At 37.9% G+C, this 72,089-nt stretch overlaps 1 protein-coding gene across 1 annotated transcript; it reads right to left on the bottom strand.

Annotated features, from left to right (window-relative positions):
- Positions 1-30,219: 30,219 nt before the first annotated feature.
- On the bottom strand, positions 30,220-70,327 carry EDNRB (endothelin receptor type B). Its single transcript, XM_063425823.1, has 8 exons — positions 70,154-70,327; positions 68,528-69,001; positions 45,828-45,940; positions 43,255-43,459; positions 39,916-40,065; positions 33,286-33,419; positions 32,067-32,175; positions 30,220-30,834 (listed from the first exon to the last, which is right to left on the bottom strand). The coding sequence occupies exons 2-8, from the start codon at positions 68,978-68,980 to the stop codon at positions 30,712-30,714; spliced, it is 1,287 nt and encodes a 428-aa protein (XP_063281893.1). The 5' UTR covers positions 68,981-69,001; positions 70,154-70,327; the 3' UTR covers positions 30,220-30,711.
- Between the last annotated feature and the right edge of the window lie 1,762 nt (positions 70,328-72,089).

The raw sequence follows: 72,089 nt of genomic DNA, 5'->3' as shown, positions 1-72,089 counted from the left end.
CATGCCCCTTTAACAATGGGAATAATTTGATAAGTGTTTCTAAGAATTTATTTTAGTATTTGTGGTACTTAAATTGGTACATCATGGATCTTGAAGCTAATGTTATATTCTGAAATTGGGTTAATAAATAAATAAATAAATAAACCATGAATAATATATCATTTAGAGAATAGCAGTTATAGAAACAAACTATTTTGGGGGATGGGTAAAATATTTATTGGTCATTATTCACGTTTGAGTTCATCAAATGTCATTTACTATTATAGCATACTGAGAGCACTCAGTGTTTAGTGATAGATAGGGGAACATTGAATCATTGTTATTGTGCAATGATTCAAACAGATGGATGGACTAAACTATTAGGATAATAAAATCCCTCTGATGCAGCATTACTCAGCATTGGTTTTAAAAGTAAATTTTAATTAATCCAGTGTGTATGCTTTTGAGGAAAAAAAATCCTTCAATCTTAGTGACTACTTTACCATAATCAAACTTTATATTGGAGTTTTCATCAGAGATTCTAACATGGCAAGTGGGCTTCAAATATGTGTGCATTCACCCCCTTCATAATTTTACTTTTTACTATATTTTGTTGTCACATTGTAATTCTTTGTTTTGGTTTAATTTGCTCTCCAAGCCCATTTTATAGAGTTATGTTCTATGCAATACATTTCCCTTTTTGTGACTGATAACGAACATACCAACACAAAATTATGTTCACTTAAATATGAACTGGTACACTGTAGGTACCATAACTGTTTCATTCACATAAGTAGTAAAGGTGTCTGGAGTCTCCTGGCACTGTCCTTCCATTCACCATAAAATAGTTTTTAATGCTAAGCAAGAGCTCCTAGCATCTCATCCTCTCTGTGCGGCTTGGACTAATGAGGAAGCATTAGTCTGAGTGGGCAGCTGTGATCAGCTGACCTCATTTATCCTATCACAGTGTCATTGGAGTTATGAATTGTTATTGATGCAAGGAAGTGTGTAATTTCTATCTTAGCCACACTTCCATTCAGGGTGGGGCAGTGGGAAGCCAGGGACCCTTATACAGTGGTAAACTGCTCAAATGGGTTAACACTGAATGGAGAGACGTTGCCTGGGGACTCCAATCGCTATAACAAATTCAATAAGATGAAATGGTTATAGTGCCTACAGCAAGCATGTCAAACTCGTGGCCCACAATGAATATCTTTGCGGCCCAGCGAGCTGCGAGTTTGACATGCTTACTGTTAAGGCAGAGTAGGCACCTGCTCTCCCCACATTACAGGTGCCTATTCTGCTAATAATTACCAGGCCAGGTGGAGAGGAAGCAGGTCGCAGCGAGGGAGCTCAGTCTGTTCTTCCTGCCCCTCACTGCTCGCTCGAGCCCTCTGTGATGATTCTAGGTGCCGGAATATGACGTAATTTCGGTCCAGCATCATTTAAATTGCTCGCGTGAGGGAGCAGTAAGGAAGAGTAAGGGAGACCTCCAGATAGAAGATCGCCACTGGACCCCAGGGGAGGCCCCACACCAGCTCCCAAACAATAAACAAAATGATGAGAGTGTGTGCCAGAATATGTAAATGTGTGTGTGTCTGTCAGTGAGTGTGTGTGTCTGTCAATGTGTGTGTCTGTCAGTGAGTGTGTGTGTATCTGTCAGTGAGTGTGTGTGTGTGGCTTTCAGTGAGTGTGTTTCAGTCAGTGTTGCAATGGCCATAGCTGGACAGAGGAGGACCTGCAGGTGCACGGAGGCACCCAATGCTATGTCACATTCCGACAAGACGTCGACTTGCTCCACCTTGACAGGGTTTCAAGGAGTAGCAGGAGGATCCGCTTTGGCACAGGGTGCGGAGGGCGCCATTGGCGGTATACCAGAGGCCGGACTCCGGAGTTGCATACTGGCAGCTGCAATGTGAGTGAAATCTGCTTGTTGGCTAATATTGTTTTTTTTTTTTTTTTTTTAACAGGGGCAGGGGTTTAGCAGAGGGGGGAGGCCTGGGATTTAGTATGGGGAAGACGACTGGGATTTAGTAGATGGGGGCTGTAATTTAATAGAGGGGAGGCTGGGATTTAGTAGAGGGTGCTGGGATTTAGTAGAGGGGGACTGGGGTTTAGTAGAGGGGGGACTGGGGTTTAGTAGAGCGGGGCTGGGATTTAGTAGAGGGGGGGGATTGGGGTTTAGTAAATGAGGGTGCTGAGGTTTAGTAGAGGGGGGTGCTGATTTTTTTATTTTTATTTTACATTTCAAAATAAACCTATGTTTTTGCGGGCCACATAAACCTAAACCTTGTTTATTTGGCCCGTGCTAGGCTTTGAATTTCACATGCTTGGCCTACAGTGTCTCTTTGAAATGTGAACAGATAATCATCAACTACATTATTCCCTAATTGTTCTCTGAGTAGTCATTATTTTTCAGCCATTATTTTTTTTACAATGGTAATATTATACTGGAATGTGTTTATAATATTTAATTAAATTGTCATAAAATACAGTCTTGAATTAAAAACAAACAAACATAGCTTTGTTTTATTGCTTGCAAATTTAGTTAAAATTATAACTTATTCTAGACATAAGAGAATGCAGTAAATCAGAAATAGCATGTATTTTGCTGGGTTTTGCAATGAAAGTCCAAATCTTAACCTCCACTCACAGGTCACTCGGTTATATAGCTTTATAAAAGTTTGCTGTAAAGCACATAATCCACTTAAAGATTGAACATTCATAGAGTTCTCACTTGATTTGGTGTCTTCCTCAATAGAGGTTAATCCTAGAGCATATAAGCAATAAATGCAAGCTGGAGTGTCCACCTTTATGACATCCAAACTTTTATTTACCCCATAGGGCTTTAGAAATAACAAGGATCATAAAAATATAGCAAAAGAAATGTCTGTGGGTATTGTTGCGCTAATTTTGTCAAGATACTGCGTTGGTTAGTGATATTTGTAGTGACTGCAAAGATTTGCAAGCCAAGTGCAATGGGGGAATGCTGAGCTTCCATTTTTTTTGGAGAAAGGAAGGAAAATGTAGTTGAATGGTTGAAAGCAGAGAATTATTAAGATCTCACAGCAATCTAGGTAGGTCATCCCTTCATACTTCACATAGGGATGGTGAGTAGACGATGAAAGCAAATTAATGGTTTCCTGGGCTCCTGTGTAACCCCTGGGCACTATGTGGCTGCTAGTTCTGCTCTGTTTGAAAGAGTAGAAAAGTAGCATCTGCAGTTAGAGGAAGCCTGCTGAAATGCATAGAGTGTGTCCACTGGCATACCCACCACTGTCACAGGGGTCGCAGCTGCAACCGGGCCTCTCACTCCAGGGGGCCCGGTCGCAGCCGTGACCCCTGGGACTGTGGGCTGCCTGGATACCTAATGGGCTGGTGCACAGCTGCACCGGCCTGGGTGTTCCTGGAGGTCTGTCAGGAAGGGAGAGCTGCACTGTGCTGCTCCCCTCCTGCCTATGAACATGGCCGAGCAGTCTGAGAGGAAATGCTCACTGTTAGAGCACTTCCTATCAGACTGGGAACCATGGCCAGTAAGGGGAGAGAGAGAGAGGGTATGGGATACAGGGAGGGGAGGGGGGAGAGATAGGGTATGGGATGAGGGGAGGGGAGAGCGGGGAGGGGGAGAGAGATTCATTATCTTGCACTTATCCACATTAAATGTCAGTTACCACAACTCTGACCATTTTTCTAGTTTACCTTAATCATTTGCCATTTGGCTTATCCATCCTGGAACATCAACCCTGTTACATATCTTAGTATCATCAGCAAAAAGACATACCTTACCATCAAGACCTTCTGCAATATCACTAATACAAATATTAAAGTGAATGGGTACAAGTACAAATCCTGGGGGTACCCCACTGGTGACAAGCCCATGCTTCGAATATACTCCACTGACTACAACCCTCTGTTGCCTGTCACTCAGCCACTGCCTTACCCATTCAACATTATCGGAATCCAAACTTAAAGATTGCAGTTTATTGATAAGTCGTTTATGTGCAACAGTGTCAAAAGCCTTACTTTAATCTACGTAAGCAATGTCTACTGCACCACCATGATCTATTATTTTAGATATCCAATCAAAAAAATCAGTAAGATTAGTTTGGCATGATCTCCCTGAAGTAAACCCATGTTGTCTCTGATCTTAAAATCAATGTGATTTTAGATGTTTAACAATCCTATCCTTTAACATGGTTTCCATTACTTTCCCCACTACTGAAGTAAGGCTTACTGGCCTATAGTTGCCCGACTCCTCCCTATTACCTTTCTTGTGAATGGGCACAACATTCGCTAACTTCCAATCTTCTGGGACTACTCCTGTTAACAATAATTAGTTAAATAAATCTGTTAAAGATTTTGCTAGTACACCACTAAGCTCTTTTAATAACTTTGGGTGTATTCCACCAGATCCCATTGACTAATTTGTCTTTACTTTTGACAGCTGAAATAGACCATCTTCCTCTGTAAACTCACATGTAACAAATGACTAATTTGTCCTTTTTCCTAACTGAGGCCCCTTTCCTTAATTTTCATCTTTAAATACTGAACAAATATATTCATTGAGGCAGTCAGCTAGACCTTTATCCTCTTCTACATACCTTCTTTCTTTTGTTTTTAATCTTACTAATCCTTGTTTTACTTTCCTTTTCTCACTTATGTATCTAAAATGTTGTCCCCTTTTTTTACTGACTGTGCTATTTTCTCTTCTGTGTGTGATTTGGAAGCTCTTATAACTTGCTTAGCCTCTTTCTGCCTAATCTTATCGATCATTCTGTCTTCCTCACTCTAGATACAATCCTGGATTCCTAAAGCTTTTAGTGTCCTGTCCCTCTCTAAAATAGACCCCCCCTCCCAATTTGTGATATAAATATAGAAATTTCAAAAATAAAAGATTAACTCACTCTTTTCCAGCGCCTGGAGCCTGCTGACCTCTGCGACTGCTTGCAATGTCACAGAAGAGGCATGGCCTCCTTCACGATTGTCCAATCCAATCAGCTCACATCCAAGCTTCCCCATAGAAAAGCACTGAATCAATGCTTTCTCATGGGAGCTTCCTTGCCATTTTACTTATTTAGTGCCGCTGAAGTTCCTCTAGTGGCTGTCAATATGTCAGGCAGTAGAGGTGGACTTAACACTGCAGAGTAAACATTTCAGTTTCTAAAAACTTGCAATGCTTTACATTGTTGGGTTAAAACTAAATGACCACTGAACCCATTCCACTGCATTGAGATGGTAATACGTTTGTATAAGTAAACATATATTAATTATTAATATATTGTAATGCCTCTTAATAATAGGTTTTCTTGAATTGGCTGTGCATGAATTTTCTGATAGAACCCAGTGAAGATATATATCACTTAATACGGCACTGTCATGCCGAACTTACCTTTCCCTAATCGCGTCCTCTTCTCTCCCTCAGGATCTGTTCTTCATTTCTTGCTATCTAATCTAATTTTCTTTAAAACATAAGACAAAGTAGGCATTGTGGAAATGTTACCGTGTATTTTTACCATATTAAAGATTATTTGGAAACTTTCTATTCAGTGCCATTTATCTTTTTTACACTGTATATTATTTTGTTACCTGGCATTTTTAATATCCTGGACTCCAAGCAATCGAGGATAATACCACCAGCACTAATTTCAAGGAGCAGTCGGTCTGCTCCTCTCTTGTGAGTACCATTTTATACGTTTTTTATATTTATTATTTTATCCAGTGAGCACTATTGGTTGTCTCTTTTATCTTTGAGCGTGGAACACACCACTGACGGAGGAATTTTCCCTATATCCCATAAGCGGGGATTATACCGCTGCACGCCTTCTACACTAGAGCGAGTTATAGCTCTTATAAAGGTGAGTTTTATACCTACTTTTAACTTCTTATCCATTTTTACTACCAGACGTATTGCACTATCCTGTTTTGTATTTGTTTTATCTTTCACGTACGAGTGAATTCCCAAGAAGGAGAACAGCGAGGACCTTTCCTTCGACCAATACATCAACAGATCTCCCATTTTCCATAGGAGCATCTTCAAGATAAGACTTTCTTTTTATTTTGGACTATTTGCTATCCAATATTGTTATTTATATTTTGATTTTTTCTTTGGCGCAGCCTTTTTCTGTTAATTTTTTTATGTTTGTTTTACTACTTTGTCTTATGTATATTTCCTACGCTTGACCAGCTCAAGTGGGTCAGAGAAATTTTCCCCACAATACTCACCCTTTACTTTTAGCGTCAGGATTTTTTATTTTTAGACGGGTAGATTATTTGTCCTTTTTGGGGGCTAAAAAAGGAAGGTTTAGAAAAAAGAAGACATCAAATGGTAAGTGTAACGGAGCTCCCTGTAACCCTGGCTGGGTACCTCCGCCAAGGACCGCTTCCTAGCTTGAACAGGGGACAAATCACAGCACTTCTGCCCACATTCGCCGTGACTTGACTGGGACCCTGGAACCGCTCCTTCCTGGAGCCGAATGGGGAATTAGCTTTAGTCCTTACAAGGGCTTTCCCCGTTGAATCCCCTGCAAGCTGGAACAGCAGACACAGGAGTAAATCTTCTTTCCCTCCAATTACAGGACGACACACAGTTTTGGAGTGTAAGCTGGAATAGGATTTTAATGGAGGCACACTGGCCTTTTCTGCAAGTTTCCTCTCTGCTTGACACGCCGCTCGCATCCTCCTCCTCTCCTCCCAGCGGCAGCATGTATAACGCTGCACGCTGGGAGCCAGCACATTTATCTGAACGCCGGGGTCACTCACGTGACCCGGCGTTAAAGCAACAGCACAATAATCACATTGGGAGGTGTAAATACCTCCCACGTGTGATTGTTAATTCTGATTGGAAATTGTCCAATCAGAATTAAGCACAAGAGTTATATACTCACCTTTCCTGTCTCTCAGTGCCCTGTTGTGGTCTTGTGTTACCTGTATTGCTGTTTGCTCGTATTTCTCTCTGGTTACCGATTCTTTGTCTTGTTATTCCGATTTTCCTGTTTTCTCCATTCCTTTGACCTCGGCTTGTTTATCGTTCTCCTGTTTTCTGGCTCCCTTTACTTGGCTTGTCTCCTGACTATTCTTAGTGTGCTTAACCCGGCCACTCTAAGGACTGGTATTGCACCCTTTCCTTCTGTGACCTGTTAGCGTGTTTGGTTCCTGAATCGTGACAGGTGGATCTTGTTGGGTACAGGGACACAAAGTGAATAAACCAATAAAAACAGAGTCATACAGTAAGACACACCCATACACAAACAATAGAATCCGTCCTCTGTGCTTGGGAGATAATTGAATCAGGAACTGTACTAATTTAACCCAATTATCTCCAAACACAGAAAAACATACAATTTTATGAAACCCCAAAATGTACCTTAAAAAAATCATAAAACCCCACCCGATCTGGGTGAACAACATATCCAAAAATCACCCAGATTGGTTCAGAAATTTCCTGGAAGTCATAGTTTTGACCGTCCGTGCACATGGTCCTATGCCCAAAACAGTTCCAGTCAAATCAGTGATAACAGTCGGTCAAGTTTGGTAGTCTTTTACAGGTTTCCCTGCAGGGCCCATAGTCTGTGGGCAGGAGGCTGGCAAACAGGCTCCTTCAAGAACTCGTGGCAAACTCACTTGAAAAAAGGAGTTTGTCACAGTAAGTATTTTTTAAATTTATTTACAGGTATTTCGTGTTATTGTCTCATCCTTCACAATTTTTAGGGTGAGGTGGGTAGGTAGGGCTTTATTTAATTTTGTTTTTGGGTGGGGGGTGACAAGGGATGACTTTGGCCCCCACCAGTCACCCATGGGTGGGGGCAGGGGGGACGACAATAGGTCCCCCATTGTCATTAGTGCCCCCGCCCATCGCCAATGGGTGGGGGCCCGGGGGAGGACAATAGGTCCCCCCATTGTCATTTAGGACCCCCCACCCGCTGCTTATGGGTGGAGGCTGGGGGGGGCAATAGGTCTCTCCCCATTTTCATTTAGGGACCCCACCCGCTGCTCATTGATGGGGGCCCGGGGGCAGACAATAGATTCTCCCCCATTGTCTTTTAGGGCCCCCACCCACCGCTCATGCATGGGGGCCAAGGAGGACCCTATGTCCCCCGTTTAGTTGCATAGACCCCCACTATTTAGTAGACATGCCCCTACATAGCGAGTAGGGGCATTCGGGAGATTTCAATCTCCCTTATGAGAATATGGGGATCATATTGACCCCCATAGAGTGAGGGAGGACATGGGGGGCTTAGGAAGTGGCAAGGAGCACAGCTCCTTGTCGCTTCTATTTTTACATATTACAAGGAGGGAGCTGCGCGCCATTAGCTCCCTCCTTGTAATAAACTAAACGAATGAACACCGATATTCGTCTTTCTGATGAATGGACGAAATTCCCTTCCGAATTTCAGAAAAAAGTGAATGCCCAAGTGCTTAACTGGGCATGCACGGAAATTTCACAGCACTATCTAGTGTGGGCAGATGAAGTGTCCCATAGGGACTTCATTTGCCCACATAAAGATGGCAGCGCCCAGGACCTAGGCCAGGCACTAGGGACATTTGGGTTGACTAGGGGGACAATTAGAGTTAGTGGAGTCGGGAAGGGGGGTTAAAAAAAAAAAACCTGTATTCGGGCCATGACAGGCCGGCTTTAACCTTAAACAAAAAGTAAAAACCAAAGAAAAAAGTTACCTGCGCTCTTTCCCAAATCCCTATGTATATGTTAACAAATTAAGGCTTTTTAGTTACCTCCAGTGGCCATGAGAGGGGTGAAGCAAGGTGAATGGTTAGAGTTAGGACACACCTAAGAGGTCTGCCTTGACGTGGCAGGTGGGCATACCCTCTCATGGCCATTGGAGATAACTAGAAACCTCCATTTGTTTAAATATACATAGGGATTTGGAAAAGAGCGCAGATAACTTTTTTACTGTATGTATTTTGGCTGCTGTGTACTATGGTCGTTGCTGCCGCCAAGGAGTAATGGGAGTTTGAGCGCAGGACTTGTTTTGTACTTAATCAAAAAGTAACTGGAACATATAGAAATAATAATAAAAAAAAAAAGTACAGAAATATCAGTCATATCTAGTACTCAAAGCTGGTGTGAATAAATTATTTAAAAAAAATCGGTGACGTTGAACTTCCTATATTTTGAGAATTACGATGCTGTTAGAACATTCCCCTGTAGAAAATTAGGTATATACATGGGAGCAAGGTAGAATGACATCTGCAAACTGATATATGGATTTTTCCTATTTATTTAGACAGGTCAGAGTGTTCTCTGTGGGTCAGAAGCTATATTTTTCATATAGAAATGATCTTGGAAATTAAAGTCTCACAGTGCCTTTTTGCCAGTATATTATATGTATAAATTAGATTAACAAGTGGTCGTAAAGTAACTAATTAGAAACATATTAGCTATAAAATATACAAGTAGCAGAAGCTGTGGGGTCATAAACTGAGCATTAAAGCAAGTCAGTTAAATTATAGGCAGGTGACACTTGTGGGTTTGGAAATATAGTTTAGTATTTTAAAGGCATGTGAACATAACCCACAATTCCATCCTGGCAACAAAAAAAAGAAAGGTTTCTTTAACAAACTCTGAAATGTGGTGAACGGAAAAAGAGTCTCAAGCTAGACAGCAAATTACACCCTCATTTTTAATAAACAATATGTAAAGATAATGCATAAACATATGCAACAAAAAACAACCTGATAAAAAGAAAACCGATAATATAAAACAAACATACCTTTAAAGAGACGTTCTGAGTACCAGTACAATTTGTTCCCCCAGCCTTATGTATCTCTTTTTATCTCCCCCAGTGTGTGTTTATTTTTATCCCCCCCAGCGTGTGTCTCTTTGTTCTCTATAGAACACTGTATCTCTTTGTACCCCCCAGCCTTCTGTGTGTCTCTATGTCCCCTAACCCATCTGTGTGTCTCTATGTACCTTTATTTAGTGTGGCGTAGTGGACTGCAGGTGGAGGATCTTGTGCTCAAGTGCTCAAGGAGCACTTCCATACAGATTGGGTAGAGGATACAGAAGATCATCTACCTGCGGTCCACTCACCCATGCTTCATACAGTGACAGGCAGAAGGGAAGTGCACCGTTTGGCACTCCCTGCACACCGTACATCATATGAAAGCATTTAGTGATGCACATTGTATAACAACTCATGAATCTAAGCTATCAATCACAGGTGGGTGACTAGACCACAGAAAACATAGGAGGGTAAATACTTTGCAAATGATCCCTCAAACTCCACATGCTCTAAACATCCATTTTCTCTAACCATAACTTTAATCCATCCCAAAATCTAAATAAACCATGTCATTTGTCCCAAACTTAAAGCAGATCTTTCACTTTTCAATATTTTATAAACATATATTCTTTATGAAATACTGATTAAGACTGCATTGAAATTTCATTGAAATTCTAAAGCAACTCAAAAGTACCATAAGACAAAGTATGGACTACTGAGGCCAGAGGCTGACAACAGTTGTAAAAAGGTAACGTTCTGCTGTAAACTGTGTCCAGTCCCAGTGGGATACAGGTTTTGTCTATGGAGGATACTACTATCTTCCACAGACCTAAGTATTGTACTCAATAGCACTGACGTGACTTCTGGCAACTTATGGCCAAGAGCTGAACAGGACAGCGTGACAACGATGACAGTAGCTGCAAAGGACAGCCTGAAGTAAGTAAAATATATATATTCTCTGCACTTCACCAGACCCACAAAGATCTGTTAGTTTTGGGGGTCTTTGCTAAATATGCATAGACTCCTGAAACTGATAGATCGACTTTAAAGCCTAAATCTGAAAAAAAACAAATCTTTGCTCTAATCCTAGCTTTAACTCCTCTAAAAATAAACACCCAATGTACCCACATTATAAATGTAATCCCACTTAACCCTAAACCCAATAATTCTAACCCCCCCCTATACCACACCTATAACCCATCTCAAGCCTTTAATCCGCTTAACACTAAAACCCCCATATAAGCTAAGTCTGATGTTAAATAAATTGATTTGCATGCCAATGAGTGAAATAAGTATTTCACCCCTTCGGCAATCACAGAGGTCAGACGGGAGTCCTTGTAGTTGGCCACCAGGTTTGCACACACCTCAGAAGAGATTTTGTCCCACTCCTCTTTGCAGATCCTCTCCAAGTCATTAAGGTTTTGAGGCTCATGCTTGGCAACTCGAACCTTCAGCTCCCGCCACAGATTTTCTATATGGTTAAGGTCTGGAGACTGGCACTCTTTTGTTGCCTTGGCTGTGTGTTTTGGGTCATTGTCATGCTGGGATACTCATCCATGACCTATTTTCAATGCCCTGGCTGAGAGAAGGAGGTTCTCACCCAAGATTTGACAGGACATGGTCCTGTCCATCGTCCCTGCAGTTGTCATGTCCCCTTAGCAGAAAAACACCCCCAAAGCAAAGAATGTTTCCACCTCCATGTTTGGATGGTGGGGATGTTGTTCTTGGGGTCATGGGCAGCATTCCTCCTCCTAAATCTGCTTAGAATGTAAACGTGCACATGCTTATATTGCTGGCATTAGAGCAAGCTTATGCTATACAAGCAGGGTATTGCAAACTGGAATTGGGCCTTTATGGTTAAATTTTCAAACAATGTTAACTTGCTTTACAAGTGTTTATCTCCTGCTCTGTAAATTAAACTTTTTATAACTTTTTTGACATGCATTTTTCTGAAGTTTTTTTTTGCTATTCTGTCTCTCACTGTTAAAATACTTTTACCATTAAAATTATAGACTGCTCATTTCTTTGTCAGTGGGCAAACGTTCAAAATCAGCAGGGGATTAAATACTTTTTTTCCCTCACTCCCTGTTTATTTGGTGCGTGTATATATATATATATATACTTTTGATTTAAGTAAACTCTTTGTTGATCTTTTTTTTATTGTTTATTAGAAATGTATTTTAGAATATTAAGATATATTCCTGGTAAGTTTCAATAAACAATTAAACAATCGGTGGGGGCTTGGGGGTTGCTCATTAATCAATAGTAGCCTGTGTGTCCAGTGGGCAGAGACAGACTGATGAGTTTAAACCCACATTAATAACCGAGGAACACAGAGCACTAACAGTCTTTTGTTAGGCATATTCTGTTCCAACATCAACTGGATCCAACACTCAGTAAAAGCAGCTTTTTAGAAGACATTTAGTAATTGAAATGATTACAATATACCGTGTGTTGTGTTTTAATGACAGTATAAAAGAAAAAGCTACAATGTTGTACAATTTCAGTAATATTGCTGTTTTCTTACCCAATGACAGGTCTCACTCTTGACAATGCTCAGCATGTTCTCGCTCCTGTCGTTGACATATTCCCTGTGTTTTACAAATATTGAGCTGGACCCAAATTCCTGTAATTTAAAAGGCAACCACAATGATTTTATTAGCAATTTGAATGTATTAGATACATAATGTATTCACAAAATATGAATCAGAGTAAATGAATTGCTTGGAAATATAATTAATATAGAGATACGTACCCGTGAATTACCATGTTTTTAAAAAAAAATTCCAGGGATATGCAGATATGCACTGCTGCCTGGTATTTTGACGTCACTTTCTTCCTGTACGTTTGTCTAGCTTGTCTCTCTCTTCCTGTTGAAAATAAATTAAAAAGTGTTTAAATATATGGTGTAAATAATATATTTTGCTGTATTGCTACAAATCATGATTCTGTTATCATAAAGAAAAGAAAAACTTTGTTTGCATAACGCTCTATTTGACGCACAAATACTTATTTGGGAAAAATGCTTTCTGTAATATGTTATCTTTTTATGATAAAAAATTATAAACATACAAAATCTTATCTATGGTATTTTATCTGTAAACTGTTTGTACAGAACAGTTCATTTTTTTTCCACGCATGGAAAAAAAACATTCCAATTTTTATTTTATTTTAAAAAACCCAAGCAGATATAATTAACAAAAAAAGATTGCCAGTGTAATTAGAAACATTTTAAATAACAAAGTCTGATAGGCGGTGATCTTGGTATTATTGTGATAAAGACAAGTATTGGTAAAAAAAAAGTGATCATTTGGCTCTAGGATGCAGTATTTTCCTAGTTTGGGAAGTTCACTTATAGACTGTTTACTAAATTGCAACAGTTGGATTAATAAAACAATTCTATTTTTTACTTACTGTAAACAATCCAGATTCATATGTGACTTTTGTCTGTAAATATGAATTTTGGTGAAAGTTTGGTGAAAAAAAATACAGACACTTTTTTATGAGAATTATAGATATTTGGCTATTTACCAAAAGCATTTTTTCTACCTAACCTATCTGTATTTTTTTAACGGCATATTTAACGCGTATTCAAGGATTTGGCACAAGGATTTACATACAAACAAATAAATACGTAATAATGAACTGGAACTGGCACTTTCACTTTCTAAAATACCAATAAAACATGATATCAGTAAAGAAAAAGTGTGGGCAACGAGAACCTCATAATAACCAAAAGAGAACTGGCCTTTCCTCCCTTATACCACAAGCAGGAGAAAAGCAATGAGTGAAAAAAAATGGAAGCCAGAGGGGACATTCAATCCCATGCACACACCCAAAGTGGGTTGTGTGGGACAGGTATGCTTTTGCTTTCCTGAATTTTTCATGGTTTTACATACTTCAGGGGAAAATGTCTTCATAAATTCTCAAGCGATGCCAACTCAACTATAGCCCAATATTGGGAGGTATGGATGGTGGGCCTTCAAAAGGAAGTCAAGTATGCCCATAATAATTGTGGGAAGAGGACATGCCTGCTCACTGAAGGGGAGTGCCAACCTAATGCCAAGCAAGCCAAGTTTACAGACAGCCTCCCGTTTGCTCCCAGGCCGTAGGAACATGCATGCCAAAGGACAGTTGGGATCTTTACTAATTTCTATACAAACAGATAATCCCTGCATTCTAAACAAAAACATATTGCTTTTTTAAATATTTCTTTGTGGGTGGTTGCTTCATATATATTGGATAATTAGTTTCCTGTATTTATGTTTAGTTAACATACAAAATGTACATGCCTATTTCACACACTTCCCACATATCAATTTTTATTTGCAAAATATTTTTTCATAAAAATATGTTTATAAAAAGGTTAGTTTTTGACAAAGATTGTCTTAAACTGTAATTCAATTGCAATTAACTTTTTTGTTAGAGAATAAGGAACACATTTAAAAACAAAAGGGTATAATGATGGTGTTTGTTTATCCTCGTTTCAACAGCATAATCCGTCAATGGATGAATGATACCACCCAAATGCTATCCAGATCAAGCTGAACAGGAAGCTGGATCAGGATGTCACTCTGAGACAATAACCTTTATATACATATATTTTTATACTTATGTTGAGCTTATCTGCAGAATAAGGAACCAGCATTTACACATCAGTAAATAAACATTCCCTACCAAAAAAAAAGTGGAATATGGAAGAGTGGGAAGGAAAAAGTAATTACTCAAAAAGCTTTATCTAAAACATGAATGGAATTTGTAAAAACCATGTCAACATATTTATCCAATTTTTGAGAAATATCTTGTTATACGAGGCAGTAACTTATCAATTTCACATCTGTTGCAAAGCCAAAATGTGTATTTTCTAGTCCCTACACTTTTATTATATTTGTGACAGAGATAATTTATTTTGTTAGAATGTGCATACTCAATCAGCAATATAAACGAGAGAAATCTCAATGTATCCATCCTGGTAAAATATATTTTATTTAAAAAACATACTTCAAAGTAGCCATTCCCAAAGAAACAAAGAAATACTTTTTTTATCATATGATATAAATGTTGGAGCAGTTGCTTGGGACATATATGGATGGAATTTCACACATGTGTTATGTGATAACAACTAGGCCAGACTTCAGACCCCCTTCAAACGAGGCCAATAGAAGCCCTCACCAGCACTGGATGATCCAATACTTCCTGGCCATATTATTATTATCATCATCATTTATATAGCACCAACATATGCCATAACTCTATATAGAAAGTAGTTATTTTTAGGATAAAAGACCCTGTCCAAACAGGTTTACAGTCTATGAGGAATTGGGTCAGGTTGATGTATGTCGTTAGCTATTTTGCTGGTAAGGTGGTCTGAAGATTACCTAGTCAATTGAAATGTTTTATGTCAAAGAGCATTATAGCAGATTGGACACATAGGTAAATAGAGCCACAGAGAGTGTTAATATAGGAATCAATGCAGAAATCTAATGTCAACTAATGAAATATAGGTATAGAGTTGAAGTAGAAAATGTACAGGAACATTGCATATTGGAGGATGAAACATGCAATTGTTTCTGTATTTTAAACACTGGGTTATATAAGAACTTGGACATGTTATTTGGAATGTTTTTCTAAAAATATTGAATAATTTGGAAGCTTATTATATTTAAGCCAGTGTTAGCCAACGCTAAGTATGTGAGAATTCTTTGATTTATGTATAAGTCTGGGTGCCATTTAATGTTTGATGATCCAAATTTGCACAATTCCATAAAAATACATATAAATAGATTACATAGATAGATAGATAAAAATCCCACAAAAAGAGGATAGTGATAAAAGTAGAATTAAAATTTTCACACGAAGCCCAAGGAGTGCTATCCATTTTCTTGTTCACTTGGCTGCTGGATTGAGTACTGGGCACTATAGTTGTTGTAGTCCTCGAGTACAAGTTAAATGGGATTGTAGATAGATAGATCTTCAACAAAAAATTGTTCACTCACACAGTATGTATTAGCAAGTATAAGTTACATTAAAACAAATCAAGGTTTCGGCCCCACCTGGACCTTTATCAAGATTCACCACAAAGTAAAAAAAACATTCTTTGTATAGAATTACAAAAGTCAAGTAATCACCGTTTACAATGCAGTGTGAACCACTTTAGATGTACAAAATTTCTACACAATTATTTTACATGAAGTGGGTTAAAAACCATGTCTACCATTTTACAACAAGCAACAGAATTATTTAGGGATCCCCCATTATTTTCTGTTGTTGGCATTGGAAGTTGTTCTGAAACATAATTGTTTTCGATCAGAAAATATTTTTTATGTACAAGTCTCAGGAACGGCTATGGAACATAGATGGCGCCAACTTATGCAAATGCATTTATGCATGAGTTTGAGAGAGACCATATCCTGGAAACATTTTGGCATATTTTCAGTTTGTGGGTGCCATTTTGGCCATATGGCAAGATGTACACTTTTAAAACAGTGGTGGATATAATAAAACATGAACAACGCTTGGTTCAGTTAAACTTGACACAGAATCTCCACAATTGAAACACTTTCTAAATATAGACACCTGTTTTTCTCAATATTCTGGTACAATCCTGAAAGAAACAAATCTTGAAAGAAATAAAAACAGAGGTATATATATTTCTACACTAAGCTCCCTAAGCGCTTGTGGGTAATAACCATATGGCCCTGGGCCTTTGCTTGCATTAATTTTATTTAAGCTTGTGTTAACCAACCGCTTATTTGCTGTAAGACTTCTGTAAAAGGGATTTGCAGATCTACATACATAGATTATTCTTACCTATATACTGAATAAAAAATAATTATTAAGAATGTCTGGCTTCTCCAGATTTTCCTTGATTAATACATCCATCTCAGCTTCTAATGGACCAACATTTCCACTCTTAAAGGACCACTATAGGCTTAATGAAGTGGTCTGGGTGCCAGGTCCCTCTAGGTTTAACCCTTTCTGCTGTAAACATAGCAGTTTCATAGCACAGAGTACAAGCAGACTAGCCTCCCAATGGTTCCCTATGGAAACACTGGATTAGCTGACATCATCAAGATTGATGCAATGCTTAGAGGACCCACGTGTAATTATTTTGGGCTCCAATGCCAATGGAAGCAGGAGCACATGTTGTTGTACAATTAAAAGCATGATATAAAAACTATTGCCTCCTGGGTGTTTAACTGGACATAGAGGGCATACTGCCTACCCCACTATTCTGAGGCTGAATATTGCTTATACTGGCGGTGGCATCGGCGATGATGGAGGCAGCAGTGGTGGAGTTATCAGCAATCCATGTGGCCAAATAAGAGGGGTTCAGACTCTCAGCAGCCATGGCACTACTGCTGGTAGTGGATTGGTGAACAGGACCCCTTTTTCCTAGCCGTACCCTCCCTCAATTTCATCTTGTGATTAGTACATGACATTAATGATGGTGAGTTTGTTTTTCTTATTATATATGAACAGCTGAAAGAACCTGCTAAAGTAATACAAATTTATTTAGCAAAAATATGTGTCTGTGTAGCAAAATGCTTTGGAGATTACTGGATTTACTACAGTTACCTTATTGTGTTTGACTTTAAGAAACACTTTACAGCACAATGCACTCTGCATAGTGCTCACACACTTGCATAGCACACACTGGCTGAACACACTTGGATTTTTTTTTAAAAAGAATTTTGTTCTGCAAACACTGTAACAACTGTAAACTGGTGATTTCAAGTGTTAAGTGGCAGTGGCCAGCAGTGTGACCCTGCACTAACTGTAAACAACAATATCACACTAGAGTGAATGAAGCAGACTTTCTCTACCCCTCAAACAATTTTAACGAGGCAGTAGCTAGGCTAGAAAAACTTTTTTTTAATAAATACATCCCCTCCCCCCCCCCCAAAAAAAAACAAATACATAACAAAAACAAACACCCCCCAAAAAAACAAAAAAAGAACAACAAACTATTAACTACTTTACTAGACTGGTATTCACAAGTTTGTGTTAAAGAATTACTCCAACCACTATGACTATTTCTGCTTTTAGAAGTACTCAGGGTGGTAGCAATATTTTTTGCATGAAATGATGCCTATAATATAAAGAGAAATATTTTCTTTTCTGCAGGGGTGTACACAGAACTCTGTTCTGGGTGGAATTATGTTAATTCTGTGCAAAAACTAGATCCATCATTAATAGACGGGTGACGGGCATTTCTTAATTTGCATCCAGCACTGTGGGTGCCCCTGTGAGTAGCAGCCCAACCTTTCTGCAGCCATCCAGCCCTTTGTCCACCCCCACTACCCTCTATATAGCCTTCCCTCCTTCCCCAACTCAGCGATTGGGTGGGTTAATTCCATGCTCAGATAGCGGAGTTCCAGGTATCAATTGATACCTGGAGTTCCCCTCTAATAACTATTAGTGCCCCCAGTCTGATTGATGGGTTGTATGCCCCACTGAAATGCAGTGCAGTAAGCCATTTTAATTCATTGAGAATACCATTGCAGAGTGATCTGGGCAACTGGTGCTTGGGAGATACCCAAGATACCCAATGCCATATTTGGTATTGCTGGGCTCTTTTGTTGCCCAGCACCAATATCAATGCATTGGGCATACTATTTTCAGTTTATTATGTATCTGCCTGCCTCTCTGAAAATAGCCACTCTGTTTAGCTTAGCATTCCCTTTACTAATATCACTATTGATATTAGCAGAGGGAACCCCTTCTGATTAGCATTAGATGAAGGTTTAGGATTATGTTTTAAGAATACTGTAGAATAATTAAAAGGTTTAGTCGTATGTTTATGTTTAGAAATAAGGTTTCTAATTGATTTTAGGATTAGGATAAGGTTTCAGAAATGGGTTCAGAGTAGAACTAGGGCCAACAAAAGAATCCCTCTTCTGAAAACAAATTTGATTTGGCACATATCAAGTGCACAAAATAAACCGTATAATTGCAATGTGCATGTAAAAAAAAGAAGAGAATAAAGTAATACCATTGTGACAAACTGAACCTCGTCACGGGTTCTTGGAGAGGCCTGCTGGCCAGCCTCTTGCCTCAGACTATGGGCCCTGCAATATACCTTGCCCAATGAACTTTAAAAGGCTCTGTTCATGTGAGTTATGTACTTTTGTACTCCAGACAGAGAGACCGACCGTTAGCCCTGATTCCCTGGAACTGTTTTCGGCATAGGCTCATGTGCACGGTCGGTCAAAAATAAGACTTCCAGGAAATTCCTGAACTCACCTAGATCAGGGCTATCATGGGTTGTATCTTTTGTGGGGGGTTTGTGTGCTTTAAGGTATTTTGGGGGGTTTGTAAAAATGTATGTTTGTTTCTGTTCTTGGAGATAATTAGATTAGATTAGTACAGTTCCTGATCAAATAATCTCCCAGGCTCAGAGGAAGGATTATCTGATTTTGTATGGGAGTGTCCTGGACCTGAGAGCCAATGGGATTGTGTATTTATTTCTACTGTGGTTTACTCTCAAATCCAGGGGAGAGTGTCCCTTGCATGGGTACTGTGCTAAAAGGCCAGTTGTGGTTAATATTAAACTGAGATTCATTTTACCCTTCATAAAGTCTAGGCTCATGTTTGAGGTATTCGAAAGCTATATTCACACTCCAGGGGTTGCTATAATCACTATACTCCCTTGGATCACAACACTTGCTCTTATTAAAGCATCCTGCTTTGCTCTCTGGACTAGGAGAGGTCTACCCACTGGAAGCTGGATCCTCATCTTGGGTCCAGGGAGAGTGGAGGACAGTGAGACCCCAACCAAGCTACGGCCGTTTGTGGGGTTTACGGTGGTTATGGTGTTCCAGTGCAGTGCTTATGGTGCTCGCAAGTACTAGGAAGCAGCGATTGACGGAGGTACCAGGTCCGGGTGCCAGGCAGTCCGTCACAACCATAAACTTTGAAAGAAATTTATCCTAAAATGGCTATATAATAAGGCTCTGGAGTGTCTACTTTCACAAATAGTAGGCCTTTATAGGGTAATAAGAATATTCAACTTGCTACAATGCTCAAAAACGTGAGACATAGGCCTATCCAATGCATCTATCAAAATTCTACTTGTAAAATCAGAAATGGTGAGGTCTCTTATATTGCACTAGAACACTGTATTCCTGACCCTATAGTGTTAACCCCCCCCCCCCCCAGACCTCTTTCCCCCCTAAATATAGTATAATCTTACTCTTATAGCAGTCTGTTGCTGTTGGCTCTGCCCCTGATCTGCCTGCTTGGCTGACATCATAGGAAGTGGTGTTCTGAGCCAATCAAAATGCTTTAACATTGGATTGTCTGAGCTTGTCAAGGAGGCAGATCAGGGGCAGAGTCAGCACTGGCCAACCAGCAGCTCCTCATAGAATCAATTAATCTCTATAAGGAATGTTCAGTGTCTCCATACATTAAGCTGTAGTTGTTCTGGTGACTATAGTGTCCCTTTAAGCTTCACTAGATAGTGACAAAGGCATACATTGTGGGTACTGTTGTACTCATGAAATGTCGCTAACACAATCTGGTGTTTTGTACAGGTGTAGCACACATCAGGTTTACAAAATACACAATCAAAAATAACCTTGGCTTTTTATTTGTTTTATTGTTAGCGGCAGCCATATAATTAACTCTTATGATGCCGTTTTTTTTTTGTTTTGTTTTTTAACTATTTTTCCGCTGGTTGCTAATACTACCAGCAGGCTGTAGTTTGGATGCTTTTACAAATGTGAGCCAAAGTTAGAAGCCTCATGGCCCAAATTTGCAACATTCAGTTCAGCCATCTGATGGCTTTTGTCCCAACATGTGTTTGGGGACTGAATTACAAAATCTGGACATTGCAGAATTCCATGAACAATGTCCATATTTTGTAGTTCAAATGCCCCTGTATGCAACCATATGGTTTTGTCCCTTTCAGTATGGGTCTGTTTGGAATTTAGTGAATAACCCCAATATATCTATTTACAGGAAATGTTTAGGGAGGCTATGCGCATCACATGCAGGGAGGTGTGGCTATGGTTGCATAAACAAAATAACTAAACTCCTAAATGGTATGATCAATACACCAAAACTACTCCATTGAGCTAAAGTTGTTTTCTGTACTTATAGTATCTCTTTAACATTATTATTTTTTTTTTTATTACAAAAGGGTTGGAGTAACTCTTTAGTGCCAGTGAGTAGGATATTACACTATACATAAGCACCATGTCACTACGATACATTAAACAAGGTAGAGGGAATTTTGTTTTAACTTATTTATTGAACAAACCAAAAGATTTTCTTTCTGCAAACCGTTAACAAAAACAAAACTTTTAAAAACTGCATATTGATAACCTAGTCTCACACTAGGATAAACGACAAATTGGCAACAGTCTCGTTCCCCTCAGAGTTGCTTCAAGCCACTATCTAGCTAAAGCAGCAGCAAGCTAAACCTGGTCTCTAGAATCAATGGCCAAGGCTCTGTCAACTCCCCCACAGACACAGCAAGGATGAAACACACAGTATCACTGCTGGTCTGTCTCCCTCAGCATCTGCAGTCAACGTATCTGGAAAAATCCTGCTTGAAGTATAGAATATTTTACTTCTCCTCCTTTTTGTCACTTGATCTGTGAATAAAATCAACATCTAGCCACTGTCCCCTAACCATTAATCATCTTTTTCTTTTACCTCTTGACTGTACAGGAGATAAGTCAACATAATTGGTCAGATCTCTTGCCCATCATGGAAACCTAAACTGAACTATTTGCCCAAACAAAATGAAAAAAACAAGCTTCTTCTCCATTCCACCCACTTTCTTCTGACACCAGGAACAGCACTCCAAATCACAAATCAAAACAAGCATGGTTGGGCTTGTGCTAGTGGACTTTCTGTGGCAGTTAGGAAATGAGAATTTCAGCCAATCACTCGATTGGCGGAAAATTTGTCCGAATTGCAGTTTGGCCAGAAACAAATCTCCATGTCTAATAGGAAGCTCTTCAAGCTTTAGTTATGCAAATTAGCTGAACCAACTTAAATTTGGATTAGAGCGACATTATAACAGCCCATGTATGTTAGAACATATACTTTTGTTTGTAGAGAACAATTAAGACAAATAAAAAGAAGGAAACAGTGTGGCCTACATTTCTAGCCTCTGGCAGAGAATCGTCAAAAATGTAGTCAAATAAGATTCTAAATCTTAATTCATGTTTCAACCAAGTCAGTACTTTCAAATTATCTTATGACTTGTTTATATGAGTTTGTTCATATCTGTGTTATTTGAAAAACACGAATGATACTAAGATAGATATAAATTAATATCTCACAGCTGGAAAACTGGGATCTGGACTAGGGCAACAAATAGCACCACATCTATCAAATAATGAACTTCAAACAGAATAATTATTACTTTGATAAACAACTTACTGGTTTTTGAAACGTGTTTTAATTGCCAAAACGCAGTATTTTTAATGTACCACATATACCTATGTGGTATAATTGTTAAGGTGCGTAAATACAGTGGGAATAACAAAATTTTCTATGTACATAATTACAGTTTTTTTTTCTTCTTTTATTTCAAGACCGTTTATGCACATTGATCACTAGAGGCACTACTGCAGTACTGACTGAGTAAAACTCTAATGTGTAATGTGATGTGGAAGCTCATAGGAAAGCACTGAATACAATGGAGAAGCTCCTCTATGAATAAGCATTGGGTTGGTCCAACGTGGAAGAAGCCATGCCTCCTCTATGAAGTTGTGGAAAGAGGAGAGGTGAGCAGTGCCAAGGCAGCCTTGCCACTAAAAAATGTATATAACATTGTTTTATAAATTTTTATGTCACACAGGGGGAAATATAGCATTATGAATACAGGTTTGAATTACTAACGCTCTAGTGTTCCTTTAATAATTCCTAGACTTATTCTTCAATTGTTGAGCATTGCATAACAAAATGAATCCTGAAAAACATGTTCATCATACTCTTCCAATCCAGATTGTATTTTTCAGTTTAATGCTGCAACAGTTACCAGTTTATTATGGGTAGAGATGTCCCGAACAGTTCGCCGGGAACTGTTCGCTGGCGAACATAGCTTGTTCGCGGTCGCCGCGGTGGGTGAACATATGCGATGTTCGGTCCGCTCCCTATTCGTCATCATTGAGTAATCTTTGATCCTGTACCTCACAGTCAGCAGACACATTCCAGCCAATCAGCAGCAGACCCTCCCTCCCAGACCCTCCCACCTCCATGACGAATAGGGGGCGGACCGAACATCGCATATGTTCGCCCGCCGCGGCGACCGTGAACAAGATATGTTCGCTGGCGAACAGTTCCCGGCGAACTGTTCGGGACATTTCTAATTATGGTAAATTTCTTGAGATCTGACGAATATCGTGTACCTGTTCCAACTATTGGCAACCCACTGAAACAGCATGAGATCCCACTATTCTAGTAAATCCATACAATTCAGTGAGAATAAATAGATGTATTTCTTTTATTAGGGATCCAAGAACGCCCTTTTGAAATGTGCTAGGTGGATTCATCAACCTTCTAAGGGAAATGAGTTAGTAGAAGAAATTGCAACATGAAGGCTAATATTATTTTTAATTCAGCACTGTGCCACATTTTTTTCCATAGCTGTCCTCCCTAAAAGGGGACATATGGACACAATCATTTATGAAGGCAGGCTATGACTACTTATGTGGATACTAGGAGACAGTAACTAGAGTAGCCATTTAGTAGCATGGATCTTTGATAATCAACTCATTTTCTTTACTGCTTAATAACAATACTAGAGAGAAATGTTAGCACACAAAGGGTCTTGTTTATCATTTGCTGCTTTGGTGACTCACCACCATATGGACAAGTATTTTCAAATGAAGAACACATTGTAATTCACTATAAACAAACAATTAGCCTGTATGAAATTATAAAAAGCAACAATGATTGCAAGATTTTTGAAAATCATTAAGCAAGTGCACACACCTCACAGCATAACACGTTGCACGCATATGATCCATGTAACAAATGAAGGAACTCTGTGTGCTTGTTTACTCATATGTTTCTTCTTTGATTAGAAAAGTTTAGTTTATGTAATAATATTTGGTTTAGTAATGGAAGCTATGGTTTCCACACCCTGCATTTTATCCTGACAGCTACAACTTCTATAAGCTTTGGGATTTATAAACAAGTGTTGCACGCTATTATTCAGAGTTCATATGTTATAGGAAGGAGATTGATTACTTAAAGACACTATAGCGTAAGTAAAACAACATCAGTAGTATTACAGGGAGTCCTGGCAGTTAGCTACCTCGCTATGCCCACCATGAGGAACCATCACCTGGATTGTCAAGTTAAGGGCAGTAATAAAATAGAAGTAAAGGAGCCCTCGTTCTTACCTAATAATAACCTAAATCCCTAGATTTCTAGTGCCAGTGTCTGCGCAATTCATCTAGTCATATTAAGTACAGAGGGACTGGATTCCACCAGGTCCTAGCACAGGGCGAGATGGTGCAATGGCTATGGGACTCGATCTTCTCGCTACCTCCACTGCCACCACCTAATACATAGGCTACTTCTCCTTAATAAGTATTAGAGTGGAGTTATGTTATGTAAACACATGGAAGGGTTATTCACTAATGTTTGAAAATTAATTAATTCAAATTTAATTTGCAAAAATTTAGCCAAAAATATTTGATTTGAAAAACATTTTTAACTCAGCTACAGTTACAATTTGACTATTTCTAAATTGATTTTCCCTTTTTTATTTTACTTTGTTAGAATTTTTAGTTTAGTTAATAAACCACACTAATGTTGGAGCATTGCCAGGTTGGTTGTACAGCAAATAAAAGCAACAACAGATAAGAGAACTGATGGTAAATATTGAGCAGAGAAGATGTCTAATCTCTAGCTTAACCCATTAAATGTCAAGCTGTTCTTTAAAGATTTTATTCTAAAAAATAGAATAGTCAACACAATTACTTACTGTTGGATTGTATAAAACAGTAACAGCTATGTATATTGGATTTTCATGGAATGTAGCATAGTGTAACAGTTGGTCATAAAGTTCCACATTATTTGTGTTTTTTTTATTATGAGTTATGTTTTCACTAGTTTCCATCTAAAGACCATGCTCACACAGTCTGGCATCAGATGGAAATTTTACATGTTCCACGATGTCCTACAAGTTTCCAATGAACATGCAATAAATCATGGGAATATAATCTCCAGCATACATGTATCGTCATGAATTGCTGTGAAGATGAGGGTACCAATCACCTACAATGCAGGTAGAGCAAATTTATTTCTACATGGTGGGCTGAAATACAGACTATGGTTTGATAGGTAAATAACTTAATTGTCTGTACTTACATTTTTATGTAGGTACATATTATATCATGGGTAATTTATTTTCAAAATGGACCTCCTGAGCCAACTGTTTGTCAAGCAGCGGATAATTGACTGCACTCTATGGTCTAGTAATACATATAGCTATCTACAGTTTTTTCTGTATTTGTAAAAGCTTAAAGGATCTTAACATGTATAGCATGGAGGAAAGACGAGACAGGGGGAATATGTTAGAAACATTTAAATATATAAAAGTGAAGGGGGATGGTATATTTAAAGAAGAAAAACTACCACAAGAGGATGACATAGTCTTAAATAAGACTTTTAAGCAAGGTTTAAAACTAATATCAGGAAGTATTACTTTACTGAGAGGGTAGTGGATGCATGGAATAGCCTTCCAGCTGAAGTGGTAGAGGTTAACACAGTGAGGGAGTTTAAGAATGTGTGGGATAGGCATACGGCTATCCTAGAAATAATATAAGGCCAGAGACTAATGAGAATATTTAGAAAATTGGGCAGACTAGATGGGCCAAATGGTTCTTATCTGCCGCCACATTCTATGTTTCTGTGATCTTATTTTGCGTGTTGGGTTACCTATCCTGACACTGCAATGACCTTGCTTTTGCCCTCTTATCTCTTGTACTTTTTAAAATCTTGTTTTTATTACATTTTTTTATTTAATTAATAAAGTCTCTACGCCACCACATACCTTCGAATTCTTACCTTCAAGTTCACCTAGAGGTTGCACTTGTTAGGTTGTTCTGTCTCACTGCTAATTGGTTCCAGCTCCTGAGCAGCTTACCAGGTCAGGGACAAGAAGTTAATGTTAGCTCTCCTGAGCTAATGCCATGCTAGCACATTGGCTGAGAGCATCAGCTGATCGCCAGGAGGGTCAAGGGCATTCCTGACACCATCACAACTACAGCACTATTGGTTAATGAAAAGGTTTCAGGAAAATGTCAACATGTTAGTAACTGTTATATAGAACAAGCTGCAGAATATATATATATATATATATAAATATATATATATATATAATATATATATATATATATATATAATATATATATATATATATAACAAAATGTAGAAAGTCCTTGCACTCACGCTTTAGTAAACTGTTTGCCGGGTGCTTGAAATCCAGGAAAATTCAAATATGTACAGGTAGTGATGAGCACTCTCGGACTTTTGAAGGTTAAAACGTACAGTTTATTTGTAATCCATTAAAAATAAGATCCTATTTTTAATGGATTACTAATAAACTGTAAGTTTGAACCTTCAAAAGTCAGAGAGTGCTGATCACTACCTGTACACACACATATATATATAAACAAAGCAATAAAGGGAGCACACTAGGTCTTCACTGAAGTGAAACAAAAGTATTTACTGTATTACAAAGAATACATGAACTGTGGGTAACAGAAATCAACGTTTCGACCCTCCTGGGTCTTTATCAAGATCACCCTCATCTTTGTTTGTATACTACGCGAGATTGCACCTAGGCATTTAAATATTTTCTAAAACTTTTGATTAAGGAGGAGTGCCCTGCTGATTTATTTTTTGGATATATATATATATAAACAAGAGAAATTGAGAGCACTCGATGGATTTTGTAAATCAACCAAATGTATTCAAATCAAACACGTATAGATCAACGTTTCGACCGTCTAGCGGTCTTTATCAAGATATATATATATATATATGATAAAGAAATACTTCAATGGTAATCATTTCTGAATGCCCTAGATAAGCATATAATAAGTCTTTATGCATTTGGTCCACCAAACATAAAATATTATTCAGCATTGAACATTTTCCAGAATTCTCTGAAAACATCATGTATATTTACGAGATTGAAAAAAAAGCATTTCCATAAATATTGTTTTACTGTTTATATGTCCAGTAAAAAATAAAATGCTAATGTCTGTGTACTGTGAAATGGTGAACAATTAGTTTTGAAAATAAATCTATGTACCTCCTATTCCAATATATTACGGTCATCATCAAATCTCCCAATAAACAAATACCATCTCAACTCAACATTTAAATAAAACAATATCCTTTGGTGCAATTAATTAATTAATTACCTATTTGATTTTCGGATCTCTGTAGTACATTTTTTACATGGCCAAGAATTGTTAGTATCACATAGAAATATAACTCATGTACTTATCTCAAGACCTACTGCACTCATCAGAGGAAAATATCAGTGCAAATATAAGTTTGTCCGTTTGAGCATTAGGGTACACATGCATGCGATAGATTGCATGTGCACGTAACAGCAATAAACAGATGTGAAATACTTTGGGCACTGGGTTAAATTCTAACTCCACACTGACACCTACCCATTCCAATAAGAAGGTAAGTCTGTATTAGAGACCATGCCACATAATGGTTATATTTTGATTAATTCAAATGTGGCAATATTCTTTCACTTTAATTGTCATTGCAAAATCATGACTTCTCATGTTGAGTCTTAGTCATTTAAAAAGATATAAAACTATATAGATCCTATAAATAACTTTAAAAAAACTAATGATAATGACAATATATTTAACCACATGCTATTGCTATCTGCCCAGAAGAATTATAAATAGCATTAGTTTGACAAACACTTTTTTGTTTATTCTACACTTTCCTCTTGCCTTCGTCAGTGCATGGTTTCCCTCTTGATCACTGTCTCTGTTTGTAAGACTGGTGTAATGGAAATAAATATTGTACTTCCTTGCTTAAACCAATTAACAGTGCTGAAAATTGATCCCTATCAGCTTTACTATATGCAAACCGTCCATGTTATTTGTTTAGTCAAGGAGGAAATACAAACAGATGACTTTCTATAAACGATTCTGTCATCCTATACTACCAAAATGTATTTGTTTACTAGTATAATCATTTTTCCTCTTTAAATAATTGTAACAGCTATCTGCCTACACATCTTGGTCCCACTGTTAACTTTTAAATAAAAAAAAACAGTTTTTTTAAAAATCACTTTACAGTCATAAAGTGTTAGCTCACCTGCCAATGTCAAGGCAAGCCTCTTTGTTGAACCCTACACAAACAACATACTTTGCATCTAAAGCAATACCAACAAACTAATCCTAAAAATGGAAAACATAGGGGTATGTGGCTGCACTGAGACCAAGCTGTGAAATATAAAAACATCATTATATACGATATAAAAAATCAGCAGATACAGTTTACATTTAATGCTATCCATGACAAAACATTAACAGAACTCACAGTGCTATCTATGTGGCCGAACACTCATCATAGTGCCCATGATGAGCCCTTTCCACTGCTGAAAGCACCTTCAATGAGGACTTGAGCATCAGAACTGGACCATGGAGAAATTAAGGAAAAGGTTGCTTGGTCTCATGAATCCAGTTTTCATTTCTATCATGTGGATGGCCGGGTGCATGTGCGTTGTTTACCTGGGGGAAGAGATAGCAGCAGGATGCAATATGGGAAGAAGGCAGGCCAGTCGAGGCAGTGTTAGGCTCTGGGCAATATAATGCTGGGAAAGCTTGGGTCCTGGATTCATGTGGCTGTTTTGGCAGCACAGGGGGGCCTACACAATATTAATCAGGTTGTTTTAATGTTGTGGGTGATCAGTATTTGTATTATGCATGTTATTGCATCACGGTTGTATCTTTATTTTTTTAATTCTATATTTTTTATTTCTAGTTTCTTTGAACATTATATAAAGCCTTCAACAAATAATAATAAATACTGATAGAAGTAAATCAATAACAGCCCAAAAACAAACACACACAAGAAATGTAACTAAAATAGGTTTATTATAACTGCATTTATGTTTGCATAAATCGTGACATTTTTATACAAAGTCCCAAAGCTGGATATCTTATTTTAAATGTACTATCATTTTTATATAATACAATTTTATTATACAAAGAATATTCCTTTAAGAAAATAACATTTACAATGATATATTTCAATGTTTGTGCTTACCCGTTTTGAGTATATGTATTTAATTTATTGGAATACAACATCTATAAAATTCTTAATAGTCATATCATTTCTAAACCAATTCTCGGAAACATTGTGTAAGCTAAGTTAACTTTTTATCCAAATTGTATGTTCCCCCCCTTCCCCTCCCCCTCAGACATTTTTCAAATTTGTAAGTTTATAACCCATACTTAGTTCCTTGAACATTTTATTCAATGCATGCCTTACACTTCATTAATACTTCAATTTTTGAGGCCATAATAATGGAATACGTGCTAAACTGTGATTTAGTGAGCATGTGGTTATAATTTTACAGACAGAAATTAGAATATTTAAACTAAGACAATCCACTTAAAAATTCTGTTAGGGTTTTTTTTTTGTCAATGTACAGTTAATTGTGGTGCATTGAAAAATTAATTTCAAACTTCAGACATAATAACCACATTGGAAAATTAATTTATGTTTCCAACTGTTTCCACTGTAATTTTTATTTCATCACAATTTACTTGTTAGTGAATCCATAATTTTTTATATTGTTTTCATGACTTTGTTATTAAGGCATTCATAAACCACACCTCTTTGGGTTGAAAACATTTATATATATATATTTATATTTTTTTTATTTAATTTTTTTTACTATATGGACAATTTTGCAATGGAGGTCCCTGCTCTGTCAAACATTATTAAAAGTAAAGTTTAGTTTATGTAATGTATTGCTTTCCTATTCTCATCCCATCACTGAAAGACAAAACAGAGGACATTTTAAATCATATGCATCTGACATCTAGTGTCTGCCATCTTCTCTCTTAGCCTGTATCATTCATTGTTAGCTTAGCCATGTCAAATTCCTGTATTTAAAAGCCTCAGGCACAACTGGCATTGACTGCAACTAATTGGAAACAATTTAGGTAAACTGGAGATGTGATTGATACCAAAACCAGAGGTTTTTATTTGTGAAGCAGATCTAAAAAAATTTGACAAATATTTACAATCTGTATCATACACCAACGTTGTCAAAGCAATATATATATACACTTAAGCTTACTATACACCGTAAATATAGCACACAAAGCAAAATGGTCATTTTACTATTGTGTTGCTTGAGCGTTTGAAAGTTCTTATGGCTTTTATTCTTTTTTTTATGCTGAGTGATAAGATTATGGTATGAACTGAAACACTGGAAAATGTTGACAGTGTTATGATAATAATTTCATAATAAAATTAAGAACCTATTAAGAAAATGTCTGGCAGTCTACCTGGGAAAGGGCAACTTTTGAAATAAGTTAAGCAATTCTTTTTGTTTTTTTGTGATATTTTTAACTTCCTTGCTGCACTATTACAAATGATGTTTTGGAAAATACTGTTGTTCCTTGATCTGATTAATTATATGCATGTTTGTACTCCCCTTGATTTGGCAAACTCAATGTCGATTACGCATATTGCATTGTATTGCAGGATTAAGGTGCAACAGAATTCTTTTCCTAAAGTTGAGAAATTGCCGGGGATAACTGAAATGTAGATGACCTGGAAGGTTAGGCTCACATTAGTTTAAGTGCTCAAACAATACAGTTGTGAGTTCTTTTTGTGCTTTACCCAAGAATTATCTAAGCTGCAAATCTGTAAAGTCCCCTCGAGGTTATCTTTTGTAGACTACAAATGATTATATTTTATTTATTGGAATAACATAAAATGCTCAAGTTTGTATTTAGCTTCATGACAAACTAGATTGAAAATTGTCATATTCTCCATTATTATGACCTTTGAACTTTATGCAGGAATGGTTATCCTCCACGTCCAGTAAGTCTGTAGATTGGTACCAGCAGCACAAACATGACTAAAAGCAAAAACAGTAAAAGTTACACGAAAGTTACCAAATATTTAGCATGTAGTTACCATTTAGCAGGAAAACAACTATTGTTGAAGAACATCCTCAGACTAGATGTATATTTTATGTGTATGCGTGAGGGTGTGGGAGTGTTTAAAAAGACATGGTGGGGGTCAGGAGGCCTCATAAACCTTCCGACAGATTGAAATACACAAGATTTAGGAGGACTCCAGTTTTATTTACAAAGTAGACTACATTTAGAATTTGCCTAAACATATTATGTCACATTTAAACAGCCATTTAGTCACCAGTTTATATAACATATTGAATGTTTGGTGAGCCTTTACCAGTGTTTGATGACATTACAGATAAATTAGGGATCTGATCATTTCTGTTTAATGAATTCTTGGAATCCTGATCCAGTCCATCAATTACATTCCCATCACTTACTGCACCAGTATGTAATACGTGTTTTATTAGAATTAAATGTTTGTCTTGTTATACAGCACTGCAGAATATGTTGATGCTACATAAATAATTGCAATTGTACCCCATTCAAATGAATGTCAGGAAAAGAAGGCTCTTTGCTAACAGTATAATATATCAATGGCTTATATATTTTGTTATCAGTGGGCACTGGGACATTAGGTGTCATCATAGATTTCCTCAAACTTATGGTTCACAATTTCTGCATGACAATTTCTGCATAACAAAAAACAAAAAAAACAATATCTCTATATTATATATTTAATAAATATATAATATTTAAATATATAAAACTATATATTTTTACTGCTCCCTTTATAGGTTACTATTTCTATTTTGATCTGTGAATACAATGGTGGGAAATTTGGTTATGTATATATTTTGCACTACACTGATTGGCCCATTTTCTCATCATCTTGGCGTGTCTGATTTGTTATCCCGAATCTTGTTTTGTTGACACAGTTTGGCCAAGCTAAAGTGCCATATGGATGAAATTCATCCGCCCCACCAAAACAATTATTTTCAGAAGAAGCGATTTGGCCAAAGCTATTTTTATGCCTTTCACAAGCATTACTGTTAACTAATTTTGAAATCTAAAAAATACAATTTAAACAACATACAAAATGGCAGTTATTCTAGTGTTATTAAAGGAGGTAGTGGAGCCATTCATATTTCCACAGCAGCTGTTTTTAATCACTAGTCTAGGGAAGAGGAGGGGGGGGGGGGTGACACACATACAGGTCTACGTCACTTACCTTGAAACAATTTTTGAACTTGGTGCTTACTAAATAGAGAGCTATTGGATTAATGCATGAATTCAGATTGGCCATGTTTATACCAACGTAGTCCATTGAGAGAAGGAAACTGCAAAGGAAATGAAAGCCATAATATGATTTTGAATTTAGTAAAGTATTCTTCATTTGTAGCAGTATTTTTACTGTATAATTTTTGCTAAATTAAATCTGCATGTGTTCCCTGCACTTGTATCACATAGCATCATTTTATAGCTAATGAAAATGTTTACATTATGCTAAGTTCATTTCTTATACATTTGCTGCCAATTTTTTTGTATCCTGTCAGAAACTGACCTTGTCATCCATACTTTTACTTGATGAATGGTTTACTTTAATATTGAAAATGGGACCAAGATGTCAACTTTCAATACAAAGTCTAATCCAGTTTAAAGCCCCAGGAACTATAACAGCAGCCTTGACTTCAATAGCCCAACACTGGGCCTGGAATTGGTTATAGGTGTTAAACCATAACTAGCACTCTTGGGCAACGATAACATTCTAAAAATGGAGGGGAGGGCGGGCACACACTTTTGTGTGACAGTTTCAAATGGTGCAGTTTTTCACCTGATTTCCCACAAAGTGGAAAGTTCTAAATCCCACCATTTTCTTTCTTTTTCTTTTTTACAGTGACACTTAAACCAACTGAGATTCAAATGTAATGATCATTTGACTTGATGCCAAATTACTTAATTACATATTAATGACATGTTAATGTAAATGTAGTGTAATATATTCAGATTTCCTAGAGCATACAGCATGGAACATTTCATGGAATTACATATATATATGGGTAACATGGTGAGAACTTGAAAACAAAAACTATGATTTTAAATAAATATTACAAATACAAGTATAATATAAATTAGATATATGTATAAATTATAGGTATACAATTTTTTCTTTATTGCCAAAGGCAATGCTGATTCAGTGGAAGCTACCTCTCATGACAACTAAAGGATTTTTTTCCATTTAATGTATCTGTGCTAATTATATATAGCTTTATATTATTTTTATGTGTGTCTGTGTGTATATATATATATGTATATATCACATACAGGTTTGAATATCTGCATGAAGAGAATAGCTATTTTGTTTTTGATACTACTAATCTGATTTCCAGTAAAACATTTTATCCCTACAAGGATGTAAAAATAAGTAGGTAATAATTACATAAATTTACCTTAGAAGTTCACACCTATTGGGATTGTCTTGATCATAAAATGTTAATTTTATAATGCGGCTAAGGTGTAATGGAATCCAGCAGATAGCGAAGACTAGCACAAGACAAAATACAGTTCTAGCAACTTCGCGTCTCTGAAAAGAAAATAAATAAATAAATAAGTGAAACAATATACATGTAAATCATATACATTCCAATAAATGACAAATTATGTCTTGCTTACTAAAAAATAGACAATATAGCTACATATTATTATAGCGATCAAATTATTATGTAGTCCATACGGTGTCATGAACAGGTATATATAAAATAGGGGAATAAGATTTGCAGTGAGTCTTTTGACAGTTGTACATTCATAATAAGGAGCCTTAACTATTAACCAGGGAATGTTTACAACCAAATAACAAATTTTAGCTTGAGTTGAGTTTAAAATGTTCCTATTCAGTTACAGATACCCCAAGTCACATGGTCTCTCCATATCACATGACATTTTTCCTCACAACTCTCATGTGACAAACCAACTCTGCCACTCTGTGCCAGGATAAATATGGAAGTGCTGCACAAGTGCAGTATTAAGTGCACTTATTATTATTATTATTATTATTATTATTATTATTATTATTATGATGATGATATTTATAGAGCGCCGTCAAATTCTGCAGCGCTTTACAATGGGTGGACGAACAGACATGTAGTTGTAACCAGACAAGTTGGACACACAGGAACAGAGGGGTTGAGGGCCCTGCTCAATGAGCTTATATGCTAGAGGGAGTGGGGTAAAAATGACACAAAAAGGTAAGGATAGTATTAGACTAGTGACAGTTGCAGAAGAGGAATCAGTTGGGAGCTATTAACAGTTTAATTGATACGCTTTTATGAAGAAGTGGGTTTTTAACGATTTTTTGAAGGAGTGGAGACTGGGTGAGCATCTAACGGAGGAGGGAACCGAGTTCCACAGGATCGGTGCAGCCCTCGAGAAATCTTGAAGGCGAGCATCAGAGGTGGGAGTACGGACAGAAGATAGACGTAAGTCTTCAGCAGATTGTAAGGGCCTAGACGGGACATACTTGTGTATAAGGGAGGATAGATAGGTGGGAGCAGCATTATGTAGAGATTTGAAAGCAAGAACCAGAATTTTAAATTGAGATCTATATTTTATAGGAAGCCAATGTAGGGACTGACAGAAGGTTGAGGCATGGGAGGTGCGGGCGGACAGGAAGATGAGCCTCGCTGCCGCATTCATAATGGACTGTAACGGCGCAAGTTGGGAGCACGTAAGACCACTGAGAAGCGGATTACAGTAGTCAAGGAGAGAAAGGACAGTGGAATGGACCAACACCTTAGTCGCATCTGGCGTTACGTAGGGACGGATGCGCGCAATGTTTTTGAGATGGAAATGGCAGGATTTGGCGATAGATTGAACATGAGGCTTGAAGGAGAGGTCGGAGTCAAAGAGAACACCTAGGCAGCGAGCCTGCGTGGTGGAGCTGATGGTAGCACCATTGACTTGGAGGGAGACAGACACATGAGTAACAACACTTGAGGGAGGAAAGACCAGCATTTCAGTTTTGGTCAAGTTTAGTTGAAGGAAGTGGGCAGGCATCCAGTTGGAAACAGCAGAGAGGCAGTCAGAGACACTAGTCAAGAGGGACGGGGAGAGATCAGGAGAGGACAGGTAGATTTGCGTGTCATCTGCATAGAAATGATATTGGAAGCCAAAGGAGCTAATGAGTTTACCAAGGGAGGCAGTATAGATGGAGAACAGTAGGGGACCAGGGGACTTATGCTTACTTTTGAGGTACATTTAAACCTGTATGGAAGCATTTCAGTAGTGCTAGGTTTATGGGCAGTCCATATTGGCTGCTCTATCAGGAATCCTGTAATATTGGAACTTTTATTATTATTATTATTATTATTATTATTGCCATTTATATAGCGCCAACAGATTCCGTAGCGCTTTACAATATTTTGAGAGGGGGGGATGTAACAATAAATAAGACAATTACAAGAAAACTTACAGGAATAATAGGTTGAAGAGGACCCTGCTCAAATGAGCTTACAGTCTATAGGAGGTGGGGTATTAGAAACATTAGGATAGGAAATATCAAGTAGGAGTGAAGCAGAGCTGGAGGAGAGAGCAAAGCACTATCCCATAGGGACAGGTATGTAAGGGAGAGATTACTCTGGGAGGCCATACGCTTTCCTGAAGAGATGGGATTTAAGGCCCTTCTTAAATGATTGAAGACTAGGGGAGAGTCTGATGGCAGTAGGCAAGTTATTCCATAGGAGAGGAGCCGCCCGTGAGAAGTCCTGCAAGCGTGAGTTGGCCGTACGGGTGCGAGCAGCGGTCAGGAGGTGGTCGCGGGCAGAGCGGAGGGTCCGAGGAGGGGCATACCTCTGGATCAGTGAAGAGATATAAGAGGGGCTGGAATTGTTCAGTGCTTTAAATGTATGGGTTAGCACTTTGAATTGACTCCTATAGGATACAGGGAGCCAATGTAAGGACTGGCAGAGGGGCGAGGTGTGAGAGGACCGACTGGATAGGAAAATCAGTCTAGCTGCAGCATTCATTAGAGACTGTAGCGGGGCAGTATGGCTTTTGGGGAGACCAATCTGGAGAGGGTTACAGTAATCCATGCGGGAAATTACTAGAGCATGGACAAGCTCCTTGGTAGCATCTTGCGTAAGAAAGGGGCGGATGCGGGCTATGTTTTTGAGTTGGAACCTACAGGACTTGGCAACAAACTGGATGTGAGACTCAAAGGTGAGACCAGAGTCAAGTATGACGCCAAGACAGCGCGCTTGTAGGGATGGACTTATGTGGATATCACTGACTTGAAGGGAGAGTGAGAGAGGAGGATCAGTATTAGGAGGAGGAAAGACAAGGAGTTCAGTTTTAGAGAGGTTAAGTTTGAGAAAGCGTGACGACATCCAGTCAGAGATGGAAGAGAGGCAAGCAGTGACACGTTGCAGGACGGCCGGGGAGAGGTCCGGTGAGGAGAGGTATATCTGAGTGTCATCAGCGTACAGGTGGTAGTTGAATCCAAAAGAGGCAATAAGTTTTCCAAGAGAGGCAGTATAAAGAGAAAATAGAAGGGGACCAAGGACAGAGCCTTGGGGAACTCCAACCGAGACAGGGCGAGGGGAGGAGTTATTCTTGGAAAAGGAGACACTAAATGAGCGTTGGGAGCCAACATGCCTACCCACCGTGCCCTGACTACCGTCTCCTGAATTCAGACCTGCACTTATATTTACAACATAGGCCATGATTACAATATATCATTCGATAATTATCTATATATGTTTTGAAACAATCACACAACACTTTTGGGATTTTTCTTTTGATATAAAAAAACCCTATACTGTGTACTACACTGTCAATTTACACATTAATGGAGCTATTTTTTCCCTTATCAAATTCAAAAGCAGAAAGGACCTGATAAACCACTAGCAACAATTTGTAACAAATTAATAAGTACCCTAGAAATGACCAAATGTAACCACATATATGCATAAGTAAAGCTCATACATCTAAAATGGCATTTTGAAGTTTGGTTTTTTTAAAATGCCAAATATAGCTCTCAAGGACATAGTAACATAGAATTTGATGGCAGATAAGAACTGTTTGGCCCATCTAGTCTGCCCAATTTTCTAAATACTTTCATTAGTCCCTGGCCTTATCTTATAGCTAGGATAGCCTTATGCCTATCCCACACATGCTTAAACTCCTTTACTGTGTTAACCTCTACCACTTCATCTGGAAGGCTATTCCATGCATCCACTACACTCTCGGTAAAGTAATACTTCCGGAAATTATTTTTAAACCTATGCCCCTCTAATTTAAGACAATGTCTTCTTGTTGTGTTAGTTTTTCTTCTTCTTTTTTTTTTTTTAAATTCTTTATTTTTCGTGCTTTTATGCTGAACAAGTATGCGAGTGGTGCCCCAAAGGCATCCCATTCGCTATAGTAGTATACAATCATTTCAATGGGGCATGGTAAGAACATGAGCACATTTTTGTTTTAATAAAGCGGTCATAAGCGATAGTAAGGCAGTAGCGTAGTTGAAAAGTGGGAACAACCTATTGCATGCTAGTCTTTGCTGCAGTGCAGCCTCAGTCTGTAACTGTAGCGTGTGTGTCACTTACTTATGCCTATGTGGTGAATGCGGGTGGCAAGATATTTTGTGTGATGGCTGGCGGGTGCAGCAGAAGACACTAGGTGTTACTATACGGTAGGTCGGGTTATTTCTCGAGCTTATATTTAGCAGAGTGATCTTGGTATGTTTGGATGCGTCACTGACTGCAGTAGTGGGGTAGGATGTACCAATCGCTGCATCTTCGCTCACTCACCCGCGGCTAAACAAGGCCGGGGAGGGGAGGGGGGGGAAGGAGCCCCTTGGGTTTTAACGCATATATGAGCGTGTATTAAGGTCAGGGGGGTGCCTATATGTACTCTCACTTACTTAAGCTGTAATGTACTAACAATTGAAGAGTAGCAGGTATAACAGCAATGAATTTAACATTGAAAACAATAAGAGAGACATCTAGAAAGCAATCAAAACAAAAGAAAGGAAGAAAGTCATGAAAAAGTTCATCTGGGAGGCAGGGGCGACTCTCAGCTGATCACATTGCCACGCTGCCGTAGCTGAGTGGCATTCAGTCACGGTTAATGTGGGTTGCGTGGGAAGGGTCTCCCGAGCCCTCTCAAGCTCCGGTTTCCTCAGAGGGAGCCTGCCTAGGTCTTCGTGGCACAAATGTCTTGGTGCGCTCTGGGTCCCATCTGAGTGGCTGGGTCGGGTTCTCCCGGGGTGTCGGTCCAGGTGTGGCCTCTCGGGGTATTCCCAGGACGTGCTGCAAGTCTCTTGCGTTTTGAAGCGAGTGGACCACAAATTTGTCTTCGCCCTTCAGGACTATGAGCGATCTATCAAGGCGCCATCTATATTTAATGTCCTTTTGCCTGAGGAGGGCAGTGAAGGGTTTCAACGATCCCCGCCATGCTAGTGTGCCGCCTGTCAGGTCAGCAAAGAAGGTTAAAGAGTGGCCTTCGAAATTGACCTGGGGTCTGTTTTTGAGCGCTGCTTGGAGTGCGGCCTTATCTTTACGGTGGATGAAGCGGACTATAAGGTCACGAGTGGCGGTGGTCGGGGCTTTAGCCGGTTTCGGGACCCTGAACACAGACTCGATGGGAATAGCCTTGGACTGTTTTGGCGTGAGTATCTCTGTCAGGAGTCTGCAGTCATAATGTGGCAGCTCCTCCGCTGGTATATCTTCCGGCAGCCCCCGTACCTTTATATTTGTGGCTCTGCGCTCTTCTTCAGCAGCGGTGAACCGCCGGTCATAGTCTTCGGTATTGCGCTGTAAGGCGGTGATCTCTGCTTGCATTGCAGTGATGTGCGCGTCTCTTGCCGCAGAGGCGTCCTCCAGGGTTCCCAGCCTTCCAGTTATGCCCTGTAGCTCGGTGCGTAGGGCAGCCATATCCGCCTGTAGGGTGGTCTGGAGGCCTGCTAGCAGTGTTTTAAGCACGGAGGTGGTCACCGGAGCGTTGTCCGGGTCCGGAGGCTTGGTCACCGGATTAGGTAAGTGTGCAGTAGTCGGCATGTCTTCTTCTTGGTAGAAGTCGTCCGAATAGTCGGAGTATGTGTCCGCATGGTCGGCCATTTTGGGCATTGCCGCCTCCCGAGCTTGTCTCCACAGGGCCCCAATGTCTTGGCCCTGTCTCGGCTGGTCAGGCTTCGCTTTCTTTGTTTTGCGCCCCATACCGGTTTCGCCTTCTTTTCCTGTATTTTTTGGTATTTTGGGGGGTGATATGAAGGGCTGTAATAGCCAAATATTCGCTGTTTTCACGGGAGCTTCAGCTGCATGCGACTTCTCCGCTTTGTGGCTTGGCTCCGCCCCTTCTTCTTTTAAATATAGTCTCCTCCTTTACTGTGTTGATTCCCTTTATGTATTTGAATGTTTCTCTCATATCCCCCCTGTCTCATCTTTCCTCCAAGCTATACATTTTAAGATCCTTTAAGCTTTCCTGGTAAGTTTTATCCGCCAATCCATGAACCAGTTTAGTAGCCCTTCTCTGAACTCTTTCCAAAAAAGTATCAACATCCTTCTGAAGATATGGTGTCCAGTACTGCGTACAATACTCCAAGTGAGGTTTCAGCAGTGTTCTGTACAATGGCATGAGCACTTCCCTCTTTCTACTGCTAATACCTCTCCCTATACAACCAAGCATTCTGCTAGCATTTCATGCTGTTCTATTACATTGTCTGCCTACCTTTAAGTCATCTGAAATAATTACTCCTAAATCCCTTTCCTCAGATGTTGAGGTTAGGACTCTATCAAATATTCTGTACTCTGCCCTTGGGTTTTTACGTCCAAGATGCATTATCTTGCACTTATCCACATTAAATGTCACAACTCTGACCATTTTTCTAGTTCAGCTAAATCATTTACCATTTGGCTTATCCCTCCTGGAACATCAACCCTGACAATTCCAATTATATGAGTACAAACAGGTTGATAAGTTATAAATTCTAAATAGTTCATTAATTCGCATTAGAAAGCTTATATTTCACCAAAATATAAATCAAATTTCTGTATTTGTAGAAAATCAGTTATTCAGTAATATTTTGTTACCTGTTTCATGTGTTCACTTAAAGCTACTGTCATTCCTCCTTTCTTTCGCAGTAACTCAAATGTCATCAGAGTATAGAATACAGCAGTCACAACCAAAGGGAAACAGAAATAGAAACTAAACAGCCACAGATCCTTGTGAGTCTTGTAAAACTTAAAAAAAAAAAAAGTTGTTGTAGATTAGTTGATAAAATTGTATTCCAAAAAGCTCACTTAAATATAAGCTATCTGGTCTGCACTATTATAGGATCAGTTTTTATTTTATTTTTTTTGCATGCAGTAGAACCTATGACCACAGGGGGTCTGAAATTAAATGCCGAATGTTCTCTGTTTCTGATTAAATGTTTTTGTTTTTTTAATCTTCTTCTTCTTTTGGATTGTGGTTAATGTTTGTTAAGTTAATTTGCTCATTTTTGGATAGTCAAAACACATATAGGGATCACATTTGCAGACCATTGTGTTGATTTGTTTTCTGAAAAGTTAGCAAGAATTGTTGCAGGGTTTAAAAGCGCATGCTTATATTTCCATTTCAATATTATCTTAAGGGTTGAGAATTTTTTTTATTTTTTTTCAGAACTCATATCACAATACACATCATGATTGAAAGAATTATAGTGTCTTCACTTTTTTTCGTTCATGTTTTATCTTCCAGTAGAATTTGTAAGGATACCAATTACCTTGTTTCTGCTATTTATGTTTGTATAGCTGTTTTGTATGGCAACGTTTCTAAAACCACTTTATAAGGAGTTGTAATATCCATTTGGATTTGATTTGAGAAACACCCAAATCCTAATCCACTCTATTGTGCCTTATTGCTGGTTTCAGAGTAGATTTGTGCATGGTGAGACATTTTGGTTCAGCTGAATACATTTTCCAGAATACAGAACATATTTCAGGATGTCTCAGCAGACGTTTGGTACCGAAAATCCATTTTGAAAACTAATTAAATTAACCAAAAGAGTGTGAAAATAAGCCAATCAGTTGTAAAATATATACACAATATTATGTATATAGTTTGCGCTTCACTAATAGGTGTATTTTTATGCCATTTGGATCATAAAGCAAATTAAAAAAGTAACCAACAGAAGAACTGGGAAAACAGGAGGAGCAGTAAGCAAATCTATATTTGTAGATTATTATCTTTATTGAATATATCATATAGAACTATAGAAATATAGATTTTTTTTTACTGCTCCTCCTTTTTTCTCTGTTTTCATTTCTCATTTTATCTGTAGAATTTACTGACTGTGCACTGGTCATCAATCATTTGTTTTCCCATCAATCATTACATGTTGATGTGCCACAGGCGGAATTCATGACCACAAATCACGTTTGGTTAGTGATATGGATACGATATGGATACATTTCGTCTTGGAGTTCAGAAATTTGACCATTCATCCAATCGGCCCAAATTTGGATTAATTGCAGATTGGACTGAAAAGAAATCTCCAAGTCCATTTCAGAGAGACTTTTGGTACATGGCATATTTCTGCCCTGGGGTCTATTAACTAAATTATAAGTTGTAGTTAGCTAACAGCAGCTATCCAAAATGGGTTAGAGATTGAAGGAGGTTGCCAACAACTTACAATTTAGCAAAAAAACTTGCTCATCGAGTTTGAGTTTCAGTTCTTTTTATGTTAACTAGAAAATATGCTCCCTTAAAAAGTAGTTACAAGTGAAAGAATGGAATGCTTAGAAGATATGAGATTTAGTCAAGTTCCTATTTGAGATATATAATTCCATTGTCCCACTTGCTTGGAATTGGTCACATTAATGACATGATTGAAGTGCTATAATGAACATAATTGAAAATATTACAAATGAGAATAGACTTCAGTTGAGTGGACTAGGTACATACTGCATACTAGGTGACATACTGCAGCAATACTCAGTACTGAGAAGGAAAATACTTATGACCTAAACTTGATGGTGGGAATCACCCTTAAAATTATAATGTATAGATAAGAAGACTCTTTGTACAATTATTCACTCAAAGACAAGAAGCACAGATACCTAACGGCTACACTTAAAACTTAAAAAAAAAAATAATCAAGGATGACCTAGCCTCAAGTACAAGTTGACAATTTAATACCTTAATACCTAAAAATTTTTAATCAAAAACAAGATTATAGTGGCCTAAATAATCCTAATAAATCCCAGTGAGACTCAAAGCACTTTTCAGCACACACTCTCAGAATTAACCAAATCAGCAGCTGAATAATAGATGTTAATATTACCCAATTGATGGTACTCATTTTATCGACCTCAGAAGGATGAAGAGCTGAGTTGACCCTGTTGGGATTTGAACCCAATAACTGGCATTTTTTGAAAAAACTCTGTAGTTAGAGAATTTACCAACTGAGCTAGATGTGTGAACAATGATTATAAACTCATACTCTTCATTAATTCTTACATATCTCTACCAAACCTGCAGGCAACAATTGAAAGATCTTTTATTTGGTGACTTACAAATATGGTAAATCAAATCACTTTTTATTTAGATCCCCTTTGAACCACCAAGGTAGTCATCTAATCTCAATAGTTTATTAAATGCTCTTATGCACTATATGTACTGAAGAGCACTATTTTCAGCTGGTCTGGGAACATAGGTGGAACTATCTTCATAGAGAAAGAATTTATTCATATCATCAAAAATAACTGCAAGCACAACAGTTAAGGAAAATGGTATCAAGAGTGTCAATGGTGTTTAGATGCTTTCAAACTGAGCAATATCTTTCCATCAACATCACCTCTCTGTATAAGGGTGTGGCTAACTGGGAACATACTTTTATGTCTAATGCAGTTTTTTATTTTTTTTATTTTTTTCATCTTCATTTTGACAGTACCTCTTTTTTTTTCATCTTCATTGTGACAGTACCTCTTTGCTTAAAAAGCCTGTGGACTTTACCAGTTAAGCAGTTGACTTTTTTCCTTTCCATTCTGTGATCCATTAACTAATCTTCCTTACACAGTAGCTACTTGCTGCTGCCTAAGAAGCCCTCCTGTGTTAATCACAACTGTCTAGGAATCTCAATTACTAAAGAGTGAGTTCTAAATCCTTTTCTTTTCTTTTAAATAAAACATTCGAAATTCTGTATTAGTTTCATGAAATCAATGTATGAAATTCAAATAATATATCTGCAGGAAGGAGTTTGAGCATAACAACTAGATTGTAGCTATCTTTAGCATTAATTAATTGTCAATCTGTTGTATGCTAATATGTATAATTGTAGGCATTCTGATGCCTGTCATATATAGTGCTCTGATATTCAATATTTGCAGAATTTTCTGGGTTATGAGGAATTAAAAAAAGTTATTAAAAAACAAACAGATATATCTCACCATCATAAAGGCTGTGGTTTGCACGGGTAATAAATAGCATGTTTGAAACTGTTGTCCTCTGTAGTCCACCATGTCCACACCAAAAGAAATTGCTTCAGGGATGGCAATCACAACTGATACAACCCAGATAAAAACAATTTCCAGAGTAGTCCATTTGGAGAATCCAAGACCTTTAACGTGGTTTCGAGATGCTACAGCCCGGTACCTATATCCAAGATAAATAATTAGAAAACTACGAGAAACTTATATACAACATAATATCATGATGTGTATCAAATTAGAGCCTTTTATCAAGGGTAACAGAGAAATGCAGCACAGAAATCTCCCATAAACATGATTACACACTGTTAAAACGTACTTGATTGGATCCTGGAGGATAAATTGTGGTGAAAAAAGTGCTTATCTTTTTGAAAGAAAATCTGTGATAATGTATTACTATTATTGAAAATAAAAGATTAGGTAATAAACCACTATGTATATTGTTTTGTAATTCATATAGAAAAGTTAAAATCTGTGCATATCTTGGCACAATTAGAATGGTGCATTTCTTGGCACAAATATCTATATATTTTTTAGATTTTTGAGATGCCCATCACTTGCACATGGCACCTGAGTTTGTGAAACCACACTAGCTCTCAACTGCATGCACAGGCTTGTTGGAAAAGTATTGCTTCTGACCAAATAGAATTTAAAGATGGTGCCCCCACAGAACAAGGGTAAAACAAGAGAAACTCTTAAGTAAGCTCTTTCTATGTATGCATCACAAAATAGGAATATGATAAACATGCTAGCTATAATACATACAAGGTTTCTTTTTAAATAATAAGAAAATAATTATTACCGTAACATCTAGTCTCTCTCACCTCCATTTGTCTAAATATACATAGGGATTAAGGAGAGTGCGCAGGTAAGTTTTTCTTTTCTCTCTCACATATATGTCAGCCCTGCTGAAAAGTATGTAGGTTCCTACACTGGTACTTGTGCCAGGGGACGTTTGTTGCTGACTTTCTACACTCTTAGCAGATCTTTAAACTGTTGGTTCAGGATTCTTACATTTAACCCCTGGAGTGCTGGGAAGACCATGTGCACGTTGATGACTACCTTTTCCTGCCTCTAACAACTACACAGGTAATTGGTTTTCCACTCATCAAGGGTGGATCTGAAATGGTTCCTGGCGAACATAGCTTGACAGTGGGCGATACATTCGACTAAAAAAGGCCTGATGAGGGGGACGTAACAGGGATTAAACTGATAAGAATAGTACTACTTAACACACCACTCCTATCTGGTGGCACATTAGATTGCATGCACAGTGCCCCACATTTGAAGTAGGAGGACCGACCAAGCATCTTTTTCCATCTCCCGGTTCCTAAAATCCATGCCATATACACGTCCCCTGATAGGGGGCGTAACAGGGATTAAACTGATAGGAATAGTACTACTTAACACTCCTTATAATAAAGCAGAGAGAGGCAACGCAGAGAGAGGAGTCTGAAGAAGAGGAGTCATAGGAGGAAGGTGGCTTTGAGGAGGTGGAAGACCAAACACAGCAGGCGTCCCAGGGGGCTTGTTGTCACCTTTCGGGGACCCTTGGTGTTGTACGTGGCTGGGTGGAGGAAGAGACCTTCAATGACATCAGTGAGGACAAGAAACGGGACGTGGCTAGCTTGGTATCCAACCTTGTGCAAATGGGGAGTTTGCGGTTGTGCAAATGGACTGTTTGCGGTTGTTTGCGGTGCGTTAAACGGGGAGTTTGGTCTGTCACTGTGAAGCGGGCGTAACCCTTACACTACCTGATCGATAAAACATCATACCTGATGTTTTAAAGCACGTTATTCCAAACAATTTAGGAATGTTAGGTGATTTATGCCCTTTATGGATTAAAACCAGACTCTGCATCAACTATGTAATTTTCCATGGGAGTTTTGCCATGGATCCCCCTCCGGCATGCCACAGTCCAGGTGTTAGTCCCCTTGAAACAACGTTTACATCACTATTGTGGCCAGAAAGAGTCCCTGTGGGTTTTAAAATTCGCCTGCCTATTGAAGTCTATGGCAGTTCGCCCGGTTCGCCCGTTCGCGAACATTTGCGGAAATTCGCGTTCGCCGTTCGCGAACGGAAAATTTTATGTTCGCGACATCTCTAACAATCATATAAAGCACACTTCTAATTGCTCTAGATAAGGGGTTCTCAACCCAGTCCTCAGGAACCCCTACCAGTCCAGGATTTGGGGGATTGCCTGGGTGTGTCTAAGGTGTTTAGAAAAAGGGAAAAAATACACCTTAGACTCTAAGGTGTTTTTTTTTCATTTTCTAAACATCTTAGACACACCCAGGTAATCCCTAAACCATGGACTGGTAGGGGGTCCTTGAGGACATGGTTGAGAACCCCTGCTCTAGATCATCAATGTATCTCTGAGTCTACATCACATACAGTTTGTTGGGTTGGAACCTATTGAACCTATTGTCCTACGAGGATGAAAGAAAACTGAGGTGAGGACCTGGTAAGCTACCTTTAAAAACACTTGCATTTGTTTAATCATTTACCATCTGGAGAAAGATAATGAAAATTACCTGTCAATACTAAGTGCACACAAGCTTAGCACTGTGATTCCCACTGACGATTTTTGTAGAAATGGAACCAGTTTGCATATTTGAACTCCAAAAGGCCAGTCTCGAGCTAGAAGCTTTTGAAACAGGAAAGACTGATTTTGATTAAGGCAGTTTACTTTAAAAGCTTACTATACCATATAGTAAAAAGTCATGCAAACTATAGAAAGAACAGTACATTACAAAAGAGGTCAGATTTATTATGTGCTTGGATACATTATAAAAAAAAAGAACGTCATTTTTGAACCACATCAACTATTAGGAAGTGCTCCAGATGTTGTATTATTTGCAATTTAGCCAAAACATACTAGGAATACAGCTCTGTCTTATGTTAAACCTGAAAGACATTTTAGCCTCTTTCAGTTTAAAAATTTGAAAAATAGACAATTAACATGTTGGAAATTTTAGTGTTATAATCGCAGTTTAATTATATTCAGCATGTTCTTGTTATGTCTTTAATACTCAATGGTTTATGTCAAAAATACATATGCTAAGAAATATCTCAAGTGGTAGATTGTATAATAATTACCCATTACCATCTCTAAATATAAAATGTTTCAATTCCATAAAGTATTTTTTTTACAAAGCTCAACAAAATCATAAATTATGCCAATTTATTATTTTATTATGTATTTATAACTCTGTAAACTTTGGCTCATGTTGGTCTTCAATAAAATTAACATACATAATAAAAAAAATATATATTATATATTAAAAACACTTTTATATGGATTAATCCAGGAAAATATTGACAAATACATCAGCTTTTATAAAATAAGAATATACTATTATAATTTTTGTTTTTAAAAAATAACTAAATTCTAAATTTATCAGGATGAGATAAATAAGAAAGAGACTTTATATGTGTCATGTTTAAAACATTATTCCAGCATTTTGTGAGGTTTCTTTTTAATATGGGCCTTCCGTTAAACACCAGAAATCAAGACTAATTTTTAAAAACAAATAAAAGAATTAAGGGATACAGAAATTTCCTAAGAAAACAACAAATAAAACAAAAAATGGAATGGTTTCTTTTTTTGGACCATCACACATAGCAGCAGATGTATGTTATTTCAAAGTCTGAGAAAATAATATGATGTAAACGTACAATGCAAGAAAAGTTCATTCTTGATTCCTAAGGGGGATAATCCAATAATTCTGTTATCAGGTCGTAAAGTTCAGAAATATACACTAACATCTGTACATGTTAGGGCAAGAATGAACTTTTTACTCAAACTAAACTGTATTCTTTGGTGTAAAATTAATAGATTTATTGACCAACTTAAATGCTTACATTGCATATTTTATTAACCGGTGCCCAACTATGATTTATTTTGAGCTATTTTCAACCTACGGATGATTCAAAACAAGTTTAAAAAGCAAACATTCCATGAGAATACATAGAGCACCATACATATAGAACTTTGAAAATAAATATTACCTATGTAAACACTGCCCGGATTCAGGAATGTCATGTACAGGAACTAGTAGTGGATTCTTATAAACATTTGTCTTTTTAATCAGATTTTGCATAGTTAGCATTATGGAAGGCATATGTAAACAAGCCGCAACTGAATAAATAACTATAAAATGAACTGCATGTGAGAAAATTTACAATAATTATTGCTTTGAGTTATATAATATATTTGGACTTTAGAATTAAATACGTTAAATGTTAACTACAAACGTAAAAAATATTCATCCACAAGAAATTACGTTAAAAAACTCTTCACCATGTATCTTTATAACAAAGCCAGGCATTGCCCTAAAATAGTTGTATTCTGATTGTATTTTATTAGTTGATACCACCCTAGAAGTTTGAAATCAAAAAGATGTGAAATTGACTAGATGGCAAATTTCAGGAACTAAAATGTCATCAGATGCATGGGCATATATTCTTTTGATGATCTCTTGTTACAATTACTAGTAAAGGTATATCAAATACTAAATTACAAGTAGCTTCCAGAAATTGGCAGAACACACTGAACTTATTAAATTAAGTATATCAAAAATAATTTCCCTTTTCGTTTAAAAAATATATATATTTTTAAATTTTAATCTACAGTTAATTATAGGGTTAAAAACGGAATAGATTAGTTCCCAGAAATGTGATCTAGAGTGTGTTGAAAGGGACAACAAGGGGGTAACCCTTAAATTGTAAACTTATAGAATAGAGTAGCCTATGGGCCAGGGGCCTATAGAACACAGGAAAGTCCCTATAGGTCTATGTAGTCTAAAAACTAAAATGTATTATGATATATTAAAATATACATAAGTGCAACATTTACACAAAATCATATCACCTATAATCTCATAAAGGAGAAAAAATGATGGACCATATGAACCTGAATGGGTATATCAAATGTAAAGAGGCTACTTAAATTAAATCAAAATATGTTGTGTAGCCTAAAAATTGCATACGCTAATCCAGCACGTTAGATGTGAATGGAGAGCAGTTAGTCCTTGTAAGATCTAACACTCCCTATTGTTTGTTAGCACACTGAGACCTCATAAGTTACTACAGTTAGATAAGTGAAAACAAGTGTCAACTTGTATGTAGCGTGTTAGGAAAATTATCTATATAACGCTTCTATGTAAACTTATCCTAAGTGAGAAGGAAATCCAAAGGCTTAATCAGGGAGCACTCCAAGAGGAAAAAAAAACTGTAGACTGAGGCTATCTAGCTGGTTCACCCCAGACTTGCATGGACAGCTCTAACTGTCTGAATCCTTGAGATTGCTGTGATAACACGTTACACTAGAGGTCAAAGTGTAGCAATTCAAATCAGAAACTGCCTAGCCTGCGTAGCTGATAGAAATTCTTGCTAAAAACTTCCCCACAAAAACTTAATAGATATATTGTATCCATGTTGAAAGAGATGCAATAGCTGTCTGACGCTGATAACTCAATATAAACTAGAGCTACAGAAGGGCTAAGAGAATGGTTGAGGCACTTCTATTCTATCTGCAGACCAGCTCCCAAATGGTTCAAATGCTAGAGGGTTTTACCTCGTAGAATACCCAACAAAATCCTCCCACTAAAATTAAGGTGCAAAACAAAAATAAGCTGTGCAGTGATCAAAATCATTAAAGAAAATTGGCCTGACGCGCATTTCGGCACTGCAAGAGCACCTGCGGTTGAAGCATTAATGAGTTCATTCAGATAAGGTTGCCATTTAAATGATATGTGGGCCAATCGAATCTGGGGGTGTGTTATATGTTTTCCTGCCGGAAAAATAGTACCTTGCAAACCCTCCCATTCGATATGATAGCCCCGCCTACCCCTGTGTGCCCTATCTTTAGATATGATCCATAGGTAGATGACTTAGGATAGGGGAGTGTTCTTCATTCACTCCTCCCCCTACCGCGATGTTCCTAAATAACCTTAATGATGATCTACCTGATTAACAAATGGATCATTCCCCTATCCTAAGTCATCTCACATTTGGTCACATGATGGCTTGAGCAGATACATTCTTCTCTGTAGACAGTGAACATGATGACTTAATAAATACTTAAGGCTATATATACCTTATTTATATAGGCACTTGCTATTTCTATCTCTTTTTACATAGCTGTTTTCTTTGGTCTTTTTTATGTTTAGACTATAAGCTTTTTATGTTCAGACCAGCAGCACCTCAGCTGCTACTCAGTTGTTTCCTTTTGATATCTCAACAAGCTTCGGTATTGTAAACTGGTTGAGATTCAATCAGTGCGATGTAATATTTCTATACGAGAATCTTTACTTCATGCTGTGAGAGTCAATGCAGGGAGCTAATGATGGCACAGTTCTCTGCTCTTTTTTCACTGATTGCGTTCAGCTCCTCTATTTTCTTATCCTGGCAGCTTGTCGTCGTATCTCCCCTCTTCCCACTGATCACAGAGAAAGCAGATTGGCATTTGCTCTAGACTTGGAGATTCATTTGGTTCTGAGTTGCAATGTGGCTGAATTTGGGCAAATTGGGTGATTGCTTGAATTCCTGAACTCCTGAGTTAAAATGTAACCAAATCATGAACCAATCAAAATGTACAATGGCCAAGCATATTCTTTTTGATTGATGATACTGATTTCTGCCCATGGCAGAAAAAATAGATGATTAATGAGAGATAAGATGATTGATTGCTAGGGGACGGTAACTAAATGTTGATTTTAGTCACTAATTAATTGAGAAGTTGCAGATATATGAAAAAAGGTAGTAGCATAAAAGAAAAAAATATATATATACATATATATATATATTTATAATCTAATTAATACATATTTACTATACAAATATAGATTTTGTTTACTGCTCCTCCATCCCCTCCTTCCTCGCCCCCCAATCCCTCATCTATATTGGTTACTTTTTGTCGCTGGATCTCTAACCCAAATAGTGGGAAATATTTATATTATGTACATATTTTGCAATTTAATGCCCTTTTGATTCATTCCTGAATCAAATTTTCATTGCCAAAATTCTGCTAAACTGAACCAACATATGGCTGAAATTTGTCAGTTTCTAAATTTTTAAAATTTTTCGGTTTGGCTGAACTGAATTTTCTAGCTGGGAGCAAGTCTAATTTGCTCTTTGTGATTGCTGATCGCAGACTGAGATGCTAGATATAATACTGAATGGAAGACTCATAATACTGTACTGTCCCTAATTCATTATAAGCATTTCTTTTTTTCTTTTTTTAGATTATTACTCCTTTTTTCCCCTGACAATTTTACCATTTATTACTTTCAAATGAGCAGTATAACTAGGAAAAAAAAAAGATGTATTCATATGTTATTTGAAGGATTTTTTATTCCTTAAAATGTTGAAAGCAAATCTGCTTCAGAAAATCTGCCATTCTGACTGTGGCAGAACATTTGTTGTAAAAAGGCAAACTTTTGCACCTCTTTTTATAGATTTTGTGCAACAAATTTGTGAACTGAAAAAGAACCAACATGGAACAGAAAAGTAAGGTGACAGAAGTGATGCAGTATGGCATATTTTGAAGCAAATAAGGGTATGAATAATTGAAAATGGAGCAAGTACCAGAAAACCATGCTAAAAAGCAAATACACTTTTCATACCGAAAGCTACATTTCACTTTTTTTTTTTTTTTAATCAAAACTCATAAAATTGAGTGAGAATAAAAATACAGCTGGACTTTGATGTCAAAATCAAATCAGCTTATGTTCGTTTTTGGAATATAACTACCAATGTTTCATCGTCAAGGTTGTTTGTGCTGAGTGTTACATATGGGTTTTAAGAAGACTACCCAATTTGCTTCAACATTGTCTTTCTGCCTCTGGATATAACATACATTCTGCATAAATGAATTAAATGTATAGTAATATTTTTCACATAAAAAGACAGACAAAGTGATCTTGTTTTACAGAAATACCCGTCCTATAGTGTCAAAGAAATGTGCAAAAAAATGTGCATTTCTGCTACAGACACAGCGTATATATGTGTGCAATTGAAAAATTTCTATAGTGAAAATAAACAAAAAAAAAAAAACACCTTTGTACAATGTATTCCAGCAGATATAATAGATAAGTTAGAGAAAAAAGCATGTCACTGGCCTAAGGCTACTGAAATTTTAAAAGACAAAAAAGAGCAGGTGGGTGTTAGATGGCCATCTGTTATTAAGGTCTGTTTCTATATTTATATCCACATGAAGGGAAATACCAATTTAACACATTAAGACATAGTTACAATTAAGAAAATCATTTCTCTAATTTATAAAATCACATGATCAGTCTCAAAATAGATCAACAATGGGCTCTTTGTCAAAAGGCGCAGGACATCTGCAGGCACAGAGAGCTTCTAGCTCCATAAACATGACAGACGGAATTCCATAATGTCAGTCACTGAAATTAACCATAATAAAAATGTTTTCCTTTTCTCAATATTACTATGACTATACGTATATACAAATATATACACCCACCCATATATTTCCGCTATACTCAACTTAGTAGTTCCTCTATAGAATATACATGACTTTATAATTGTGAAGAATATTTGACTGATTCTATTGAGTACATTTTGCCACTGGGACACAATGTGATAGTGCTCCAGGCTTAGCCACTGCAGTAGTACAGAGTAACCCTTATGTGTCCCTTAGCTTACTTTCACAATGGTAAGCAATGTTGTGTTCTTTACATTGGAAGCCACCCATGTCTTTGAAAAAGTAACCTGAGGCACAGTTCATCTCTTCACAAATCATTTACATTTAAGAGTTAAAAAAATAACAAGGGAAATGTTTTTTGGGCTAAAAAGTTTTTTTTTGTTTTGTTTTTTTAGGCTATAGGCCTTTTATCAGCTGAAGCCTATGATGTGGTACTGTTAGGGTTGTTGGTTCCTCAATAATTTTTATGGACATCACATACTCTCAATGTGCGCCCTCTATATGTGCCTGCGTTCACATCCAAATGACGCATTCACCGAACCAATTCGGGAATGCACCAATGGTGTCACAGATCGGGTTGATACAGTTTTGTACTGCCCCAACTCACTTATGATGTTTCTTAATAGGAAATAACACCAACATTTTATACTGAACTATCTCACTCATTGTTGCCCTGTTGTGGTTTTAGTTAGCCCTATAGTGTGTATCTCACTAAACTCCTTTATTATTCACAAATAAAGCACCGTTTATTTTAATGGCCTTAAAGCCCTCACTTCTGATAACTGCAGGTCTCCCATGATGCCTCCTTTACACTGTAAACACAGGGATAAATGTCGTTTGGTTACATATTCTAAAAATGCTAATCTATATGTTCACAGGAAAAACTCACATCTAAATTTGACAGTTTCACCGTCACCCTTGTCATTTCACCTCACTCTGAATTATATCAGCATTTAATAATAAGAATACCAGCAGTAAAACCAGATAAAACATAAAATACACATTTATTTTAGCTATTCAGTTTTTCAAGCCGTACATTCTTTTATTCACTAAGTAATTAAATTTAGATTATCTTATACTACTATTGTTACTGGTGATTAAACTAGCTCAACACTGTCCTTTGTGCTCTAAAATATCTATTTACATGACTGGACCAGCTTTGAAAAAACTGTACAGACTAAGTTCCAAGGTATTGAAGAAATGTGTATTACTGCATGTTAAACAATGACAATGGTGAATAGTGTAAAGGCAATTATCATTTATTATTTATTATTTGCGCAAGTTTGAGTTTTAACATTAAAGTTCAGACGTTTATTTTTAGCATGGGAAAACGATTTAACAGGGAAGAGTTAATGGGGGTTTGCTCACAATGATGGCCTGTTGTATTAAATGTTAAATTAAAAGTGAGCATGGGTCAGTAAGCTGTCAAAAGAATATCTGCTCATAAGACAAAGGCTCCTTTCTGAAGAAAATTAAGAGAAAAATGCATTAACACTGAAATATGAGTAATTTGTGTTGGCAATTCACATCCACAAATAGTAGGCCAGTTACTTATTTATTTATTTATTTATTTATAAAATATTTTACTAGGAAATATACATTGAGATTTCTCTCGTTTTCAAGTATGTCTTGGGTTTTCATATTTTAACTAGCTATCCACTTTGGAAAATAAATTTGCCAGGATCAATATAATATCTATTGATGTTGTATAAAAGAAACCAATGAATTGTATAGTTCATTTATAAAAAACTCCACTTTCTAAGAAAATTCAAGGAGATTCATTTTATGAAGTTATCATTTAATACCAAATCATTACCATCCTTTGCCCAAGAACCCAAAAATATGCTAACAGATTTTGTATTGCAAAATTTCAGATATCTTTAGCTAGACTATAAAAATGCTTAGAAATTATTTTTTTTACTTCTGATAAGCTTTAAAAAGCTTGTTATATACTATAGAGTTAATAGGCAATCTTGCTGATTAATAACTCTTATACCTTACACAGCGATCAATATTTCAATAAACGATAGAAGCAATAAAATTCACTTATATACCATAGACATAAATACATAAACTAATTGAACATATAATAATAGTAAATTAATTAAATAAATGTTACGTAATTTTATTGAAATATAATATTTAGATATTATTTTGTTTAAACTGTTCACAAATATAAAGAAAACTTGATGTAAAGTCTTCTGCAAATCTGCAAGCATGAACCTAACAATGAATTGACGTCAGTTCTTTCCTATCATAAAACTGTTAACACACAATAAATTAAAGTACTTTGAAGAAACGTGCTCCAGACTATTTTCATAATGCTGTAACCACGTCAAACACTGTAAAATAAGATGACAATTTGACATAGGTTTCTGGATTGTTAACATTTTAAAATACATTTTTAGATGATAAAACATTTTTTGCAAAAATTATGAGCAGTTTAGCTGATTCGAAGAGTTACAACCATTGGATATCAACATCCCTTTGAAAATGTTAACTCAGTAAAAGACAACTCAATAGACTAAGCACACTATCAACATATTGTCAAGAACAACTGGTTTTACTTTGTAACATAGTTGTCATAAATTATAGTCCTTTTTAATAGTAACACATAATGATTTAACCTGACTTTTTAAGTATCTCTTGCTAGTATGTGGCGTGCCAGTTACCTTCCATCTTTCTGCACGCATGCCCTTTAGTATTCCTTCCTCACATGTACATTACTGCTGTACATTTGTTTGCACGTTCATCTCACTTATATTGCAATACAACATCTCTTCTCAAAATAACAGATTGTGCTGTGAGACCACATTCTAGATCAACCAGGAATGAACATGAACTATTCTGTAAATTGCACCAACCTATGTATTTATTTTTTAAACACTTGTGCTAAAGATTTCTTTATTTGCCGACTGTTCATTTTTGGTTGCGTGGTTGCTAACACAGATTCCTTTAAAGGGACACTATAGTCACCTGAACAACTACAGCTTAATGTAGTTGTTCAGGTATGATATATAGCTCCCTGCAGGCAATCTAATGTAAACACTGTATTTTCAGAGAAAATACAGTGTTTACATTGATTGATAGGAATACCTCCATTCGCCGTCACTCAGACGGCCACCAGAGGGACTTCCTATCATGCAGGGCCCTAAAAAGGCCCTGTACATGTCAGACGTATTAAAATACGTCTGACGTGTGCAGGAGAGAGAAGGCACTGTGTGCACGCCTTCTCTCTCCAGCCTGTCAGCAGAGGAGGGGGGCGGGCAAAAACCGCGAGCTGAGCTGTCACTCAGCTCAGCTCGCGGCCGCGCACACCGCGCGCATGCGCGGTAGTGCGCTAAGGAATTCAGAGGGCGGCATAAATGCCGCCCTCTGAAGTATGTGCGCATGTGTGGCGAAGCCCCGCATGCGCACAAGGGAGCAATGACGTTTCCAAATGGAAGCGTCTGATTGCTCCCTGCTCGCGCCCGCCTATTTCGGCATTTTGACGAAATAGGGGGCGCGGCTTCACGAGGCTCCCGGCGCTGGAACCAGGTGAGTAAAGAGGCTTGGCTGGAGAGTCCCTTTAATACTAAAAAAAAAAAAAGGTTTAATATAAAGAAATTATTTGTGCAAAGAAATTGTGTGTAATAAATCTGCTGTTTTAAGTTTTATATTTCTGCCCATGAATGTTCACATTATATAAAGCCTGGTTTGTTAAATAGCTATTTAGGAGAAAAATCGCCAAATCCGCTATTCATTAAAGGAACTCTTTGCGCACCCAGACCACTTAATCTCAATGAAGTGGTGTGGCTGCCATGCCGCCCCACCCCCTTCCTATTTTAAGCCTGCACCTGAAAACAATTTTCATTGCATTGTTAACCTGCCTCTAGTGGTTATCATACTAACAACTCATACTATTTCAATCAGATAGTCTCAGAGATACCATCTCATTGGTGCAGACCGGAGGTTTGCTGCACATGCACACTAGCGAAAGCATTGCATTGGCTGAAATATTCATTCGATGATCAGAGCCAAAGAAGTGGAGCTGTCAGATATCAGCGATGCGAGGGAGAAATGGTAAGTATGGTAAATCACCTTTTAATACATTTGTATTTCTAATGCTGTAGTGTTTTCTTTAAAAAATGCATTTATTGTCAAACTGGGCCTGGGTATGAGGCTTTGACATACAATACAAATATTATTAGTCTGTCTGCCTCACTAAATCATTTGATATCATCATTATCAACCTATCTCTCTTTATCAGTAAATCTCTTTTTGATTCTACGTGCTCAACCTTCTGATTCTTAGCCTTCTTTCCCTTTCAATCGTCTCTTAGCACTGGGAAGCTTTATTTTAGAGTAATACATTTTCCATTACTGAGATCTATTACTGATACACTCATATGCATCAGGTATCCCTACATTGCTTTGTAATTGAATCATATAATTATTAATTGTGCAGGATACCACTCATTAATAGATGGGTTGCTTGAAAATCCTCAATTTTTTTTTTTTAAATGTGTACATTTCGCTGTTTACGCATTGCCAATCCATCGCTTGGTGTTAATTTGCTGCTCTATATGAGTTAACATTGGGAATTTTTTATACATGTATTTTAGTGCATGCAGTGAGTATGGAGCAGCATTAGGCAACCATCCTGGGCCAATCGTAAAATATTTATCTCACAACTTGTTTCACGGATATACCCATAACAATTACCTTTCATTTATCAAACTTCTGTATTTAAATTTTAAATATGAGGTACAACACTTATAATAAATTACAATACAAGGAAAGACCAAAAGAGATAAATATAATTTCTCCCTTCCTTATCGTCTTCCTTTCCTTCCCCTTTTCCTTCATGTCAGGCAAACTGACGTGCTAGTGGGCAAGCACTTGTGCAATGCGATCCGAACACAGGAGATATAATACCAACTCAATTCAAATGCAACTTTAACCCAATTAAAGAAGAAAAATATGGGGAATATACAACATTATTATAATATAAAATAACGTTACGGGTATGTCTGGCACATTGAAAACAGCACTCAATCTATATCCCAGTACGATAACTACACTATGACACTAACTAGTGAATACCGATTAAGGGACACTGTACACACAAAAACAGTTACATAATCTATCTTAGCAAACAAAATGGGGCCATATTGTGTTGAGGCCACCACTACAACACCATACCCTAATAATGATTGGTCGTCCACTAATCTTAACATGGGAGATACATATGTTAGCTGCAATACTTCCTGCTACTTTCAAAGACTCTCCTCAAACTTAAGCTCTTTGGTGGTCACCTCCAAAGGGGCACCTATGATAGAGGATTGGGTGCTCAGCACAAATAGAATCTGGTCTGGATTCCAAATATAACTAACTCTAGTGCAGGCATAGGCAACCTTCGGCTCTGCAGATGTTTTGGACTACACCTCCCATGATGCTTTGCCAGCATTATGTGTGTAAGAGCATTATGGGGGATGTAGTCCACAACATCTCTAGTGAATAACAGGCTCATTGGATAAGATTTATTAACTGTCGGGTTTGAAAAGTGTCGGAATTATTTATATGGGAGGAGTCTTCAGCTGAATGTGTTTCCATTGGGACATGCCCTCTTTTACCTTTTTTGCATTATTTTTCAAAGGATGAGACTTTGTTGAATCTTCCTGACACTTTATGAAATGTGCCCCATGCTGCATGTACAGACTACAGGCACCATGACCATTTCAAATCACTGACATGGTTATGGGGCAATGTTTGAAAATTGTTATCTGAAATAGTCAACTGTGATTGATTTGATTTTCCAAATGTATTCCCTTAAATACTACAATTTAGAATATGTTAAAATTTGTGTTGAATAATAACATTCCTAATTAATTATCTGAACATCCATTTATCTCTTTCCCATTCTCATGTCATTCTTTTTCTCACTTAAAGGGACATTATAGTAATGAGAACCACTACAGCTTAATGTAATGGTCCTGGTGTTCCTGCAGGCTTTTTAAAGTAAAATCTAGCAGTCACTAAGACACCACTAGAGGTACTTCCTAGTAAGGTCAGCATCTCCACAATCTGCATGGAGACCCTTAATGGAGACCCTTAATGCTCCCCATAGAGATGCATTGATTTACTACGTCTGACTGGCGCAGCATGGCATTTTGCTGTGGATGCATAATAGCCTCCCAATGATTTTTCTATGGGAAAGAATTGGATTGTCTGAGATCATAAAGATTGATGATCTCAGTCATGCATGCAGGGCCAGTTGCAGCGAGACCAAATCAGCAAAGGAGAAAAGGTGAGTGAAACACCTGTTAACTCCATTCTGAGGGGGGGGGGGGGGGGCAGTATCCTAAAGACTTAATCCAGCATGTGTTTGTATACTTAACACTATATTGCTCCTTTAAATCTTTGCATATAGCAATATCCTCGAAAAATGGCCAATTAAATCACATGCTGGCTTTTTGATCATCTTTATTGTTTAAAAATGTCACAATGTACAAACGTTTTTAACTAAATTGTGAAAAAGGTAGCTTTTCATGGAACTCACTTTTTATTTATATCTGATCTGCATTCAATGGCGATACCTAATCTATCTGGCACCTGGAGCAGACTGGCACCCCTCATAGAATTGTAATATTTAAGTGATTGCTCCAAGTCAAATAAGGCCTATGCACCCAAACCAGTGGTCCCCAACCCAGTCCAGTTTTTGTCAGTATCTCAATTTGAATATAAAAGGGATATGTATAAATCCTGAACTGTTGGTGGTCTATGAGGACTGGGTTGTGGACCACTGGTTAATTGTAGTAGTAAATTGCAGTAAAATCCTTTTTAGGAGGATCATATACCAACTCCCTTATATTGGGTGAAACTGACTTTTGTCTCTTACATTTATCTTTGTCCTATCTGTACCCCCACTTTTATTTCTCTTCCATTAATTCCTTCACTTTTATATCCCTCTCATTCTATCCCCTACACTTGTGTTTACCACCCCATTTCCCTTTCCTGCGGCTCTTTTTCACTTTTTTCTCCTCCTATCTTCTTGCGTGTCTGTCTATCCCTAGACCCTTTATGTGTCTTTTCAGCCCATACCCATTCTCTTACTATTCACTCCTCTGCTACCATTTTGTGTAATTTCACAACTCAACTTTTGTGTAATTTCACAACTGCGCTTAAGCAGCTAGGACTGCAACACACATCAGCCCCAATATATAGTAAAAACCAAAGAAAAGAAAATGTTACTTGCGCTTTCTCCTTTAATCCCTATGTATATTTAGACAAATGGAGGTCATTTAGTTGCTCCAATGGCCATTGGAGGGATGCCCGCCTGCCAACGTCAAGGCAGACCCCCCTAAGCGGGTCCTAACACTGACCCTTCAGCCTGCTTCCTTGAGCTTCTGGCAAAGATATCTCTAATGAGACAGAAAGGGGTATTTTTTATATACACCCCTTTACTTATTAACCCTTAATAGGGAACACATGGGATGGGTAGCAGCATTGTAACCAGGCTGTGTGATACAAAGTAAATACAAATACAAAAAGAGAAGTCCTGCGCTTAAGCAGCTAGGACTGCAACACACATCAGCCCCAATATATAGTAAAAACCAAAGAAAAGAAAATGTTACTTGCGCTTTCTCCTTTAATCCCTATGTATATTTAGACAAATGGAGGTCATTTAGTTGCTCCAATGGCCATTGGAGGGATGCCCGCCTGCCAACGTCAAGGCAGACCCCCCTAAGCGGGTCCTAACACTGACCCTTCAGCCTGCTTCCTTGAGCTTCTGGCAAAGATATCTCTAATGAGACAGAAAGGGGTATTTTTTATATACACCCCTTTACTTATTAACCCTTAATAGGGAACACATGGGATGGGTAGCAGCATTGTAACCAGGCTGTGTGATACAAAGTAAATACAAATACAAAAAGAGAAGTCCTGCGCTTAAGCAGCTAGGACTGCAACACACATCAGCCCCAATATATAGTAAAAACCAAAGAAAAGAAAATGTTACTTGCGCTTTCTCCTTTAATCCCTATGTATATTTAGACAAATGGAGGTCATTTAGTTGCTCCAATGGCCATTGGAGGGATGCCCGCCTGCCAACGTCAAGGCAGACCCCCCTAAGCGGGTCCTAACACTGACCCTTCAGCCTGCTTCCTTGAGCTTCTGGCAAAGATATCTCTAATGAGACAGAAAGGGGTATTTTTTATATACACCCCTTTACTTATTAACCCTTAATAGGGAACACATGGGATGGGTAGCAGCATTGTAACCAGGCTGTGTGATACAAAGTAAATACAAATACAAAAAGAGAAGTCCTGCGCTTAAGCAGCTAGGACTGCAACACACATCAGCCCCAATATATAGTAAAAACCAAAGAAAAGAAAATGTTACTTGCGCTTTCTCCTTTAATCCCTATGTATATTTAGACAAATGGAGGTCATTTAGTTGCTCCAATGGCCATTGGAGGGATGCCCGCCTGCCAACGTCAAGGCAGACCCCCCTAAGCGGGTCCTAACACTGACCCTTCAGCCTGCTTCCTTGAGCTTCTGGCAAAGATATCTCTAATGAGACAGAAAGGGGTATTTTTTATATACACCCCTTTACTTATTAACCCTTAATAGGGAACACATGGGATGGGTAGCAGCATTGTAACCAGGCTGTGTGATACAAAGTAAATACAAATACAAAAAGAGAAGTCCTGCGCTTAAGCAGCTAGGACTGCAACACACATCAGCCCCAATATATAGTAAAAACCAAAGAAAAGAAAATGTTACTTGCGCTTTCTCCTTTAATCCCTATGTATATTTAGACAAATGGAGGTCATTTAGTTGCTCCAATGGCCATTGGAGGGATGCCCGCCTGCCAACGTCAAGGCAGACCCCCCTAAGCGGGTCCTAACACTGACCCTTCAGCCTGCTTCCTTGAGCTTCTGGCAAAGATATCTCTAATGAGACAGAAAGGGGTATTTTTTATATACACCCCTTTACTTATTAACCCTTAATAGGGAACACATGGGATGGGTAGCAGCATTGTAACCAGGCTGTGTGATACAAAGTAAATACAAATACAAAAAGAGAAGTCCTGCGCTTAAGCAGCTAGGACTGCAACACACATCAGCCCCAATATATAGTAAAAACCAAAGAAAAGAAAATGTTACTTGCGCTTTCTCCTTTAATCCCTATGTATATTTAGACAAATGGAGGTCATTTAGTTGCTCCAATGGCCATTGGAGGGATGCCCGCCTGCCAACGTCAAGGCAGACCCCCCTAAGCGGGTCCTAACACTGACCCTTCAGCCTGCTTCCTTGAGCTTCTGTCTCATTAGAGATATCTTTGCCAGAAGCTCAAGGAAGCAGGCTGAAGGGTCAGTGTTAGGACCCGCTTAGGGGGGTCTGCCTTGACGTTGGCAGGCGGGCATCCCTCCAAGGGCCATTGGAGCAACTAAATGACCTCCATTTGTCTAAATATACATAGGGATTAAAGGAGAAAGCGCAAGTAACATTTTCTTTTCTTTGGTTTTTACTATATATTGGGGCTGATGTGTGTTGCAGTCCTAGCTGCTTAAGCGCAGGACTTCTCTTTTTGTATTTGTATTTACTTTGTATCACACAGCCTGGTTACAATGCTGCTACCCATCCCATGTGTTCCCTATTAAGGGTTAATAAGTAAAGGGGTGTATATAAAAAATACCCCTTTCTGTCTCATTAGAGATATCTTTGCCAGAAGCTCAAGGAAGCAGGCTGAAGGGTCAGTGTTAGGACCCGCTTAGGGGGGTCTGCCTTGACGTTGGCAGGCGGGCATCCCTCCAATGGCCATTGGAGCAACTAAATGACCTCCATTTGTCTAAATATACATAGGGATTAAAGGAGAAAGCGCAAGTAACATTTTCTTTTCTTTGGTTTTTACTATATATTGGGGCTGATGTGTGTTGCAGTCCTAGCTGCTTAAGCGCAGGACTTCTCTTTTTGTATTTGTATTTACTTTGTATCACACAGCCTGGTTACAATGCTGCTACCCATCCCATGTGTTCCCTATTAAGGGTTAATAAGTAAAGGGGTGTATATAAAAAATACCCCTTTCTGTCTCATTAGAGATATCTTTGCCAGAAGCTCAAGGAAGCAGGCTGAAGGGTCAGTGTTAGGACCCGCTTAGGGGGGTCTGCCTTGACGTTGGCAGGCGGGCATCCCTCCAATGGCCATTGGAGCAACTAAATGACCTCCATTTGTCTAAATATACATAGGGATTAAAGGAGAAAGCGCAAGTAACATTTTCTTTTCTTTGGTTTTTACTATATATTGGGGCTGATGTGTGTTGCAGTCCTAGCTGCTTAAGCGCAGGACTTCTCTTTTTGTATTTGTATTTACTTTGTATCACACAGCCTGGTTACAATGCTGCTACCCATCCCATGTGTTCCCTATTAAGGGTTAATAAGTAAAGGGGTGTATATAAAAAATACCCCTTTCTGTCTCATTAGAGATATCTTTGCCAGAAGCTCAAGGAAGCAGGCTGAAGGGTCAGTGTTAGGACCCGCTTAGGGGGGTCTGCCTTGACGTTGGCAGGCGGGCATCCCTCCAATGGCCATTGGAGCAACTAAATGACCTCCATTTGTCTAAATATACATAGGGATTAAAGGAGAAAGCGCAAGTAACATTTTCTTTTCTTTGGTTTTTACTATATATTGGGGCTGATGTGTGTTGCAGTCCTAGCTGCTTAAGCGCAGGACTTCTCTTTTTGTATTTGTATTTACTTTGTATCACACAGCCTGGTTACAATGCTGCTACCCATCCCATGTGTTCCCTATTAAGGGTTAATAAGTAAAGGGGTGTATATAAAAAATACCCCTTTCTGTCTCATTAGAGATATCTTTGCCAGAAGCTCAAGGAAGCAGGCTGAAGGGTCAGTGTTAGGACCCGCTTAGGGGGGTCTGCCTTGACGTTGGCAGGCGGGCATCCCTCCAATGGCCATTGGAGCAACTAAATGACCTCCATTTGTCTAAATATACATAGGGATTAAAGGAGAAAGCGCAAGTAACATTTTCTTTTCTTTGGTTTTTACTATATATTGGGGCTGATGTGTGTTGCAGTCCTAGCTGCTTAAGCGCAGGACTTCTCTTTTTGTATTTGTATTTACTTTGTATCACACAGCCTGGTTACAATGCTGCTACCCATCCCATGTGTTCCCTATTAAGGGTTAATAAGTAAAGGGGTGTATATAAAAAATACCCCTTTCTGTCTCATTAGAGATATCTTTGCCAGAAGCTCAAGGAAGCAGGCTGAAGGGTCAGTGTTAGGACCCGCTTAGGGGGGTCTGCCTTGACGTTGGCAGGCGGGCATCCCTCCAATGGCCATTGGAGCAACTAAATGACCTCCATTTGTCTAAATATACATAGGGATTAAAGGAGAAAGCGCAAGTAACATTTTCTTTTCTTTGGTTTTTACTATATATTGGGGCTGATGTGTGTTGCAGTCCTAGCTGCTTAAGCGCAGGACTTCTCTTTTTGTATTTGTATTTACTTTGTATCACACAGCCTGGTTACAATGCTGCTACCCATCCCATGTGTTCCCTATTAAGGGTTAATAAGTAAAGGGGTGTATATAAAAAATACCCCTTTCTGTCTCATTAGAGATATCTTTGCCAGAAGCTCAAGGAAGCAGGCTGAAGGGTCAGTGTTAGGACCCGCTTAGGGGGGTCTGCCTTGACGTTGGCAGGCGGGCATCCCTCCAATGGCCATTGGAGCAACTAAATGACCTCCATTTGTCTAAATATACATAGGGATTAAAGGAGAAAGCGCAAGTAACATTTTCTTTTCTTTGGTTTTTACTATATATTGGGGCTGATGTGTGTTGCAGTCCTAGCTGCTTAAGCGCAGGACTTCTCTTTTTGTATTTGTATTTACTTTGTATCACACAGCCTGGTTACAATGCTGCTACCCATCCCATGTGTTCCCTATTAAGGGTTAATAAGTAAAGGGGTGTATATAAAAAAATACCCCTTTCTGTCTCATTAGAGATATCTTTGCCAGAAGCTCAAGGAAGCAGGCTGAAGGGTCAGTGTTAGGACCCGCTTAGGGGGGTCTGCCTTGACGTTGGCAGGCGGGCATCCCTCCAATGGCCATTGGAGCAACTAAATGACCTCCATTTGTCTAAATATACATAGGGATTAAAGGAGAAAGCGCAAGTAACATTTTCTTTTCTTTGGTTTTTACTATATATTGGGGCTGATGTGTGTTGCAGTCCTAGCTGCTTAAGCGCAGGACTTCTCTTTTTGTATTTGTATTTACTTTGTATCACACAGCCTGGTTACAATGCTGCTACCCATCCCATGTGTTCCCTATTAAGGGTTAATAAGTAAAGGGGTGTATATAAAAAATACCCCTTTCTGTCTCATTAGAGATATCTTTGCCAGAAGCTCAAGGAAGCAGGCTGAAGGGTCAGTGTTAGGACCCGCTTAGGGGGGTCTGCCTTGACGTTGGCAGGCGGGCATCCCTCCAATGGCCATTGGAGCAACTAAATGACCTCCATTTGTCTAAATATACATAGGGATTAAAGGAGAAAGCGCAAGTAACATTTTCTTTTCTTTGGTTTTTACTATATATTGGGGCTGATGTGTGTTGCAGTCCTAGCTGCTTAAGCGCAGGACTTCTCTTTTTGTATTTGTATTTACTTTGTATCACACAGCCTGGTTACAATGCTGCTACCCATCCCATGTGTTCCCTATTAAGGGTTAATAAGTAAAGGGGTGTATATAAAAAATACCCCTTTCTGTCTCATTAGAGATATCTTTGCCAGAAGCTCAAGGAAGCAGGCTGAAGGGTCAGTGTTAGGACCCGCTTAGGGGGGTCTGCCTTGACGTTGGCAGGCGGGCATCCCTCCAATGGCCATTGGAGCAACTAAATGACCTCCATTTGTCTAAATATACATAGGGATTAAAGGAGAAAGCGCAAGTAACATTTTCTTTTCTTTGGTTTTTACTATATATTGGGGCTGATGTGTGTTGCAGTCCTAGCTGCTTAAGCGCAGGACTTCTCTTTTTGTATTTGTAATTCTCTCTTTGTTCACTGTTCTATATGGCTGAGTCCCCTTGTTTAATTAGTTAGGATAATTTACCACAAAGTATACGGTAGTACATTTCCTGTTCATCTTCCTGTCCGCCCGCACATCCCACACCTGTAAGATATAGGGCTCAATTTAAAATTCTGGTTCTTGCTTGCAAATCTCTACATAATGCTGCTCCCACCTACCTATCCTCCCATCTAGGCCCTTACGCTTGCCTTCAAGACTTCTCAAGGGCTGCACCATTCCTGTGGAACTCACTTCCCTCCTCCGTTACATGCTCAACCAGTCTCCACTCCTTCAAAAAATCATTAAAAACCCACTTCTTCATAAAAAGGTATCAATTAAAATGTTAAAAGCTCCCGGCTGATTCCTCTCTTGCAACTGTCACTAGTCTAATACTATCCTTACCTTTTGTGTCACTTTACCCCACTCCTTCTAGCATGTAAGCTCATTGAGCAGGGCCCTCAACCCCTCTAATCCTGTGTGTCCAACTTGTCTGGTTACAACTACTTGTTTGATCATCCACCCACTGTAAAGCGCTGTGGAATTTTTTGGCGCTATATAAATAATAACATAATAATAATAATTTCCATAAGAGGCTAGTAATATTTTTTATATTTTAAAATAAAGCATGCATTTTCCTTTATGGAAGTGTTCTGATATATGTTGTGTCCAACCACAAACATGAAAAATATATTATCCATAAATATGTATTTCCTCCTTAAAATAGTACAATTTGCAAATTTCAAAAGACAGTAAATTTGCTAATTTGGCCACTTTTAATTGATTTATTATGGTTTAAACTTTGTAAGTTACTGCTAGTTGGTTACTAGGTCCCAATATCTGAAGAATTACAGAAGAACATAGTTGAATCGAATTGTAACTTCTTGACCTTGCAGAATACAGTTTAATAAGTAACCTATATTTACATTTAGGAGTTTATAAATATGTAAACCTGCCTACATTCAGTGGCGTACATAAAGGGGTTGCAGGGGTTGCAGCTGCAACTGGGCCCGTCACTCCAGGGGCCCGGCCATCCTGCGGACCCCTGCGACGGAGTGCCCGTTTCCATGTGTCGCGGCCCCAGCCCGCACTGTAAAACCTCCGGGGCCGCACGTGAAGGCTATGGATTTCCAGGGGGCCCGCTCAGCACTGCGGTGCTTTAACAGCGCGACCGGCCCCCCTGAGATGACATTAGACGCTGGGAGGAAGTGACTGCACCGGTCACTCCTCCCAGCTATCAGACAGAGACGCGCGGGAGGAAGAGAGGAGGGAGTCAGAGTGGGAACTCTGATTCCCATCAGGCTGAGCCACCACTGGACTCCAGGGAAGTCACCCTCCTGTATCTAAAAGGTAGGAAACAGCAGGGTGACTAAACTATTTTGTATATGTGTGTTTATTTGTATGTATGTTTGTGTGTCTGTATGAATGTTTCTCTGTCTCTGTGTGTATGTGTGTGTGTTTGTATGTGTGTGTGTTTGTATGTGTGTGTGTATGTGTGTCTGTATATATGTGTCTCTGTGTGTGTGTTTGTATGTATGTGTGTTTGTTTGTATGTATGTATGTGTGTGTGTGTGTATGTATGTGTCTGAATGTATGTGTGCTTGTATGTATGTGCGTTTGTTTGTATATATGTGTGTATGTGTCTGTATATATGTGTCTCTGTGTGTGTTTGTATGTAAGTTTGTTTGTATGTTTGTGTGTGTGTACAGTACCTACAGGGTTCGCACTCCAGGGGGCCTGGCCACCCTGCGGACCCCTGCGACCAGGTGCCATGTGTTGCGGCCCGGCCCGCGCGGTGTAATCACCGGGGGGCACGGATCAGTTTTCGCACCAGGGCACCATGGATCGTGTGTGCCTGAAACAAATGAGAAATATTTTTTATAAAGGGCGGGTGGGAGAGGAGGACCAGAGGTCTCTATAGTGCCAGGAATACAGATTTGTATTTTTAACATTATAGTATCCCTTAAGCCTTTTAAAGAGGCATTTTGTGTTTGCCATTCCCACATCATGCAATTACATCACAGCAAATATAATGAGGCGCTACTGTACCCTCCAATGCTTGTTTATATCAATACTGAACAATTTTTGTGTCAATGGAAATATATGGCCACTCTGAATCCTTCTTAATGCATACAATCTCAAAAACATGGGTTATTAAAAATCTGCCCATGCAGAACTACTAAATGCAATTATGCATGCATGGCTCAAACAACTGAAAATATTTGAAAGCTGGCATTCCTAGAGTGGCGTAATGTCCCTTTAGCAAATATTTTGCTCTAATTACACCACAAACAAGGTACATAGACTCTTTAAAAGACAGAAACCAAAGGAAAGGGATCCCAAAACAATCAATAAACCAGTAAAGTTAATGGTAACATATAATACCAACAGAAAGAGAAATACAGAGAATAGGAAAGAATAAGGAGGGGTAGAGGAGATAGTAAAGGCAGCACTGTAGTTTAATTTTGTGCATGAATGCTTGTGATAGCCTATGATATTGAGATTTTAAGCACTAGGATTAAAGGAACAATGTAGCATGTATTCTTAATGCTGCTTACTGGTAAGGGAAACTGACCCCCTGCTGTGTGAAGTAACACATTAGTTTACTTACCTTTTCTCCTTGTCACTCTGCTCTCTCCACAGCTGCGCCCACCTTCCTGCATGAGGTGATCAGTCATGATGATCTCAGCAAATCCAATGTTATCTGGCAAAACGTTGGCTGCTTCAATTAAATGGTCTCTATGAGACTATCTGATTGAATAGCTAAGTTTAATTCAACTTTTGGGGTAGAAGTCCCTATAGTGTCTGTCAGCATGACAGCCACTAGAGACATGTTAACCCTGCAATAAAAACACTGCCGTTCCTTGAAAAAAAGGCAATCTTTTAATTTGTGGCACCCAGATGATGTCATTGAAATGAAGTGGTCTGGGTGCCTATAGTGTCTTTTCAATAGCAGCCTTATAATTGTCTGCATTATCCACAGTATTCTTTGATTGATCCTTAGAACTTTGAAACCTTCTACAAAACAGATGTTCCTTTATTGAAGTGCAAAATCAAGAGCCTTTATCACATATGGGTTCCTCTAACCATCTCCCTAACTTTAATGGGTCTTTTATTTGCATTCTTGCTGCTTCTGTGTATAATGCATTATTTTAATGTATATTGGTGCTTTTTGTATAATTTAACTTGAGAAATGCAATGTATTATTTGGGTGTGCGGATTACATACTAATGTAATGTCTGTTGGGTATATACTGGAATATTCTGTGAGTTTACACCAATTGCACCAGATAGTATATTTTATAGTCATTGAGATGAATATTATGATAAATGCTTTAGTATCAGAAGTCTCCTATATATTATTGTTAAAGGGTTACTCAAACCAAACACACTGTTTTTGGCTGTGGACCATGGTAGCCATCCTAGCATGAAAAAACAAAGGAAAGACAAGGAAGAAAAAACGTACCTGTAATCCCACGCCAAGGCCAGATTATATTTGCAGAATAATCCTCCGGTGCTGACATCAATCTGCAGGATTTTATGAAAGCTGGGCTGTCATTGGTTATCCATTGTCAAACTGCATGCGTGCTGATGACAGTTACAAATTACATTAAGCCCTTAAGGACCAAACTTCTGGAATAAAAGGGAATCATGACATGTCACACGTGTCATGTGTCCTTAAGGGGTTAATGGCCAGTGTACCCATGGTATTCACAATCAATAGAGATTACCTTACCTTGTAAGTGCTGATTGGAATGTCAATGATGATATGAATCAGATCTCCCATAGCCAGACTAGCGATCAGTATGTTGGGACCATTTCTCATGCTTTTATTTTTGTAGATTATCCTCAACAATGTTGAGTTACCAATGATACCCACTATGAATATCAAACAGGATATCACTGTGGTAATATAACGGAAAGTGTCCCGGATTTCGGTTTGCCTATTGCACATTGGAGGTAGTTTAGGTCTTCGGTTTTGAAAGCCTTGATTCCCTGGCTCATTGGCATTTGAGGTATCATTTGCATTTGATGAATTTAAAGATTGCAGAGATGTAGACAGAGTTCCCATAAAGGATTGTCTTTCATCAGATAATGGTTTAAATGAGGACTCATTCTTTTCTCCAAATGCAGCCACGGCAGATAATATCACGACTGCTAGCGTCACACAGCACTTTGCTTTCTGCATGATGCAGATAATTACACACACCTAGGTAAATGATAAAACACAGACACAGAAAGAGAAAAATAAAAACCTGTAAATACCCAAAACAAGAGACTGAGTATAAAACGTGTAGACATAAAACATCTGTACAGCCAACCAAAAACTATATAAACACTATTTATTACCTTCCCTTTCTATATTCACTAATAAAAGTTTTGAGAATTTAACTTAATGCTTTTTCTCCAACTTACAGATGTATTTTATTAAAATCCACGTGTGTGATAAAACTCTATCTCTAGTTGTGCATTTAGATAACAAATAGCCATTAATGTTACTTATATTACAAAAGTTCTGAAAAAAAAGTTGGAATTAAGTGCCATGATAGAATATCCTTTTCCATGACTGTTCTGGTAGGTTATTGGACATGAAGAGGTTAAAATAACATTGAACTTGTGCATTTAGGCAGTTTAATCCCGATATACATGCATACTCAAAGAAGTTTGTTTGTTCAAGAGAAAAAAAAAAAAGTAATAGAAAATAAAATGTTTCACAGTTTCACATTTTACTATATAATATATTATCTTTGTATTGCACTGGCTATCATAAATGTTATTTACACATCTAATGTTGTAGAGAAAACCATAACTTTGACCAAAATCACATTAGTTATTGTTTGTTTTTTGAACAGTAGAGTTAAGAAGTGCTGGCAATCTGCATGTAAAATTTAGGTCAAAATAACCATGTTTATAATAACTATATATTCAAGACACAACAGTGCCTTATTGTCATGAACAAACCATTGCACACAAACACTCAAGCACACACATATATAATAATAACAAAGTATTTAACCAGGAAAGGTACATTCAGATTACTCTGGTTTCCAAGTACGTCCTGGGGATGTTACCTTAGCCCAACATCCAGGGGTTGTTACTATATACAATATACAACTATATACTATATACAACTTTTACATACATAACGTATATAAAATAACATAATATAATCACTATATATATATATATATATATATATATATATATATATATATATATATATATATATATATAAACATTAAATAAACTCACATTAAATAAAAACAGCTTGACTTAATATATTGTTTGGTTACATGTATTATCACTCAACTTAAAAAAAAGTACATTTTTAAAACACAAAATACACATACTTTTTATTTACCTTTAAGTGGAGTTTCTGTGTTAATGGCTTTTGAAACAGATTTCTCAGAGGAATTTGCCCAGGTTTTAATTAGGGAGCTGTTCTGGAAAGTTGTATCAGACTGTCCAGAATACTTCAGAGGATGTCAGTAATGAGCCTTTTTCAGTCATTCCTGGTATGTGTGTGTGTCTGCAAACACACTGCATCAGTCAAATACTTCTACATCAGTCACTGAAGACTCCGCCTGCTTACTCTTATAGGACAACAACCTTGTTCTGTCCTGCCTGGCAAGCATCACTTAAGCACAACAGAGACTTGAAGTATCATTAAAAGGAAATATTCCTGTTAGAAAAAGAAAAAGAAAAAAATATATATTTTTACCCCGAAATATTTTAAAGCTTCATTTTAATTTTTAGATTTTATTTTTATGTTGTTTTTTTTTTTTATTGTTAATATTTAGTCTTTTTTTCATGAGAAATTATTGTGACATTATTAATATATATTTAATCCCATTATGTGAATTAGTGTAGTTTAATTCTAAAGTCAAAATATATAACAGACTAGAGATTCCCATTAGGCGTCTTCAGGTATAATTGCCCTGATGCAAAATTCTGGCCAAGATAAAAATCTGTGAAAAAGAAAGTTTGTCAAGGGAAGTATTTCTGCTTTATTTCAATGCACAGATGGGGATATTTATGCCAGCTTAAAGTAATAAAGCAGCAATACTTACCTTGATGAAATCATTCAGTAGATATCTAATAATCTTTTCCTCTGGGACGCACTGCAAACATTTTGCTTGGTGATCTGTCTAGCATCACACATACAATTGTAATAGAACGTCACTCCTGGAGCTATATTGCCGATTTGTTATTGTGGAGTTTTGTTCAACACTGCATTATTGTTTCAATTTAATATACAATATTTCATCATATTGAGAACTTGTTTCAATGCTTGGGATTGGTTTAATGCTTGGGACTCTCACCGTTCTACTCTTAGGGCAACTTTTTGTGGCACTTCTGTTTCACTAAGGACCACTTTTAATGTGACTTTAGTTACATTAGTTACATTAATTACATTAGCAATTTGTGTTCAATCACATGTAATGAGTTGTTTGCTGTATGGTGAGGCGATTGTTCGATAAAATCAAGTGCAGATGACAGTTTCTTATTTTGATGTTGGTTCTCTGCTCTTTCTGTTCTCTACTATGCCTGTAATTGAGGTGCCTCCTACATGCACAGTTACTTTTATTGGTAATGTTTATTATCCCCATTTAATTTAATTCTGTTTTTATTTTTTATTTTTTGCCTTATTCAGGACCGGATTTGCCAACAGGCTAAATAGGACATTGACTATTGTTGCCTGCCTGAAAAGGATGCTTCTCTTGACTGAGTACTGGATTTGTTTTGAGAGAAGGTAGGGGTACCTGAGCATTCTATGTCTACAGATACCTGAGGCTGAAATTTAGCTTTGGCCATATCATGGTCTTTCTTCCCATGTATTTTCACTCTAGTGTAAAGCTATGCAACCTTTGTCACCCCAGATGCTGTGGACCACATCTCTACTGATGCTTTGCCAGCATTACAGTTGTAGGAGCACTATGAGAGATATCCATATCTGGAGTGCTTAAGGTTGCATACCTCCGCGCCTATTTAGTATTAGTAATAATACTAGTATTACTATTCTAAGTTTTTATAACTGATTCCTGTTTCAGACTTACTTTTGTTTCACGGTGTCTTCTGAATTCTGTTATCTAGACCAGACTATGTCCGTCGTTATTTTGGTGTCTCTTACCTTGGTTTCTTTCTGTTTATGTCTCTCTCATTCTGGAGATCTTTGTATTAAACCCAACCAGTCTAAAGACTGATAATATTTTCCCTTGTCTTTAGAGTACTCTTTTGTTCTTAAGAAGGAGATGCCTTTGCTAGTGTGAGAATATTTTATTGAGCAAAGCACAACT

The sequence above is a fragment of the Pelobates fuscus genome, chromosome 1 (genome assembly GCF_036172605.1).
Source record: "Pelobates fuscus isolate aPelFus1 chromosome 1, aPelFus1.pri, whole genome shotgun sequence".
In the NCBI taxonomy this organism is placed as follows: Eukaryota; Metazoa; Chordata; class Amphibia; order Anura; family Pelobatidae; genus Pelobates; species Pelobates fuscus.
Note: the sequence above shows the minus strand (reverse complement) of the source record. Positions and strands in the feature narration are given on the sequence as shown.

Coding starts and splice junctions, on each gene's coding strand:
- EDNRB (XM_063425823.1), bottom strand. CDS start 68,980: ATGCAGAAAGCAAAGTGCTGTGTGACGCTAGCAGTCGTGATATTATCT. Junction 43,460..45,827: donor TGTGCACTTAGTATTGACAG/GTAATTTTCATT, acceptor TCTTGGATATAG/GTACCGGGCTGTAGCATCTC. Junction 33,420..39,915: donor TAAGTGAACACATGAAACAG/GTAACAAAATAT, acceptor TTTTCTTTTCAG/AGACGCGAAGTTGCTAGAAC.